This window comes from Nymphaea colorata, chromosome 3, assembly GCF_008831285.2.
Source record: "Nymphaea colorata isolate Beijing-Zhang1983 chromosome 3, ASM883128v2, whole genome shotgun sequence".
NCBI classification, from domain to species: Eukaryota; Viridiplantae; Streptophyta; class Magnoliopsida; order Nymphaeales; family Nymphaeaceae; genus Nymphaea; species Nymphaea colorata.
In genome coordinates, this window is record NC_045140.1 from 5506783 (window position 1) to 5569579 (window position 62797).

Below are 62797 nucleotides of genomic sequence, written 5' to 3' on the forward strand. Positions count from 1 at the left end.
AACATGTTTGTTTGTGTTGTCTATTTTGTCAAGTATTTGATAGTACATAACATGTTTGATTATTCTATCTCTTCCATCCAATGATAAGATCAAAAGTATCAACTTAATCCATAATAACGTCAATTAGCATATGATATACATTTTTCACTACTAACATCAATTTAAAATATATCATTAATAAAAACATCAACTTAACACTTGTTAGCATCAATTTAAAGTTTTATCATATTAAATTTTGCATGCTTCTGGAGGAGATTAATAATGATAATACAATAACACAAGTATAAAACTAGAAATGTGAAAACCATCTAAATAATTCATCTACTTTAACAAGAAGAGTAAAATAATTAACATGGCATCAAGTTTCTAACAAGTTAACAACTTGCTTGCCAAAATTTTTGTTCCAAATCAAACCATTATAACAGGTCAAGATACAAATGGGCAAACATCAACACTTCCCTAGATACAAAGGTTCGTAAACTAAAAGAAAATAACACTACAAACACTTCAAGCTAACACAATGCTATCATAGTTACGTTCTCTAGTTTGTGTTCCCCTTTGATGTGTTCTTGCTGAAAGAGTGTGTTGAATGTCAAATAGTCTTACAATCTATAGTTTTCTTCATCAAAATTTGAAAACAAAATATCACAATTGTGAGACCAAATAAAATAATACATGTACATAAAGAATAAACTAAAATATATCAAGCTGGAATACATGTCAGAGGCAGTATTTCCAATTTCATGTTTTTCAGATGTTAAGGTAACTTTCAGGAATTAGGTAACAGGATCCTTAATTTGTTTTCAGTTTATGATTTAATCATTTCTAATGCATTGTTAATTCTGTTCTAATGTTATTGACATATCTTAAAACAATTTAGAGCTGGGTTGTAGTTTTTTTAGGAATTTTCAAAGGGTTTTAAGTTGCAGCAAGCATTTATGTGAACCTAGCTTTGCATTAAACCTCAAATAAACTTTTTTTAGGTTTTTTAGAATATTTAGAGTTTGCATGACCTGAATGTTGTAGTTTGTATTTAAGATTCTGGTTAAGTGTCTAGGTTTGTTTTTTTAGCATTGCCTAGCTTTAGTCACTGTTTGTTTTCTCATTAGACTGATGTCACAATAGGTAATCAAACATAACAGAGAAAGCTGTACTTTATCCTTTCATCATTTGTTTTTGCCATAGAGTTTGTTTCTTGCTTCTGCTGCATTGGCCTGAGAGTACAAGAACAAATCACGAGGATTGGATCGAGAGCCTTTATCTGGATAATGCAACGACATTCTACATAAGGACAGCTTGATTTTGCATTTAAAATTTATTGGTTGTAATTGTTTTTTACTTCTTCTTTTTAATCAAGCTTAACATTTGGGTGTTTACATTTTATCTGAAGTAATGAAGTTTTTTTCTGATCATTTTTTTTAATATTTTGTCATTTTATCCCATGCACTATCGATTCAAGTCGATCTTCTTATAGTGAAAATTGGTTAAAAGAATATGTTTCAAAGTGATCTTATCGAAATTAACTAGCATAGTTGACCACCTTCGATTTTATCCGGTATCAAGAAAATCAGCTTCTTGGGGGCATTGGGTTACTTATAACTTAAGATTTGAGGTCACTTGAATTAGTAATTTCTTCAATAAAATCATGAATTAGTAATTTCTGGATTTGGAAGTTCTTGCTTACCTATGTTTGGATCATTGTTAAAGTCAAACTTTCCCTCACTAATTTTAGATGAAACCAGGTGACAACTTAAAACAGTATAATGTGGATCTGTTCTCTAAATTGAGATCTTAAATTAATAAGCTAAGGATTTTGGGGTTGATAGTCTTGCCAGTTTGTCACCAAGGGTGTGTTGTCTTGTAACATGGAACCCACGTTACACAGTGACACAGACCCAATAGTAAGAGCAAGAGGAAGAGGAAGAGGAAGGAGAAGGGTTTTTGGCTCTTATATAGTATCTGATGTTACACTCACATACACCCAAAAGTAATCAAGGACGTCATTCCTATCATTGTGCATATTAAACATTGAGAAATATAAAGCATTGGTTGTAGCTAATCTTTAATAAAGTATTCCAATGACACTCCAAAGCAAGGTTTTGGAATGTTTGGATGACATCAAAACTAGACTAGAAAACTTAATTTTGACAAAAGCTGGTTTTAAAAGAGAATTGAATGGCCCCTACCTCTATAGTGCAAAAAAAATGCATTGACACAAATCAATTTTTTAAAAGTATTAAAAACTATTCTTTCGCAAAACTAGTTGTCACAAGACAACTTTTCTTTTGTTGGTGTCATCGAAACGCTCTCTAATATTTTTAGCGAAACTTTGTGTTGAAAACGAAAAGGTAGACTATGTTGCTACGCATGGCATAGCCGCATATGATATGTAGTTCATGAGAGGGGCAACTTCCCGAATATCCTTGAAAATATCCTGTTTAAATCAGTGTTTCCGCCATTATCCACTGTGAGGACTGGGGAGTCCCCACCAAAGCAGATCGCAGGCCCCAGGGAGCATTCTACTCTCTTGTGTCTCTGCCGCTTCGGCGTCGCAGCAAAGAGAGAGGTAGTTCCAGATTGCGATCACGTTGGCTTTGCCAGATGTCAGGATAAGATACGAAGGCGCATTTGCCTGCTACTAACTGCTCCTATCTGAGGGCGAGTCAATTGGCACCCTCTCTCTCTCCATCATTCGTCATCCTGTTTGCAATTTCCCATCGATTTGGTGCGGATAGACAAGACTTTCCTACCATATTTGCCTGCACCAAAGACCATGACTCGAGCTCTGAGTCTCGCCCTTCCACATGGTCTTGCCGTTCACGACCATCGAAGCTTCCAAGGGCGCCCCCTGGCCTTTGCGGGATTCGTTTCCGTCCCTGCAACTCTCAGGAAGACGTCTCACTGCAAAACCCATTTCAAGGTGGGTAGTGATGATCTAGGATTGACATCATTTCCTTCTTTCTTTCTTCTTTTTCTTATTGTAGGCGGGGATTGGGGTCAATGATTCTGTTTTTTCTTTGACAATATTGGTAATCAGCATTCAAGGGAGATACGGATGCAGATGGGTGGGGAGGACGACGAGTCAGTGAGGCAAATGAAGGAGATGGCTGCGGCAAAGAAGAGATGGGAAGCATTGGTACTTCCACCCTTTTTCTGTTCATTTTCTCCTCTTACTGGGTTTGGTTCTTGGTTTTCTCTAGATGGGATTGATGGGACCTATGGCATCGCCAATGCTTAATGAAGGTGCTTTTGTTGGCGGGAATTCTGTTCGTTTATTATAAGGATGCCATTCTGTGCTTGCTCTTTTTGTTCCTAGAGTGGATACTATGGTTGGTTTTGGATGGGTTGGGAAGTCGCGTTTTTGGCTGAAATGCTGTCCCATCAACCTTCCAACTTTTCTGCAACCGTCTATAAGCTGCTAAGAAGTTCATGCCACTGAGGCAGGGGCGGAGATGGCCATTTCTGGCTAAGGGGCAGTAGCAGTTTAATTTTTAAAGGGGCATCACTATGTAAAGAAAAAAAAATATCTGTTATCAATATAGAAATATGGTTCTTCCCCGCACACACAAGTTCACACTTGCCTCCGCCAATAGATTGAATGCTGCAGTATGGGTTTGGAATATGCGGTTTGGCCCATGCTAATAAGGAATAGTAATGTTCCTGGATATTAGTAAAACAGCCTAATTAATCACATAGTTATTGGTGGTGGGCAATCAGTTCGCTTGTCTGTCTAGGCTTGAATTAAATAAGCCTGATAAGTTCACCATTCATGATCATTTCACATGCTTGCATATGTATCGATAACTTAATATTTCTTAGTGGGCGTAGTTTCTAATTGTGCCATATGAAAACGTATTGCTGCGCAGCTTAGATGTAATGATATGCTTGCATAGTCTCCCACGTTCTAAAAAATTCTATGTTCGTGGATCCATATCCGCATGACAGGTTAGAAGATTGATACTTAGGAATTATGATGAGCTATTGCATTTTGTTCCTTCTGATATCTCGTTCTTATCCTAAATTATGATCCCCTAGAGCTAGGTACAAGAAAAATACCTTTTTTTTGTACAAAAAGAACACTGCTTACTCTGGAACTTCATCTTTCTCTCAGGACTTCACCACAAGTAGCTGAATGGAAATTTTGAATTTGATTTTTGACTCGTTAATTGAGTTATTTGCTTCTTTTCCTCATTGTCTTCAAGCAAGAGAGTGTTTCTGGTTACGTCTTGCATTGATTATTATTGCACTGTTCACTGTTTTTAATTTATATATTTTTCATCCTCAGAAAATTTGTAATCGCAGTTGGTACGTCTTCTGTACTAGATCTGTCACGTTCTACTAGATGAATGACACTTTGTTTACAGGTCAGGCAAGGTAAAGTTGTAGCTCTTTCAACCAAGGAAGCTGGGTATGCAGTCCAATTGTCAAATAAAGCTCTTCTCGATGTTCGTCCTTCAGTAGAACACAAGAAGGTAGTGGGCTTAATCCGGTTCGGTAGAATGAACTTGTTGTTAGCACGTGGACTCTGCAGGAGAAATTTTCTTTTTCAAATTTTATCCATAATCATCAATTACTATTTATTTCTTTATAGCTCCCCTTTGCAGGCCTGGGTCAAGGGATCTACTTGGATACCACTATTTGACGTGGATGACAAAGTGGATGTAGGAACATTATCCAGAAAGATGTCAAATTTTTTGATGGGTATGGACATGTTTTTCTGTGTCAATGCTGTGATTCTTTTCTATAATGAGTTTTAATTTCAGAATGCATTTATGTCTTTCATGTTAACTGCTTTTCAATAAGCTCTTACAATGTTTAAAAAGCCTCTATATTAATGTCTTCCTTCAGCCCAGGGTTAGCAATTAGCACTAACCAAAGAAGTGAAAGTTTCTTACATCAATTTGATCGGACCCTTCTTTTTGAATGACATTCTTCATTGTCAGACAACTTAGGGGCCTCAGCTTTTTCTCATCAAATGCAGGAAGCATGCTTCACTTGAAGACACATTTCTGGGGGTGTCTTGAATTTGTATGAGTGCATATTTTTCGTTGGTGGACTAGTGCTCTACATACAGCTTCTATGTCCTCACTGCTATTCCTTTGCTTAATTCATATAACTGCTTTTAAGAGCTCTTAAGAGCAGGACTGCAGTGTGGGAAATGAACATCTTTCATTAAGTCATTTACTCTCAGATGCTGTACCTTTCAGGAGGGAGTGTGTATTCTTGTGCTGTTTCACTTAATACAAATTCAATACTGTGGCTGAATGGCAGATCAACATAATTGCTTGCTTTTATGGGATAGAACACTAGTGGCCATTCGTCTGGTTTTTGTGATTTTGAGCCAGACTTGAATTGGTCCAAGATCTGACCAGAGCTTATCTGATCTGTGTGACTGAAAAGGAGACTTGTTGGCAAATATATATATTATACAATTTGAGTTTTTCCACTTGAAAATGTAGTTAGGCGGTATGCTCCATGGTTTTTCCTAAGCTAGGTTCCATCGGATTCCTCCTATCCTTTGATCTCATGCATCTTCAAATACTAATTGTTCTGTTACTAGTACTAGAGTTGTCATTAGAAAGTACCATACCATGAACTGCACAGTTTTAAGTTTTTGATTGGTTTCTGGATTACTTGAGAAGATTTCTGGAAACTTTTGTGTTTTTGACATGAAAATAAGACTGTTGGGACACTATATTGGCTATACGCAAATAAGGAACCTTGATGCTTTCTCAAAGGGTTATTTAGAAAAGAACATCCTGTCATGCATATTACTGAGGTTCTAGCATCAAAAGATCTGTCAAATTTGGACGAGCGACTAACCGTGGCAGCAGTACAGCACAAACGGCTACTTCCTTTCCGTATGTTTACATAAGCTTTTGCTTAGATTTAGATGGGATTATTGTAGCAGCTTTTCAACATAAACTGTGTTGCAATTCGAAAAATTGCTAGACCCAAAGCAATATTCAGTTGAAAACTTGAGTTTTGCATCTCGTAGTAGTGAATTTGGAAGTGGCTGCACTGTTCAGCTGAAACTTTCTTACATTTAACAAAAGTACAGAGAATTTGGTTGAAGTATCTTAAGATTGAAGACGTGCTTCAGGTAGTATGTTCTTCAGCTCTTGAGTGCAGTTGTAGGCTTAGACTATTTACCTGTTCATGATAGTAAGTTGAAATTTACTGAATGGTTTGACTTTTTAGCTGATTGTATAAAATGCACCCAGTAGAATGATTTGCAGCAAGCTGAAAAGTTGACAGGAAGAATAATAATCTAAATTCATAAGACGGATTACAGTTTCAAATTCCTATCTGGTATCCTTGAAACAATAGCTATTTCAATTCAGGAAGAGATGAGTCTAAAAATTGCAAACAGGCTAATGGTAGGTTTTGATGTACGATCAAAATGCATGCTTTACACATCATTTCAGTTGACTTGACTGTGTTTTTTCTCGAACATATTATGCATTTTTGGTATCTGATTCTCATGGTTGAATTAGTTTAAGACTTCTGTGCTGTTTTGGAGTATGGAGTGTACACAACATTCCTTCTGTGAGGGTTCAAATCTGCAAAGACAGAACCATGCTGTTCTTCATTATTTTTGGAAATCTATGTGCAGATCATCTGATTCATGTACCTCTAACAGTTTGTCTCCATTGTTCACTTCCTGCCGTTATTAAATAAAACTGATCATGTTCTTTGTTGATCATGTCTTAATAATCTAGCTTAGTTAGACTCACGTTGCATTCAATATTGTGACATCTCTTGCTGTTTCAATAAAAGCTTGAACCAAACACTTCTAAACTTGGAATAAACTCCTGCAGGAGGTTGGTGGAGTGGTGCTCCCACATTAGTCTATCAAACGTACGTCGAATTCATGTTCTCTTCTAGCTTCTTGCCGGTCTAAATATACTTGAACTTCATGGGATGTACCTTGCAGTGACTTCATTGGAAAGGTGGAGGAGACGTTTCCTAAAGATGCCGATCTCATTGTTGCATGCCAGAAGGGGTTAAGGTGCCTTTCTTAGCTTCTGCTCAGATTGACAATTGTTTGTAAGATCTAGAGTTCATTGACAAATGGAGGAAGGATGCAACATGATCTAGTTTACTCCATTGTCTTTCTCGAATAGAAAGTGTACTGTTTCTTCTCTATGCCAAGGAATTCGGTTCATGGAATCTAATTGGTTTGTTCAATCTCCTTTCCTTGAGAGGCCTGCTTGTAAACACCAACTGAGTTAAATCGTGTTGTTTACATTCTTATACATTTGTTTGATAAAAATATACTCCTACCCAAGCTTCTTTTGAGTAGGAGATCGTGATTAATATTCATGAGTAAACTGTGCACGTGCCCCCACATAGGAAACATGCTGCCTAGATTGTATTCTGTGGCCAAAGAACAAGTACACTGTCATGGATAGAAAATTGTCATCAATAATTTCTGATTGGACTTGCACATAACTAAAAGGCTCTGGACTTTAAGTTGTCTAATTATTTGCTGTTTTATCAGAATTCGTAACTTGTCAATTGACTTCTGTTTTCCCTCCAGATCTCTTGCTGCTTGTGAACAACTATATAATGCAGGTTACAGAAAACTATTTTGGATTCAAGGTGGTCTCGAGTCTGCTGAGGATGGGGTATTTGTTTAAAATCCTCTTTCCTTTTTTCTGTGCAGATGTCTCTGATTTAAAAGCTATATGGGAAACTTTCAAATTCACAACTAATTTTTTTGCAATAATCAGAACCACATTTAAGGTCTGACATATTTAACAATGCACCATGCACCTAACTTTTCTGGTGGTTAATTTAGTATATCCACTAGGACCACTACTTGGTACTCTGTCAAGACCACTAGTAGGTCAGTGGTACATTTTTGCCCATTAAGCATACAAACGTGAAATGTTTAAGGCTACCTGATTACCTCAAGACCACAAATTTGATGTTACAAAGAGAATAATGAATGTAAGAAGCCAATGGTCAACACATAAAAAAAAAAAAAAACCTACTGTGAGAGTCTTTTAGTCATTTGAACTCGTTAACTCACTTTGGAAAGCAAGGTTAAAACATTGTCACAAATAATCTTTCTCGGGTTTTTCACGGCAAGGTTTTCCTCCGGTACTTTTCCACAAAGTTGTTTTTTTGGGAAAAATCTTGGGAAAATCACGGCAAACTTTAAAAGTTTTAAAAAAATTCTACACATTAGTTAGAAATAAAATAAATGAGAACCTAATAAGAAGATACAAATAAAACTATATGAAAGTGATACAAAGAATTCTTAATGATGATAAAATAATGAAAAATAATTTAGTTTAAGTTTAAAATTGAATCAATGATGATATTAATGTTAAAAAGGATAAAAATGAAAAAAATACGAAAAAATCGCTATAAAAACACGATAATTTTATTTTTTCCCTGTTTTTCCAAAATATCGCAACTTTTTTCTTCCTTTTCCCCTTTTTTCATTTTTTCTGTTAATATCACTATATGTTTGAAAATATCACAATCTCTGTGACATGGGCGTTAAAATAAGGGAAATCAGAAATGTGTTTTAGATTAACTGGAAAAATTTAGATATATTTAACATCAAAAGTCTAAATACGTTTTGATTATTGCCAAAGCATTAGGTGAGGTTTGAAGATTTCCCTTGCATAAGCTCAAATCAAGGAGATATTTGGATGATAGTATTATTTTTATTGGCCAGGATTTTGAAAGGGAAGGTCCACAACCTTTTAAGTTTGCTGCAATTGGTGGAGTATCTGAATTTCTCGGGTAATTTCATATGCCAAAAATGTTTATACTATGAAACTTGGTGCTGTCTCTCTCTCTCTCTCTCTCTTTTGCATGGTGCTGTTGTTCATGTAAACAGATCCCACAAACCCATTGCATCACTGACCATGTCAACCTGTCGTTTGTTTATTAATTTCTAATTCTTTAATTGTTTCATGTATTTTCATGAGACAAGTGTTGTTTTCACTAGGAATTTTCAGCTTGCTAATGCCACCTACCACTCTATTACTATCTTTCATGGCCTGAAATGTCAGGCCAGATCCTTAAAGCTCAATGTCTGTACACTTGCAATAACATGAAAATGGAAAATAGAGTTGTAACTAGTTCAATTCAAAACAAAGATGGGTTTTACTGTAAAAGGAAGTGTGATTTTGTTTGTCTTACCCAAGGATAAAGTTTTACAAAAGCACACCAATAGCATTTTGCAAGTATCCAAAAAACCGACTAGAAACTTTTCATAATTCTCAAAAAATTTATGATATTTACTAGTTTCTACCCTTAGTATTTTGTTACTGTTTTATGCTTTTGTTTGAAAGATTTATTGTTATTATTCATTTTCCAATTTTTTTATGACAATAAAAGATATCTTGGGAATTATCCTTGCAAAAAATGTTTCTCCTTTTGTCTAAAGTCTAAACCAAAAAGGGACAATGTTGTGATTTTAGTAAGAACGAGCGGAAATTAAATGACAAGGTAAATTGGTTTGAATTTTTCTAAAACACAATTAAATCTGATAAAATTGTACATTTTTTATATGTTGAAAACAAAAAAATTGATTTTTTTTTCTTAAGTCAATGATAAACTGTGATTTTAGCCAGGATGAAACAATAACTTTACAAAAACACGCTTTGGTACCCATTTTATTTTCAGAAAGAAGAAGATGTTAGCTCAAGACTTACAGTTGTCTGTAGCTAGGTAAAATGTGGCCTACGTGAACAACGTGATACCTTAAATAAGTTGGCCTTAAAAGTTGGGGTTTGCTGGGTAATCTATAGGACAACACTTAATACCTCTTCTTTTCTTTTCTTTTTTTTATGAAAAAAGGAACAGTATGATTTCCTTCTTATCAATGTGAAGCATCGGGAGCAAGAATGAGAAAGTCACGTTTCTGTGGGGAACAAATTGATAAATAATGAGTACAGAAGACTAAAGGGGCATGTAAACTGATGCATTTTGACCTGTTCCCTGCTTAAAATTTACATGCCAGGGGTGGTTAATACTTACTTTGCTACTGATTGGCTTGACCATTTTTTGAATATGTACAAGTTCTCCTATTTCTCGGGGTTTTTTTTTTTTTTGGCTTCATTTGCACTGATTGCTGCATTATTGGCAGTTGGACCGACCAGCAAAGGGCTGCAGCTGCAAAAGAAGGCTGGGGATATCGATTTATTTTCTCTGCAAGACTGGTATATGCCTTTCTGCATGGATGATTTATGTAGGCTTATGCATTAGGGTCCTCTGTTGCATTCATCCCTGGCTTATAGGAAATTGATGAACCGATAAAATTATTGCTATTGACAAATTCATCCTTAGCCTGAGTGTCCCAAATAAGTCTCTGAGGTTAAATTTGTCAGTTATAATGGCTATTATGACAAAGATCCTTCAAAGAGGTAAAAAAATGGAATGGGTTGCTATAATCGCATAGTCTCATAAACCCTTTTTTTAACTTATGACTATGTTAAGCTGCTAAGTCTGATCAGATAACAGAAGAATGAACTCGTCTTGATTCTTGAATCTTCAAATTTCAGAGTTACTCGTAATAACACAGGTGTGAATAGAATTGGCTATAATTTTGGGGATGAATTTGGAAAGAAACGTGCTCATTACATTTCTTTAAGTAGGCAGAACCATTTATATACCACCTGACATGGTACTGTTGATTGTGCTTGGTGCAGGTTGGACTATTTCTACTTGCAGATGCCCTATTTATCGGTGTTCAGCAGGCTGGTAGTTTTCTTCAAGACCTGAGGGCTCCTCACTGATTCATCTATTTTCCACTGAGAATTCATCCTTCATGCACTAATCATGCTCATCAGTGTTTGGGAGGGTGGTAGTTTCCTTCACTGATTCATCTGCTGTCCACCAAGAAATTATCCTTTGCACACAGTCTTGTTTATTGGTGTTTAGCAAGCTGGTAGTTTCCTTCAAGACCTGTGGCCTCCTCACTGATTGATCAACTTGCTACTGAGGATTCATCCTTTGTGCATGAACCGTATAAACATTGTGAAAGATTTTGAAGTGAGCTTTTCTTTGACATGCCAAGATCTTTGTAATGGTCCAATTTTGTCAAAAGCTGTTTATTCACACTTACAGCAGGAACTTTAAAACTATGTGTTCCATGTGGGCAATTATTCTTTATCTTTTTAGTTTTTATGGGATTCTGGAACTTCCTTTGTTGGGGCCATATTTGATTTTTCGAGCTGTCCTCCGAGACCAGAACCAGGCAGGGGTCAGTATGAACGTCAATGAATCAGATTGGGATCAGATATCCAGCTGAATTGGTTTAAACAAGTCGGATAATTTAACATTCCATTGAAAAACTGAATCAGCTTTGGTTTTAAGAAATAACATCCCATCGGAATTAAATTTGGATCTGGTTTTGAACAAATATCCAATCAAATGATAAGCAGGTATATATAATTCATACATAGCTAATATTGGGCAGGTTAAGGCATCGTGAGAAGGTCCCAACCCGGTTGCTAGCCCTTCAAAACACAGGTTGAATTTTTCCTCATCTCTTTTCATCACTCCTTGATGGCTCTTAGCCTCCTATTGTTTCTTTCTTTTCAATATAGACTAAACCATAAGAAAAGGGATGATGAGTAGCATCGACAGGAATCGAACTGACACCAGGCTTTCACTACTTGCCAGTATAACCAGATCCCTAGTTTTTCTTTTTCTTTTGGAGTAACTACTGCATGAAGTTACCTTCTTCTTCTTCTTTTTCTTCTTTTTCTTCTTCTTCTTCTTCTTCTTCTTCTTCTGTTCTCATGCTTCAAATAACTTTTTCTGCACTTTTCTTGGGTATCATCTTTTTTTCCAGCCTGTTATTTTTCCTTTGATGTCTTTTTTATCTTTTTTCCTCTCTTCATCTTGCTTTTTTTTAATCTTCGCCCCTGTTCTTGTTTTTGGTCGTCTTTGTTCTTGTTCTTATTCTTCTTCTCATAATTGTTTGATATTTCGTCCACTCACTATTTTTATCTACCATTTGCCATGAGGGTATAATTACTCATTAAATTTTTAAATAGGAATCGTGCCTCCAATGTTGGAAAAGTAGGCTGTGTCCCACCTTTTCATGGTCGTGCAATCAAACAAAGGACACTTTGCCTGAATGCTGGTGATCAGGTGACTCAAACAGTATACAGAATGAGATGCAGCGCCACTTTATTCTGAAAGTCAATGCCAGTAATCGTGGGGATCGCTTTTGAAAAATAGGTTCAAGTACTTGTCCTTTCTGTTCATGTGTGCGCCATCATACATAGGACACAACGTCCAGAAGTTGTCAACAGAAGGACAAAAGTTGTAACAAACAGTCTAGTTACTTTTGCCCCTAGAAAACAGAGGGGAACATATGATCCCAACTTACAAAAAAGTATATGGAAATGCATGCTCTAAGCCCAGCCTACTAATGGACTATGTGTATCATCATCTTGCATTAAGTGTTTCATAAATATACTTCAATCTTTCCAACAAATTCAAGAAACAATGACAAAGTGTTCTTATTACCAAACATACTCTTAAAGATCGTTTATCCGTAGAAATACTATGTAAGTGTTTTATGAATATGCCCCAAAGAATGTTTCTGCTGTCAACCAAACCCTTTAAACTCCACATCCAAAATTTAAATGACATCGAAACTCGATCGGGAAAGTGATTCAGGATAACTTGGGCTAATGGGTTGGATCCAGTTTTTGATTTTGACTTAGATTGTTTGATCAATTAGTATGCTAAGCTTGTATTAATCTTTCGAGAAATAACATGACCATAACATTATATTAACAAGTAATAATTATCAAATGGGTCAGGCCAAGCCGGGAGGAACAACCACATACTCCTTAATGAGCCGTGTAAATGGCTGAGTTCTTCTAGGACCCATATGATCCATGGTCTGGCTCGATCTGGCACTATAAATGTGGGTCCAGGCTCAGACAGACCAAGCTCGGACCCAGCTCAGCCCATGTGCAAAGTTGAAGTTGAGTTAGCCAGAATCTACGTAGGCACTAATTTGAAATATATTATTGTAATTGAAAAGGTGGGTGGCTTTAAATAAAAGTAGGTGACATTTCATAAATATTCTATTCTTTTGGGATAAGGAGGAACTTTGATGAAATGAACTTTTAACGGGGATTGGCCCCAAAAGATACTCGTGCTCTATACCAACCACAGGATATATGAAAAAAGAGTTGGATTCACACTCGTATTGAATCTTGACAAGAAAAAACAATCAATGACATAGTTTGACAGAAAAGTTTGTGAAACATAGCAGTTCTTGGTCCCCGATCAAACTGATGTCTCATAATTAACATTGAATTCCTTTTCAAGCCTAGCTTTTGCTTTCTGAAAAAGGAGTTATCTTCTTTCGTTTTTTTTTTTTTTTTTGGTAAGGGTCATATTTTTATTAAAAAGCTGTCCAACAAGATATTTACATAAGCATTCTTGTTGACATGAGAAACAAAATATTGGGCAAAAAATGATAAGCGGTTACGTTTGGGGTTTGGGGTGAGTCGGAGGTTAACAATCTGCCACGCTGAAAAGACTCGGAAATCTTCTATAATTCCCTCAATTATGGGATTTTGCATAGGTTGTGTCGGGACCTAGATGGGGCATGGTACACATGTTAACGAGAGTGTTGCAGTCCTACTGTTTATGGTCAAGGGAAGTAGCACTCATGAAAATCAAACTCGACCTGCTGACCAGCTATTAATAAGAAGGTTTAAAATATTGATGAAAAAAATAGGTTAATTTTTTTTTTCCTAAGTCAATAAGTTTGATACAATACATGCCTTGAAAATTTGTTTTTATTCAAAAAATGAACAAAACTAACTTATTTTAAAAAACTATAAACACAAAAGGCATAAAAATTCAAATAATTAAAAAGATTCCAGTCGGACATTGTTGATGAACTTAGGCTCGTCCTGCTGATGTAGCTTTTGTAGTTTTTTGGGCTCTCTTGGTCGAGATCGAGTTGCGTGCACAGGGGTGTGCATGCAACAAACATACGAAAAAAGAAAAACAAAGAGGTTGAAGTATTTTAGAAACTTTTTCTATAAACAAATGTAAATGTTAATCTTTTAAGTTTTTCATAACCCCTCTTTGTTTTTTAAAGAAACTTTTTTTAAAGTTAAGAGTATTTTGATCATTATACACTCCTTCTGCACAAGGATGTGCACGTAACTAGTTTCGCTCTCTTGTGAGCCTAATTGTTTCATGGTTGTGATTCATTCTTTATGACCCTGGGCTTTGGGCAAAAAAAAAAAGGCTTCTCCAAATTACGCTAGGTACATTTACTTTCATGATTTTGTTTATTTTATATTGTCTATGGCACAAAAATTGCTTCCATTTACTCTATCAATTTCTTATTGTACATTTTCAGATAGCGATCCAATGGTGAATCTGAACTCAGGAGACATAGTTTTGAAACTTTTAAGAGACCAAGAGACATAACGAATAAGTACCTCTTAGATATAAAATTGGGTCAACACCTTCTACCACGTCTAAGATCTAAGCACCTTCACGTGAAAAACTAAGAGATTGCTTGATCGTTGTTTATGAAACACCAAAAAATGGACTGTTCATCAGGAATTGGTTTGTATTTTCTTCCAACATCACAACCAGTACCCCAAAAGCCAGTTTGTGAATAGAAACAGCAAAGCTGCCAATCAAAAGTTCACGACCTTCAATGTTTAACTTCAACTACATAGGAGGGGTCACTAACGTGCAAGTTGAAGTGCATTGAGAACAGTATCTCAAGACACCGAAAGTGGCGCTAGATCTTCAGGAGATGAGAGAGGAGAAGGGAGGAGCTTTGGCTGCGATTGAGACAAAATTTAAAAAAAAAATTATTTCTTTGTCCAGAAAATCTACCTTTTTAATATATATATATATATATATATATATTAATTTGAAGTTTTGAAAAACATTGACAAGAGTTGAAGATTAACATGAGAAACTCTAAAGTCGGATTCAAGTCGGCAGACACAAGTCAATTTGTATTAGGTGTATTCGTGCTATTGCGGCTGCATCTGTTCCATCCTGCTGTTCCACTATTCTGGCGACATTAAATCCACATCTAGAACCTACCAAATCCCGTGTTTGACAACTGTCATTTTGATTGCAACGTATGGACCTCAAATTGTGCAGTGTTGGTTTCAGACCTAGGGAAGAGTGACAAAGTCTAAGAGTATTTCATTATAAGTCAAGCCTTCATCCTTTACTCTTACTCTTTGGTTAAAAGCCGAAGCTTCCATCCTTTTTCCATTTCTCATAGAGTACCAACATCTACTTATGTCCTTGAAAATAACATCTCTATTATGTTTCTTCTATATTATGTTTCAACCATTAAAGCTTTATAAAAAGAAATAATCATAAAACTAAAACTTGGTTCAGAATTTTATTTCTTTTCAAATTGACAACCTTAGTGATTTTGTGAGATATACATAATTAGATAGTTCCTTCCCTTTATTCTCATAGTGGGAAAACCTTTCATTTGAAAATTATACTTGCACTTGATCTCTGTCGGATCAAATCAACTCAGGAGAATCGCTTTATTGTCATCCATTTAGTAACAACTGGAAGTTTGAATCTTCATGCTTTCCGCATTACCTTACAGCTCAAGACCCTGGAAGCAAAGGGAATGGGTGGGGCCTTCGAGCCTTTTTTGGGCGGTGGGATTAATATCTCTTGCTCACTCGGAACTGCTGGGGTTTTCAAATCTCTTGCTCACTCGAAACAGCTGGAGTTAGAATTCGGCGAATATAAGCAAACTTATTCCTGACAAAGGCGGGATTACTCAAGATCTATAAGTCAATCTGAATAATAAAGAACTATTTTTACTGATTAACTAAGTGCACAAAATTTATTAAGAAAGAGAACGATGAAACACCTGTTGTTGATCTTTAAAAGAGACAAGAAAATGACGAACGAACCATTTAGTGTGTAAGATCGATTGCCACGAATTTCGTGTTGACTAGTTATAATTTCTTCACTCTAATTATGGGGATGTTTGGAATATTTGCTTATGATTTTGCCTGAATAAATTCATCAGGTAATCCTCTTTCATGTTTGGAAGTACTTGTCATGTTTACGTCGACGCAGCTTAAGACCTCGAAAACAGGAGGAATGAAGGTATTTGGACCTCTTTTTTTTCTGGCAGTAGATTATTAACATCTCGGCCTTTCGCTCACTTGAAAGCATTGTCGCAAAAAACATGTACGGGTATGATATGGTGAGAACTTTCTCGAGTATAATACTGTAGAGTTATATATCTCAAGAAAATCTCACCAATTTTTTAAAAAATTAAAACATTTAATAAATCCTGAAAATTATAAAAAATAAAAATACCAAAAAATGTGAAAAAACGCATATAATATGCATATAATAAGTGTTTTTATCACGTTTTTTTTTATTTTCTAACGTTTTTTTCACGTTTTATATGACTGGCTCTGTTTTGGCGTATTATACATGTTTTTTTCGAATAAGATGCATTTTCTGTGACAAAAACTATGTACTTATAAATGTATGCCAACTTGGAATAGGAGAATTAAGGGATAAAAATTCAGTTGTCTTGTGGGGAAAACTGAATGATTTAAAAACTTGGCTTTGGCATCCACTTAGTTGAAAAAGTTCAAACATTTCACATAGTCATGCTTAAGTTTTGGTGCTATAACAAAAAAATTGGATTTCTTTAACTTAACTGCTCGTGTTCTATATAATTCAATCAGTGAAATGAAAGAAATCAAAACTTGTGTATTTGAAGCATGTTATATGTAAGATTTTCGATTTTCACAAAAGAAAATTGACAAGAACCAACATCAACTCATCCAAATGGACCCCCCGCTAGAATGACCAGCTAGGACCAAAAAATATAAAATATCATGTGGACAAGGAAGGAAGATTACACCTCAAAGTGCAAAGATAAACTCTATCTCCGCAGCTAAAACATGTCCCCTTTCATATTTTTAAGCATATAATGCAATATTTTGGAAGCCAACTTCCATATTATAGTTTATAACATAACAGATGAGGTGGAATCTGTCCATCCCTTATGACCACGTGCTCTCCTCGCACTCGAACATGTGGACAAGTGTCGTATTGTAGGGGCTTCGAACAAAGCACGAACTCGTCGAAGCAAATTCATGAAACAATAACATGTTGTTCTTTCTTAGTAAAACAAATGACCTGATGATGATGAGAACACAAGTTTTCCTTTCTGTTCTCATGTTTTGAGTAAATTGCTTTTCCCAGCTTTGTTTTTTGGTAACTTCTTTCTCTTCTTCTTGTCCTCCTTCGTTTGATATGCCCTTTTCATCTTTTATTGTTGGTCTCCTCAACTTTTGCATTTTTCTATCTTCTGATTCTTTTCCCCTTTTCTTGTTCTTGATTCGTTTTTCTTTTGCACTTTGTTCATATTCTTTTTCTCATAATTGTCGTTTGGTATTCTTCGACTCGTTGTAATTCTTTTTCCTATTTTCTTTTATCACACTTCACTTCTTAGCATTAGCTTGCCATCCTAATAAGACGTTTCAAATGTAAAGTCGGAGCGATTGGAGCCCCGATGGACATGCCTGTGCAATCAAACGCGGGACATGTTGTCTCGATGTCGGTGACCGCGTGAATCAAATCAACAGTACACAAAAGGGAGGATAAACTGATTAAGTGCTATAGGGAAACCTCGGGGCGAGTAATCAGGGCATTAATTTGACAAAATAGATTCTGTTTGTCCTTTCTGTTCATGTGCGTGCCACCAAGCACGGGACACACTGTCTGGAATTAGTTGTTCACGTGATCAAACAGTATACAACAAAAGGACAGAAACTCACTCGCAATAAAAGGGGAACATGTGCCCCTCGACTCTTACTGAAAAATACATGGAAATGCATGCTGGATCCAGGTAGGGAGGTGCCTGGCCGTTAGCTTAAAACGTGTTTGACAACTGAAACTTTATATTATTTGTATCACAACATTTCATGCATGTTTCATATCATGGGTTCATTTAGTAAACAGATGTGAGCCTCCCCTCACCTCAGGTGGATTCCTCCTTTTGCTCCTCGGCCTACGCATTACTGACTCATATGCCACTGTAAACACCAATTCTTGTCCGACTTGCATGTGTTAACCATGCCGCTAGCATTCATCCTGACATAAAATCAGGTAACCGTTCAATGAATATGACTAAAAAATTGGAGTAGATTTATTGAATACTTTTTAAGGCGTTTCGTTAATCTACCTCAATTTTTTAGAGTAGATTCATAAAACAGTTATAAATTGCGCCCTTTGTTTCAAAAAGAGGAGGGTGGGTTATTCACATTTCATTTGATGGTCAGAGGCGAATTGAAAGCTCAATAGTGGTAATTCTAAAGATCTTATGGGAGAAAAATAGTAATGTCTCATACGTTACCCATAATATGTAGAATGGAAGTATCGACGTAATTTCATAGAGTCCTTTGATATGAGTGCCACAAGAAGCCAGATAAGGCCTTATAGGATACTACATTCCAAAATGTCATAGTCCGTAAACTTGTGACTCAGACTCGAATCGGCTAAACACTGAGTCACTGGTTCAAAGAGTTTGACTCGGTGAAACTCTAACCGACGTACTCCGTAACCAGACAGGTAAGCGGCTAGGTTCTAATAGGACCCACATAAGTTGGGGTTGGGCTCTGCCTGGCACTATCAACGTGGGTCCAGGTTTCTCACAGACCAAGCTCGGACCCCTCTTAGCTCATGTGCAGCCAGACTGGAGTTAGCCAGAAACTAAGCACGAATTAATTTGAAATATATTCTTATATATTTGAAAAGCTTGGTCGCTTTCGGGAAAGGCAGGCGACTTTTCGTAAATATTATCTTCTTTTGAGATGAGGAGGAAGTTGGATATAATTAACTGATGAGGAGGAGATGGGCCCCAATACATACTTTCCTACGCCTCCTCTACGTCAACCACAAACTCATAAGAAAGGAAAATCTTACGTATATTGAATCTTAATGAGCCAACGACATAGTTTGACAGGAAAGTTTGTCACATGCCCCGTATCTCTGTCCCAATCAAACGCCACTATCTCCATAACATTGAAAAAATTTCTTTTCAAGCCTACTTTTTGCTTTCTAAAAAAAAAAAGATTGCCTTGTCCATACTTTTTTAATAAGGGTCACATTCTTATAAAAATCCTGTCAAATAGGATATATATATATATATATATAGATATAGATATATATATATATATATATATATAAAAGATGTATTTACTTGACCCAATCTTTATGAAAATTTTAAATATGATGTTAAATAAACTCAAATCTGGTGAGACACTTTATATATATACAAGAATAAACATTTAAGATTTCTATTTAAAAATAAAAAACTTTTAAGATGTTGCCGACACCAGTCACAATGTGGTACGCCACTGATTCTAGCGCTGTGACATAAATCCAGCATGAAGGACACGCTAAACGCCGTATTTGACCACCGTCATTCTCAATGCAAACACGGACCTCATGTTCTGCAAGTTTTGAGTCTTGCGCAACAAAGAAAATGGGGACACGCTAAATGTCGTATTTGACCACCATCATTCTCAATGCAAACATGGACCACAAGTTGTGCAAGTTTTGAGTTACACCTCATGTTCGGCTCGAGTCTGTCGAGTTATTTTCAAACTCGAGCCAAGTCGAGCTCGAGGTTTCATTAGTCGAGCTGCTCGGCTTGTGTTGACCCTACAAACAACCCCTAAATATATATAACTCAACACAACTGAATCCTTATTAGGTGTATTCATTTCAATACGTGTGTATGAAGAACACGCTAAATGCCGTATATTTGACCACCGTCATTGTCAATGCAAACATGGACCTCATGCTCTGAAAGTTTTGAGTCTTACGCACCAAAGAAAGCGGGCGAACTAAATATCCGGGAATTCCTGTGGCCAGTGGTAGTCTGTGACAACCGGTTGTGGTGTGATCTGAGCCTTCAAACAGTGGTGTTTGAATGGCTCCGTTGTTTTGTCCCGAAATCTTCTCCCCAAAAGCAGGCCTATTTGGCGGGATCTTTTGGAAAATTTCTGGTCACATTAATCGACATCAAGGCGTTCAATTATGTAAGCCAAGTCCTAGATGCCATATAATTAAGTCTTAGCCCATAAGTTTTATGAAAAAGCCAATCCTCTCTAAGTGCTAGTTTCAAAGTGGTCCATTTTTACTTTCATTTGAAAATCAAGGTTTTTTTTTTTCTTTTTTCAAATTAAAAGTGAGCATGAGCCCTTATCATTAGTATTATCAATGAACTCATGAATCAGGAGAGGAGCCAGAATTTTTTTTTTTTTATGAAGCACTAAATATATGGTTAACTAATTTTCAATTGATTATGGAGCAGTGATCCGGATCTCGTGGAGTATAACTAAACCCAAATTCACTAAGTTTCAACACTGAATTAATGTTTGAAATTTAAAGCTTGAAATTTAAAGTGAACATGCTTCTTACTCGAAAAAATTTAAGTGCATCACTTCATGAACAGGACGGAGCTGGCCGGGGAGCGCATGGGCCTTGGCCCCATCTCAATTTTTTTTTTTTTACAAAAAAATTACATGTAAAATTTCAAAAAAAATTACTTGTCTTATATAAAAATTTTAAAAAATGATATTTCGGTCAGTATCAACATTGAGAAACTTTAATTCGAACCTCCTCATGAAAAAATTTTGCTTCGACATACCCTTATTCTCATGAGTACCATTCATTTGAAAATTCATGCTTGGGCATGACCTCAATCAAATAAAGCAAAACCAAATCATGTGAAACGCTTTATTAGCATCCATGTTTGGCAACAACAAGTATTGAAGTTTGAATATTCATATACTTTTTCGCATCATCTTATATCAAATCAATCAAATCATGTGAAACGTTTTAATGGTCATCGTCCATCTAAAAACAGCCAGCATATTCCCCCACAAGGGCCCGATGTAGATATTTGAATGTAGACAGATATGGCCGTTTATGATATAAAAATCAATTTCAATAAAAATATTTTCACATATTAATTGAAGAACACAAAAGTATAAAAATAAAACGGTAGAACCATTTAATGATGTTAGAAGAAGGGTCCAAACCCTCTTCCTTTTTTATTGTTGTTTCGAGTTTTGGTTGGACAATTCGTACAATAGTTGCATCAAGACTCATAAGAATCGAATTGATAACCGAGCTCTCATAAGTCAGTTGACCCGATCAAGTATGCTATAACTCACAGAGCTAAAACTATAAAATCCTTACAAGACAATTATCAACATCATTTAAGGGTTCGGATCCATTTATATGCATTTTGCGTTGACTAGTCATAATTAGATTAATAACGATACTTAAAATATTTATGATTTTACGTGTAGATCATGAAATACAATTCACCTGGGCACAATCTAGAAGTGTGTAGTTGTCATTGGACGCGGACTTAGTTGGGCAGGTTATACACATGGGGCTCACCCTAGTGGGCGCAGGGCATGCTACGCTTTATCAGTGTGAGGACTCGACCTAGGCCATGGCTCCACCCAAATCAAACGAAAAAAAAATGCAGTATAAAAATTGATTTTTGTTTGTCTCTATGTATTTTTTGAATGTGAGTTCACTTTGACCCTACCCAAATCCAACCCACAAAACCCAACCTCTATTTGGCCCACCCCTGCCCCGGGTTCCGGCGCCTTTGATGCCTTCTTATTTAGCGCATAATTTAGCAATTTTACCTCCCAACTTAGATTTGAAAATAAAGGATATAAATTTAAGTACGTTATGGGGAGAACTAGATGATAGATTCAGGCCCCATTCAAATGGTGCTAAACCCATAGGTCTCGTCATCAAATTAGTGGAAAAAAAGCATGAAATTTTCAAAGTGGCATGCTTAAGTTTTGTTGGTATGGCAAAAATTCCCTTAAAGCTGGATTTCTTTAATTTAAACTGCTCAATTTCTATATAATTCGGATGGTTAAAGATGACTATTATCTTATGAAAACTGAAGCATTTGTCATACAATTTTCATAAAGAATTATCGCAAGAGTTTGGTCAAATCAGGAAGACGAAGCATCGCCGAGTGAATTGCGTGGTGCTCCGTCGTGTTAGGCGGGAATATATAAATGCATAATCAAACTATTTCATTCCCAAATGGTCTAATGAGATGCAATTGCTTTTATAAGGGTTTAAATGAGTTGGGTATGTTCCATCACCCTGGTAATTTTAAATTCATTTAGTTACATTTGCAAAAAAAAAAAGAAAAGGAATTATGGGAATTTCAATGCTACTTAACAATTGATTACTGAAAAATAGTTATTAAATGGGTATTAACTACCATTTATAATCTGTTTTAGGATGAATTAATAGGACTCTTATTCAAGTTTAAATCTGAATCTCTGTTTGAAATGTGATTGAAATACGATATAAAGATGATCGAGTTACGTCTTTTGCCACTCAGAACTGGATGCGCGTTCAAATTCAAATTCTATCATTAAGAACTTGAATTCGCCAAGAACGGAGCCAGCCGCAATTTGAAACTGTTTCGTCTCTATCTCGAAACGACGCAGAGGCTCGTGTGTGCGTGTGTGTGAGAGAGAGAGAATATCCAACCAGCGAAAAAGGCGAAGAGTGGGTAAAAGGACAAAGGTGAGGATTAAAAACGAGTTGCTTTTAATGAATGAGAGCACTATCTTGCAAAAACTGCAGCGGGCAGAGGAGGAGAGGTGGTGGCGTCCTCTTCGTTCCTTCCGCGATGCTTCTTCTCTCATCCGTTTCTTCCTCCTCTTGCTCTATACAAATGGGTGGGACATAAAAAGAGGGAAAGACTTCATGCTTTTTTTGCAGAGACGTAGGATTTCAGAGTTCATATATACCAGGTACTGACCTCTCTTTATTTCTCTCTCTCTCTCTCTCTCTCTGGAGAAGGAAGAAGGAAGGAGAGGACAGAAGGTTAATGTTCGTTGGTTTACGCAATTGACTGCCGCGTGGATCTTGTTCCACATGGAGGCTGCTGCGAAAGGGATGGCCTATATTTTTCTTCTTCTTCTTCTTCTTCCTCCTTTCTTTCTTACTAAGTTATCTTCGTTATTAGGAAATAGTGGTTAGCCGGTCTTTGAAAACTTCGAGTCGGCCCCTCTGGCAATTAAGGGGTTGCTAAAATTTATTGCGTTCGTCCAAATCCGAACCGTTGAATCTAAATTTGAAGTTGCGGGGAAAGCTTTTGGTATTTGAGGGACAATATTTTGAGCTTCGGTCTTCTTATTGACTTTTCCTTCACCCTATTCTCTGTTGGTTTTCTGGTCTCAACATATAGGGAGATTTCCTTCATAGTTGTTCGCAACTCGCAAGTGATTGATCATCTGATTGTCCTTTGCCCATCGCGTTGAAGTTGCGAAAAGTGTTCCATTAGCTTTATTCGTCTTGGGTTGTTAATTGGAGTTCTTTGGAGGTTCGGACATTCTTTTCCCTTTTTGGGTATTATTTCTGATTTTTTTTTTGGTACTTCTTCCCATGATTGAAGATGGAAACGTTTTGATTTGCAAGTCCTCTTTGATTGCAATTCATGACATTTTTGTGGTTTCTTATTTTGCATCAATCTGGGCAAGGAAGAAAAAACAATTATGTTATGTTAAATCGCTTTCAAGGTCTTTCTTCTTTCCATCCTGTCATTTGTTTATTTGCTCTAGTGATGACGTTTCTGATGCTCTCTATTTGTATCTGAACATACGTTCCCATGCTTCTCTCATATTCCTGATTAACTTTGCGTTGGTTTTCTTTCAGACCTTTAGGTGGGAAGTTGCAGGACTAAATCTCCTCAACGTAGTCTTCGTGCATTTTGCATCAATCCCGGTTGAGTAATCGTTTTTGTAATTGGCGTTGGTTATGGGCAACAAATCATCTAGGGAGAGGGATTACAGGCATTCTTCATCCTTTCCAACATATTCCCAGCAGACTCCATGGGACCATGCACCGCCACCAGCACCACGTGCATATGCAGAACCACCTTCTACTGCACACTATTACCCGGAGGAGCCGAAGCGAAGGCTGCAAAAAATGTACTCCAGGATTGCAGACAATTATACTTCTCTTGAACAGGTATGGCTGATGTGCGTATATGCATACTGACACCATATATATGATTGAAAAAATGCATTTTTTTTTTCTTCTTAATTTTAACTTGTCACTGGTTCTAGGAATAGAATGTAGTATCTCCACGATCTGGTTCTGAAGATTCATGCCTCTTTGGCTTCTTATTGAAAAACCCATCCTGTTTAGTTGGTCTGTGTAAAATTGAAGCTACGGTTATGTGGTGCGCTTGACTCATTCGTCTGCTGACTCTGCTGAAGATATTTTGAGTTAAGAAAGTGATGAAAATAGCTGCAAGTCAAAAAAGGAAAAAAAGAAAACCTTTCTTTAGTTTTCATTTTATGGAAGGTTAAAATGATGAACCAAAACCGCTGGTCTTTCATTTGCTCAATGGTATTTCATAGGCTAATTTACGTCTTTCCTTTTTGTATGGTAAAAGATGCACCCAATTTGCTTGTCTAGGTTAAAAAACTATCAGGCATTGTTCATAACCTATGCATGAGTCACACAAACATTTGCAATTTCAATGAGAGTGCCAGTTAGTGACAGGATTCTTCACAAACCCTAGACAGTCTATTGAAACAAAACTAACAAGTTTCTGGCAAGCAAGAAAATAGTGGTTAGAAAGATGCACATAGCGTGGAACAGAAGAAGCTTGCCCTCTAATGACAGTCATGATTGCAGTTGACATAATGTTTTGTGAAATACCAAAAGATGCTGCTCAAGTTTGAAAATGTGTATTTGGATGTGTCTAGACGGCCCTTGTCTCAGTGTGGATCTTATAAAAAAATTATAGAAATGAATATATTCTGCCACCTTATATTTAATAATGCGTAAACATAGTACGTGTGTGGCATATAGGTCAGACGAACCCTGAAAAGTTGAAAGTTGAAACTATGTTCCAGTTGTAAAACTTCTGGAAAGGTGTGTATTAACTTTGGTTTCTCTAAAGAAGCATTAATACCATGGTTTACCATTATGTTCCCTTATATAGTATCATAATATACTATTTCTTATAATTTTTACTGGTTATATAGCTCTAAAGCAGACCTAACTAATCTGGAGAATCTTTATTTGTCTTTGTATTTGTTGCTGTTCTAGTGTGTGCACATACAACGGAGGTCCGAATTGTCAAAACTCAAACTCTTATTAGTCCACTCATGCTCGGCAGCTCGAGTGTGTAGAGTGTTAAGGGAAGTGGGTGAGTTGGTGGGTTATAATACGTTACGAATTGGTGGGTTATAATACATTACTTCATTTAAAGTTTCTGAATGGTAAGTTATATTTTTTCATGTAATAAACAATCAAAACACTTCTTGAACTTGAGTTTTTCGCATGGTTTATGGTTTACCATATCATGCAACTCTAATTTAGGTACTTTATTCTAAAAATGATTCTTGGAAAAGAGAATTATTATAAACCACTAATCAACAGTGTTTATATTGATATATTTAAAGGAAAATTTTGACTACCAGGGATCCTTGAGCAAGAATTCTTTGGATCTCATGCTGGCACAGCTATGTCTGGAATACGAGGTTAAAGCATGGCAAATGTGCACTCATTCGCAAAACAAAAAAATGCCTTTATTCTATCGTTATAATGGTGCTATCGTATTTATTTTTCAGGAACAGATAGCTGGGCTTTGGGCCAGCTCCTATTATCTTTCTTTTTTTCTAATTGTTGTCTTAGTTCATATCATAATGTCTTGTTTTTTCACACTAGTTACTAATGAATCCTTTTTAGTTATATTAGCTTGTTATTTTTCTGTTTTTAAAAGTAATTCATTGAGATTTTTCAATTTATACTTACAGGTGCTTTATTGTTATTTATCTCTTGATTGAAATGTGAAAAAATTTAACGGAAATTTCTGTATCTTGAAGCCCCTAAGCACGAGTTTCACATTGCAGGTGACTGAAGCTCTTGCAAAAGCAGGACTCGAATCTTCCAATCTAATCGTGGGTATTGACTTCACAAAGAGTAATGAATGGACAGGTTTTGCCCATCCCATTCTGGATATTGTTTTATGACACTTAAACACGTGACAGAGAAATCTATGTATTTTGGAGCTAAGGTTTGATCGATCTATCCAGGTGCTAGGTCATTCAACCGCCGTAGCTTGCATCACATAGGCGATACTCCAAATCCCTATGAACAAGCTATTTCTATTATTGGGAGAACTTTGTCTGCTTTTGATGAGGACAATTTGATCCCATGCTTTGGCTTTGGAGACGGTTGGTTTCTTATCCTTTCTGATCAGTTCTGAACCATTAGTTTAAGATCTAAAGGCATAGTTCGGTAATTCTGGGTGGTTTTTGACAGCAAGAACACATGATCAAGAGGTATTCAGCTTCTTTCCTGACGAGAGGCCTTGTAATGGATTTGAAGAAGTGCTAGCACGCTACAGGGAAATAGTTCCTCAGCTTCGTCTAGCTGGTTGGTGCATCAGCCAAATTCGTCTTATTGTTGTGTTCCATTATCATCAATACCAAATGAAGCTTCTAAACTATTTTTTTTTTTTTTTTTCTTGTCAACAACAACTTGAAGGGCCAACATCTTTTGCACCAATTATTGAATCAGCTATCACAGTAGTGGAACAAAGTGGAGGACAGTATCATGTACTACTGATAATAGCTGATGGACAGGTAAGTTATGCTTAGTTATTTTTAGACATCTGTGTTTATTCATCAACTTGAACTAGTTCTGGTTCCTGAAACTATAGCTAATGGCTCATGGCTTCCATGCTTGTAACAACTTGCAACTCAAGGACAAATTTGGTCAAATAATTTTTTGAAAAGAGGCCCTTTAGCAATAAGTTGCTAGTCCATGTTTTTCTGTTGCTGTCATTTGTGATGTATTTGAATCCCTTGGAGGCATGTGTAACATGTCATCGAATTGGTTAACCATCAATGGTTAGATTTAACAAATTTTTGGCCCGATGTTATCTGAGAAAAGTCACACCTTCTCATTAAGTTTTCAGTGAAATGTAATGGTCTAATGATAAAGGTTGCTTTCATGATCATGCAGGTAACAAGAAGTGTTGATACAGAACATGGCCATTTAAGCCCACAGGAACAGAGCACAATTGAAGCCATTGTAAAAGCAAGGTATGAGCAGTTGGTTTCTGCTGGTGGCCAACATTTGATCATTCTCTGTTCTGATGGTTGCACATTGCTGCAGTGAGTATCCATTATCAATAATTTTGGTAGGAGTTGGTGATGGACCCTGGGACATGATGCGCCAATTTGATGACAATATTCCTTCTCGAGCATTTGACAATTTCCAGGTAGAAAATTGGAGATTCATTTGTGCAAGAGAATTTTTCCGATCCCACACATTTTTTTTTTGGAGAGAAAGGTTGTCCATAGGGGATTGCTTTCTTTGCAACCATGTGATGGGCTTATAAAGAAACACATACCATGGCTGCAGCCTTATTCTTCCAATTTTCTGGCATTTAAATACTCTGTTTTTCTCTGAGGAAGCTTGGGAAGATGCTGTACCATCATTGAACATTATGAAGCAATAAAACGTTTTCTAGTATGTCATTATCATGATGAAAGTACAGTGTCTTCAAATGAAATTTCTGGAGGCATGTTCCTCAGCAGTTCACTGGCCTCCACAAAATTTGCAATAAAGTGGAAATATGTTAAAAAAAATGTCATTTGTAATAAATGCCACGTAGATACACGAGAGAGAGGACTATCCTCATGGTTCACTGGAATCTTACACGATAGATTCTTCCCTTTTTCAGTTCGTGAACTTCACAGAAATAATGTCAAAGAATGTCCCTGTATCAAGGAAAGAGACAGAGTTTGCACTCGCAGCGTTGATGGAAATTCCATCACAGTACAATGCAACAATTGACCTGAAGATCTTGGGGTAAGCCTGAACAGCAGTACTTATGTGGCACAGGGCCACATTGACAAACTAGATTGTTAAGAATAATGTGTGTCTGAGGCTATTATACAGCTGATATTTAAGTCACTAATTGTGCTAAAACAGTCGTCGAAGGGGGAAAGCTCCAGACAGAGTTGCTCTGCCCCCGCCAGCCGGAAGCTACAGTGCACCTTCGTATGCATCAAAGACTTCTCAAGCTAGTAGCTTCCAGCATAGTCCCCCACCTCACTATGAAAGTAAATCTTCTTCACAGTATGGATATGACACCGGGGCATCTTATCCTCACAGCACAAGTATGAGTACAGCTCCTGCAAGTTCTTCATATGATAATCAGGTATGACCTACTTGATTTATCAGTTTCATAGTTTATTAGCTTGAATGAGGTATGCATGTTTCTGTTCTCTAGCCTTGTTATTTTAGAACTATGTCACATGGGTGTGGGTACATCTGTGGACACCAGTGCAGAGCATTCATTAAGCATTTTTAAAAGACAAACAGAAATATTCACTATTTATATTGATAAATTATTAAATCAATAAACAAAATACCAAAAAATACCAAATGTCATTTTGCTATGTCCATGCCATGTTCCCAGCCACATATTTGTCCAGCCACATCAACAGGGTGCAGCCGCACCACCTGTGTCGACCTGTGTCAACATGGATGGGTGCCTTCCTAGGTGAGTCCATGTGACAGTTTTAGTCATGCCATTCTCATTGCTGGATTTAATGTGCTTTTTTCTGACTGTATTCTATCCAATAGATACGTGCTTCTCTGTGTGGTCCTGGTCTCATGTCCCAAAACCATATGATTAGATAATCCTTTCAAACCTCTTTGTAGTCTCTTATGACGACCCAAAATTCTCCTTTTCTAACAAAAGGCAGCTGTGTAATTGAGTGGCTTGAACTGGAGCACCATTTCTGGATGTTGGATTCCCTACAGTTGTCCCCAAATGTGCATCAATGAAGAAATCATCCTATGGAGCCCTATCCTTTTTTAATCTGAAGTGCTAAACCACTGAATGAGCATTTCCAACATCCTGGTTGGATAAGATGGTTGCTTCATGCTCTGCAAAAGGACTTCTGCAGTTGCTGCCAGAGTATATTAGAGACAGTTCATGTGCTTATTTATGGAGCGGTTATATCTAAGGCCAAAAGAAACTGTGTGGCACTAATTTTAATTATTTAATGCCTGGCTGGTTTTCTTTCAATTTTGTTAATTACTTATGTTTGAAATTCTGGCTGGTTTTCTTTCAATTTTGTTAATTACTTATGTTTGAAATTTCTCAATATATAAATTGAGATAATCGTGTGGTGTTATGTTCTATTCGTTCTTCATTTGTTTATTGTGCTAATCTTACAGATTATTTGGTCTCAAGTAAGAAATATTAAGTTTACTATAAATGTTCAGCTTTATAACTTATTGCCGTTTGCATGTTTAATCTTCTTTTTAACGAAATCTGATTATTCTATTAAGGAAAAGAAAATTGAAGTCTTTATGCAGCCAATGGCAAGTTTTACAGAAAAAGTTGATGAGGATCAAAATACATAAATAGGAGAGGAAGTGAATATACTAATCATGTTCAATACTATATTAACTGCAACATGAAGTGGTTGTGGAGGTTGAAGCTTCCATGTGGATATTGCATCCAAGGCTAATCTTGGTAATATGTATATTTATCCATATGAAACAGAACATGTGATACGGAAGTGAATGCCTGCGTAGATTCAGGATGGTTAAAGATGTGATATTTGAATTTTCTTATAACTGATTTTCTGTGCATGAAAAGAGGGACTTGAAAATGATACATGTTCTTTTGGTTTGCCTTTGCCTTTTCTTCTACTATTAGCACTGCTGTTTACTGACTGTTTGGCATGAATCTACTCAGTTGAACTCTTTGGATGTTCTTAGAAGCTAATACAGAATATATTGTTGCATTTAACAGGTCTGTCCCATTTGCCTTACAAATGCAAAAGATTGTGCTTTCGGGTGTGGTCATCAGGTGAGTTTCAAAACATTAAACTTTTTGTCTTTGCTCCTCCGTCAGAGTATTGATGACTTGGTACCTTCCTTGCAGACATGCTATGAATGCGGTCAGGACCTCCAAACATGTCCTATCTGTCGTAGCCCAATCCAGACCAGAATTAAGCTTTATTGAATGACCGATCCTTCCAGATCAAGTATGCCACTAGTGAGACATTTGCAAATTCCAAGTTTTGCGTGCATTTGGATAATTCGTTCTCAAAAGTCATGCTCTAATTCTGGTCAACTTGCAAAAGCTATAATTCAGCAGGAGGCCCTCGATTCACATAAATTTCCGATCTCCTGTAACTGTCTTCACTGTTCGGACAATGCTTCAGTCTCATAAGCCAAGCTGCAAAATCCATGATGTGCCAACGCTGCTCGCTGGGGTGTGTCTTAGTTATATGTTTATATCACAAATTTCATTGGATAGGCTTATTATTTCCTCTGTATATACCTTTTTTGTACCTTTTTTGAGATTAAATTCTTGTTAGTTCTCAAATTCTGTTTAACAGTTTTTCCTCCCCTGTTTGGTCTGTCTATCTGCCACGATGTGCTTGTGTGTTCAGCTTTCTAAATCATAGCCATTTTTTTCTGCTTGGGTAGTGGAGACAATGATTTGCCAGAAGCAAAGCTTGTTGAACAACATATTCATGCATTTGTAAAACCTTGTAAAGAAAATATGGTTGTTAAGCGGCGAATCTGGACCTTCTGTTTGGCATTGCAGCATCTGCACAACTGCAGTGTGTTCCTTCTTTACCACCGCACCAGGTTACTTTGTGAAATAGTTTTTGCCATCGCAGCATCGGCATAACTACAGTGCGTTCCTTCTGTACCACTGCACCATATCACTTTATAAAATAGCTGCGGGAACGCTTCGGCACCGGGTTGTCCATGTCCGTCAAAACGCACAGGGAGCTTAAGCATATGGTCTTGACAATTTTCCTCATTAATTGCAAGTTTGCAGCTAAATCATCGAGCTATCTATGCAGGGAAATGATTTAAACATTCTGGATGTGTCGTTCTTTCTAAATTCTTAAGCTTTGTAACTGTTTTTATGCTAAGGATTTCTTTCCCCTTGGGAAAATCCCCAGATTGTACCAGCAGAAATTTTTAAAATGCAATTATAACTAAATAGTCAGGTTATGCCAAAAGCATGTACATATAACATTGTTCATGTGTAACTTTGATGACATCATGTCTATCTATTAAAACAACATTTTAGAAGTATTTGTTTGTTGGACGAGTATCATCTATTTTCTTTTAAGGCTTCCAGAGAAAATCAGCAAATTTTAAATTATTAAAATTTTCAACTTTCAAGAAAAGTTTATTATGCTTCTTTTGCTCAATGTTCATGCTCGTCGGCCATGAGGTTTCTTTCTTGATGTTACACAGCTGAGTGCTGCATACCAGCCACCCTTGACCCAAGCCCGTAGTTTCCAAACATTAACAGGAAATTATCTTCGAGCTACGGTCAAGTTCTGGTGTGGCCGAGATGACATGAGGTCGTAATCACAAGCGAATAAATCACAGGCCGAAGAAAACATTTCATTGGTCATTGCAAGTTTACTAGGCATTTTGCTTCGATGGAGAAGTATGACAGGCTCCTTTTTCTTTTATTTTTTAATTTTTTTAATTATTTTATTTTATTTTATTTTATTTGGGGGTTGTAGCTTTGGGTTTTTTGTGTCTGTTATATGTGCAATATGAACCCCAATTAAGAATTGACCTTGAATGAGTGCATATATTTTTGGAATCTTCATTCAGAAAAGGCGACCATCGTATTGTCTACATATTCGATTTTTCAGTCTAAAACGAATTAATAAATACTGTGTCCATTTCTAAAGAGAAAAAAGGATATCCAAAAAGTTTACGTTTACAAAATACAATTTGGTCAAGAGATAGTAAGAAGCAAAATCACCGAGCCCTACCTCTCTCAGACACACGCATAGTGATTGGTGTTCAATAGAGCATAGATGCCTGATGGAACGTGGTTTTGTTTTGTTTGCTTTAATACACTTTTTATGAATGAAGTTATCTTACCAGAAAATGTTTATCAGGTTTTCTGCAATTCAGATCCATACCTAAAAGATTTGATACTTGAAATGCATGAAATGTTTTCTCATAGTTAAGCAAAACCTACATAGTTTGGCGCACTTCTTGGTAGGTAAGAAGAGCTTAGGGAGGTTTTGATGGCCACAAGAAAATACCAAGAATTTTTATTCAGGAAAAATTTCCCTGATTGATAAGGTGGAAGAGAAAAATTTTCCTGCATTCCAAATTCAGGTTAGTGCTTGATGGGCATAGAAAATTTTGTTTGGCGGGTTTGAAAAGAAAACCTAGATCAATTCTAGTCACCCTCCAAAAAAACAAAAGAAAACTTTGACACTTCCAAGAAATATTATAAACAGCATAAGTAAGCTGAATCAGTCCAGTCAATAGTTACGGGCTATTGCAAAGTATCGTACCATGTTGTATCCATATCGTAAAATTATTTTCTAATTCACTAAACTTCAGAAAATAGAAAAAAAAATGAAGAAGAATGTTCTTTATAGAAAATATGTTACACATAATGATATGTTTGTTACAACTATGAATTTATTTCACTTAAAATTACAAGTCTTAATATCAGATGATTATACAACATGATCTAAGACATCAAGAAACATAATTTATGAGATGATTTACATAATAACTCATAATATCAACAACACATCAGAAAACAAGTTTTCAATTGTTATACATCACCTTGCAATAAGATATTCTCCAATCCTAATTTAAATAACAAATGAAACAGTCCCATTTCATAATCTTCATCATTTTCATTATCATCTTCATCTTTAATTTGTAAACGAAATCAAGAAAATGCTCTTTTTCAAACAAGAACCGGTCCCATGCATGAACGTGCCCTCAAATTGACGATTTCTAGTGAAACCAATGACTCCCTTCAAAACTGCCACAAATTCTCACTCCTTCAACTCTTAGATATGTTTAGCAATGAAAGAGGAGGCAAGTTTTAAAATTTATTTTCAAAATGGGAGTTTGAACTTCCAAATTCTCGAAATAGACCCATGTGGTACGTTACATGGTGTATCGCCCCATATTGTATGATACAGGCTATGTATCGCACGATACATACAATACACATACAATGCACCACCTCTTTGCGACATAGGTGGTGTATTGTATCACAAATTAAAAAAGGATGGTATATATGTGTTACAACTCCATATGGTATGATATGCACAACATTGCTTCCAAGTACTATTCACTTGTGCAGAAAATTTATTGAGTTACATTTAGATGGCCAACACAGCCTATGAGGGGGAAGATGACTAAGACTCATAAGGGGTCATCGAGTTGAGTTAGTCTCATGTGGGGCTGGGAAATTGGCTTGGGGGAGAAGGTGAAGGAGTGAGTCCATCAGTGGATTAGGATGGCTGCATCGTCATGAGGGTGAGAGGTGAAGAGTACGTAAAGATTGTTGAAGACTTCAGCATTACCTTTGACAGGCTTCCACCGCTAACTATCTTCCTAACATACGTCGACTATCTAATGGCTGAGATTGCAGATTTGTAGAAGATCAATCTTACTCAAAAGCAGAATATGCTGGTTTGGAACTCCTCGTGAAATTAGTGATATGAACACCAGGCAAAGCTGTAGTGCTGCCAAGCAGAAAGAGATCAGAGAGCTAAGCAGGAGCGACTGCCAAAGGCTCTTTGGTTCTTGTATCTTGAGTGTGAAGAGCGTCTTCCAACACAAGACAAAATTCAAAAAGTGGGATTATCTCTTGCTGATAAATGTGCCTTATGCAACAAGGGATAAGAGTCCAATCACCACCTATTAATCAGCTGCAAGTGGGCTCGGAAAGTGTGGATCCAGATTGTTAGTCTTTTTGGCAATAAGCAAAGGATCTGTGGAGAATTCCAGTTCTCTTTGGATGCAAGATTCCCTCAAGAGTGGTTTAAAAAATGCTGGGACAGTAACTTCCCCACAGCTGTTTGGCAGCTGTAGATGATAAGGAAAATAATCATCCATGGAAAAATTGAGAAGCCTGCTCCAAAGCAACTTCTGGGTCATCATGTGGGGGGCGTGAACATGAAGAGTCTAGTGTGCACAGATGAGAAAGAAGGTGGATCTTCCCAGCATTTCCTTCGTTGGAAAAAAGAAAAAAAAAAAACTTTGGTGTGGTTTCCTAATCTATTGTGCATTTGCCTTTAGAAAATTGAGTATTCAAAGGTTTGGTAATGTTAAAAAATACAATTTGGCGGAAAGTTGGGTAATGTTAAAAAGTATGGTAGCTACCTTAAACGTTTGAAACCTCAAACTATATATATATATATATATATATATATATATATATATATATATATATCTTGCTTATACTTAGTTCTTTCTTGAAATTTTGGCTGCCCTGGTGGTTGGGTAAGGGACTACTTCATGTCAAGCCGGTTCTTGTGGTTTCAGCCAAAGAATACCCACAAAGAGAAAAAAGAATTCTTTTTAGTTCTTTTATTTCTTTGTATGAGAATTATTGCTCTTTAGTTGCTCACCTTCTTGACATTGATGACTACTAAAGTATTAGGGCGGGTAGTTTATTACCATTTACACAAGGTTGACAACTCATGCTCCTGACTTGGAATTTGTGCTAAGATTCTTAGATATAGTAGTCAAATTTAGGGATTTAGATCTGAAAATGTGTGGGAGAATATTTTCCTTTTACACAATCTTTTTTTTTTTAAATAACAATATTGGAATAAAGCTCGGGTTGGGTGCATGTAAGGGAATAGAGAAAGATATTGTTCTTGGAATCATTATCTACTTGTGCATAATTTGGATCTAACAACTGTAGAAGCACCACTCGCTAACATTTAAAAGTCTTGTACAATTTTGTTCAGGCAGAGCCATAAATTTTTCATGAGGTGGGCTGAATTAAAGTTTCTAAATTTTGATAGGGTCGAAATTATTTTTCAAAATTTTTTATATAGAACAAGTGACATTTTTAAAAGTTTACATGTAAATTTTCTTAAAAAAAAAATTGAGGTGGGGTCAGGGCCCATGCAGGCCCTACCTTGGCTCTTCCTGTGATCATGTTAACGTCATATTTGTCTTCAAGTCCGTACTATTACATATGCCTTCGCCAACACAGGGGGCAGTTAGAGCTACATAAAATGCTTAATTTTATATTGGTAACTTAGGTTCATTTTTCTCATTTAAATGTTGATGCTTCTTAAAATTTTTAAATTTATTAATAGTATCTCTTAACCAGAAATTTCTGGCTCTGTCTTGCACTAACTTATATATCCGATGATATGATTTGGTTGGATTATCGTTTTAAGTTTCTAAGAGATCCACTAGTTTAGGTACACAAAGCTCATCGTGGCCATCAAGAAAAAAGGAGGGAAAAAAAATTGAGAGAGGGATCATAGCGTCCTTGTAAGATCTTGATGATCATGAGAAAGTCCATATAGCTTCTGCTTAGGCTTTGAGCGAGAACACCCTTTGAGAAGGAACCATATTAAATGACTTATCAATATTCTGACCGGGAAAATGAAATACACAAACACAGAGAATATATATATATATGAAGGCTTCAACCAGTTTGACTGATGGTGATCCAATTTGAATAAAAATTTCTGAAGTGGAAATGCTTAAATGCCAAGTTAGGAGCAGCAATATAAGAGGAAGCTTGGTGTTTCTCTGCTAAAACGTTTAGAAATTGCTGAAGCCACAATACTACATGGCGTAAAGTTGGGATTACTTACATATGGATGGACTTTTGATAGCTATAGATAATGAATGTGCGAATGTATCGTAATATCTAGAAGCATCCACACACCTAGCCTTCCGGTTATTATATTTACCTTTTTCACTTGAGTTTGATTTTGTTTGTAAAGTAGAGCTTCGATTCTCATAAAAATGTCACGGATAAACTGCAGTACTCCACTTTTTTCCATATCCAAGCTGAATAAAATAATGATTAAAGCCAATCTAGCTTTGAATCTGATATTTGAGGAGTCGTTAGGCAGTTGGAACACTATGTGACTGTGCGATGAATCTATCCTAAAGATTAATGTAAGTTTACATTAGAACTAGATATCCACAAACTTGCTCTAATCTTTCTGGTAGATTTATGGAACACTTTGTGACTATTTCATTTGCTAAAGAGGCTGTTTGATATTAAAAATAAAGTGAGAATGCTCCATGAGCCTGTCCCAAAATGAGAGTAGATTCCTGAAACACTTGAATAAGTATCCCATGAAGTTAGCCCAATTTTAAGGTTGATTCGTGAAACACTCTCCTATTGTTCCTGATGCCAAATGGCTTGGACTGTTTGAGAACAGTAGCAATAACAAATTATGTTATTTTGTTGTGTACCTAACTTTAAAAAAATGGCTAAATTCATTGGACACTTTTAAAAGTATGTCATGAATCTCCTCTGTTTTTTGGCAGATTCACGAGACAATAACAATGTTTACTGATGTCAAACATAACCTAATTACATTTTTTCCTCACAAAATAAGTGGATTGATAACACCTAGGGGCGCATTTGATAATAGAAACGTTGAGACACATTGATAGACAATGCATTTCTATAATTAACCAAACACCCTTCAAAGTTCATCCCACGACAATAATTTTTGTACAAAAGTAAAGTATAATAGGGGGCTGTTTGGATACAGTAACAATTTATTACTGTTTCATGAATTTGCCTTAAAGGTTGAGACAGATTCATGGAACCTTGCATGCACCTACTGACTTGGTCTAGTTATTTTGAATTGTTAAAGAAAATTAGCTGAGATATTTGTTAAAAAGCAGGTGAGGCAGAGGCATCTTTGTGTATATACTCAATACTGCTGGTTTTTTTTTTCATATAGATGTAGAGAAGCTGGTGTTAGGCATATTCTTATGATGATAGCGACATGGATATTGATGTGAATATGATCCGTTGACATCCTCATTTACAATAAGGACAGTTAGGTTGTCCTTAAAAAAACGTACTTAACACCCAAAAGGTTTAAGAAATGAAAAACTAAGTACCATACTTACCAACATTTCTAGAAGATCTAAAACATGAAATAGTCTTCAATGGATTTTGCATTGGACCAGAGTGACTAGATGCATGAACGGAGAAGACGTGCCTCCCCTTCTATTCCGAAAGGGGATTTGGCTGGTTCACAATTCATTTGACAGGATTTGGTGAATATATCTGAATTTAGTAACAGATTAGTTGGATTCGAACTTGGTTCGTAATCAAAGGACTAATGTACATCCAAAATAATGATCTGACCCAAGGGCTGGTAAATATCTATGACATCTAGGGCTGCACAAATATCGATCCTACTCGAACTTGCTTGCAAAAACTTGACTGGAGTTTGAATTTATGCTTGAAATGTTAAACGAGTTGGAGTTTGAATTTATGCTTGAAATGTTAAACGAGTTGAGTTTGAGTTATAAAAGTTCGACTCATTTAACTCGGCTTGGCTCAACTAATGTAAATTGTTAGGTGGCCGTTCATAGTCGAATTAATTAAAAGAAACGAATTAACGAACTAAAGAAACGAGAGACATTTACATAACATAAACTAGTTAAGCAAGTCTAGCTCAAGCCTGTACCATAGTGCTCGACTCGAGTTTGAGCCAAGCTCTGGTCAAGTTTTTTGAGTCGGATCGAGCTGAAGCTGGAGCTTGACCCCTTTCACATGCAGCATAATGACATCTAGCTAAGCAATACTATCAATTTATTTTCAAGGAATCAGTATCTGATTATATATCATCCAATCAATTAAATCCCTAATCATTTGACCAAGATTTTAGAAATGCATAATAAGGTCCCGTTTATGAGCTAGGTTACGTTGCCCGTGGGTTACTCCACCCTAACTAGACTTTATATACGAAAATGAAATGGTTCCTTCTTTTTAGTCCTTTTTCAATTATTGGTACCCGAATTGCAGGACAGGTGAGATGAACTGGTTCCTTCTTTTTAGTCCTTTTTCAATTATTGGTACCCAAATTGCAGGACAGGTGAGTTGAATTCGTGAAGCAAACGAGAAAGATGCTGCCTTTATCTTGTAATAGATGCCATGTCCATCATAGTTGGCTGACTCGTGAGAGTCATAGATCGCTAGAAAACCTGGCTACAAGTAAAGGTTGGCTCGACTCGTCTTTACTCGTCGGTTCATATTATTTAAAACTCGATCAAGTCGACGAGTCAACTCGCTGATTCGATCATCCGCCGATCCGAGTGTCGGTCATGAGTTTGACAACTATGATGTCCATAGACCTACAGTGTATATAAGCAGCTCACCCCACATACGGCAGTATATCCTTGGCACTGTTGTCAGAATTGGCTTGAATTGGGCTATTCAAGTGCTAGCCAGACATGCCGGATTTAACTATTGCATTAAATATATTAAATTTTCTTTATTTTGTACACTTATTTATTTGAAAAAAATAGTTTTTTCTTTTTGCCAATTCACAACTGATTCAGTGCTCGAATAGGTGAGTCAGCCGATTCAGAGAATCGGCAGTCCTACTGATCCGTGTGTTTTGGTGTTTGTAGGGGTTCATTTGGAACCACGGATAGCTCCCACTTTTAGAGACAATTTTCTCCCAATTATAGTCGCAAAAAGTTAAACACCTTCTTCCAAAAAGAGTCACGCAAAAACCTTCAAAACAACGAAAACGACACAATTTAAACTCATCTTTTTCCCATTTAAAAAAACAAATCTAATGTGATTTTTTTTTTGCATTTTATCGTGTTTTTCTCATATTTTTGTGCTCTTAAAGTTTAAGACTTGAGTAAAATGATATAACTTCAGTTCTATCATTACCGAAACATTATTTTTATCATTTAATGAAGTAATTTTTGATGTTTTTCGTTAGATTTTCATTCACTTTACGTTTTTCTAATCTTTAGGAATTTTTTCTTCAAAAAAGCTGATTTTTTTCCTAAGATGTTCCCCTGATTTGCAGCCTTACTGGAAAATACCCAAGAAAAAGCTCAGTTTAAATTTCATGAACAATATTTGTGACAATGCTATGAATCAAATGCACCCCAATTAAAGGTTTCCTAATCATTAAAAATACAAAAAAATACAAAAAGGAAAATTTACTGCTTTTTCCTTTTTAAAGAAACGCATGAGAAAGATGACCACAAAAATCATCTGCTACACTTCTGGTTGATCAAACCATCCCCCATGACCGTGACAAAGCTTTAACTAAATCTATATATATATATATATATATATATATATATATGTATATATATATATATATATGTATATATATATATATATAATGAGACAGAGAAGTTGGTAAAACCAGACCCTTTGCTTTTGATTTTGATTTTTGATTTTTTTTATAATCTAACCTTATTGATATAATCTTATATACTAAGTTGTTCATTTGTTAGACTTTAGTGGTGTTTTTATAATAAGAAAAAGTAAACGGCCCCATGGCATGACAATAAAAAAACATCAACATTTTTCATTAAAACAACTTTCAAAGCATAGTTTTTGAACAAAGAAACAATGGGTCTGGTTTTTATCCCAAACCTAAGTGTCTAGTTTTTATCAACTTATATATATTCTAACTATGTAGAGTCATTCAGTCATGTAACCAGGACTGTTCATAAAAGATGGTTGAAAGAAAAACAAGAAACAAAAATAAGTAAATTAATATTAGATAACAAAAATGCCGATAATCTTTTTTCTCTTTTTTTTTTAACCATTCATTATGTTAGATGGGGCCGCCTAATTAGATGGCTGGATGACTTTAAAAAGTAGAGTTTCCATTATTGACTTGTAACATTAAGCAATTATTGAAGACTTGTTTTAACCATCCATTTAACTAAGTGATGTGGTAAAAGTCACGAGAATTAATGGAAAGATGCTATTGGCGACGTCAAGTTTAATCATCTCATCCTTGAATGGTAGGATGCATCATGCATCTAATGCTTATGCATAAAATCTTTTATGTTTATTGTCCGTATGCTATCATACATTTGGCAGTAAACTTCTACAAATATATAAATAGCTAGCATGATATTCTTCTTCGATGTACGTTGCTCTTGTATTCTAAGCCACCATATAAGGGATCACCTTTTCATTTATCTTCCTTCTTCTTTATCTTTTTTTATATTAATAAATATTAATAAGTCTTTTATGTACTTTTATAATAATTTTAACAAAGGAATACTATTCTTTGAGTTACAAGCTGGCTCAGCCAAGCATGAAACTAGGTTATGGTCAATGTAAAACCAGTGAACAATTAGCTGATCATGGACGATACGTTCTTAGAATTTACCTACCAAAACATTTTCTTAAACCAACCAAGGATATGCTCACTTCTTCTATGGATGATTGAGGCAATGACAGTTTGTTTCATTTTTAAAAGAGATTAAGAGAAATTAATGTGCACCATATTTAAAAAACTAGGAACTGAACTGAGGTTATGTTTGTTTCACCCCACATCCGAGGTGCACAATGATTTGAGTTCCTTAGGATCTTAGATCCATGGATTTAAGGTCAAACCCCTCCCCCCACCCCCCATTCAGCCTTAAATCCATGGTTCTTAACATGTAGCATGGATTTTAAAATCCATGCTACTGAAACTGAGGATCTTCCAAAATACACCTTTTGCATAATAGCATGCTCTTTTGGGCTTCCATCCTACATGGATTGAGTGTGTCTTTATGTGTGTACGGTCGGTAGCTTATGAAATTATTGTCAATAGGAAGCTCGGTGATAAATTTGAAGGGAAGAGAGCAATCCATGAGGGAGCTCCAATGTTTCAGGCAATGACAGTTTGTTTCATTTTTAAAAGGGATTAAGAGAAATTAATGTGCACCATATTAAAAAAAACTAGGAACTGAACTGAGGTTATGTTTGTTTCACCGCACATCCGAGATGCACAATGATTTGAGATCCTTAGGATCATAGATCCATGGAATTAAGGTCAAACCCCTCCTCCCACCCCCCATTCAGCCTTAAATACATGTTTCTTAACATGTAGCATGAATTTTTAAAATCCATGGTATTGAAACTGAGGATCTTCTAAAATACACCTTTTGCATAATAGCATGCTTCTTTGGGCTTCCATCCTACATGGATTGAGTGTATCTTTATGTGTGTATGGTCGATAGCTTATGAAATTATTGTCAATAGGAAGCTCGGTGATAAATTTGAAGGGAAGAGAGGAATCCGTGACGGAGCTCCAATGTTTTTGTATCTCTTTGTTATTGTCATGGAGATGTTAAATAAAAGAATCTAGATAGAGGTGTAGTGTAAGAACATCTAAACACTAAATGTTGATTCAAATTAAAAAGCTTAAATTGTGGTGACTTGGCCGATCCATCTTGACTGACTCCAGTAAGTCAACTGAGTATGGTCTAGGGTGGTTTATCAAACAATTGTCTATTGATAAAAAGATCATTAATTTACGATATAAAAGAACCTAACTATCCATTTTGAAGGCACAAATAAGTTGTTCTTTAGAAGAGATGTTTTGCGTTGTTTTTTTATATAAAAATATTTTTATTTGGGTTAATCGACAACTCTTGAATTAAGTGTTTTGTTTTGCTTTTTGTAGCTGACATGAAAAGATATGTTTCCACTTTTTACTTTAAAGGAAATTTGGGTAATTTATAGGTGAGAAAAAAAATGCATTTCACTTGTGCCGTTATAGGAGAGAGTCTTCCATTTAATTAACAAATAAGAACATTTTGGTTAGTTCCTGTGGAGATCCCCTCTCCGTATAGCAGAAGACGGGTGGTGAGGGAGACGAAAGGGTGATCGATCATGGTTCTTTCCCTGAATATGCTCATCTCCAAGTCGAAGTTATCTTTCCAGACGCGTTTAATGATGACGTTGTTGTTGAACAGGGCGACTTAATGATCTCAAGCAAGAAAGAGCATCTACCAAGGGAGGTGGGGTTACTTGATCAATTTCTCAGTTGCAGTAGAACTGTTCCAACCTTTGTCGATCGGTCTTTAATGGAAACTATAGAAATTGCAGTTTTCTTCGATCGGAGAGAAAGAGATCTAGTATATCACAGTAATCTTTAGAATTACCATTGCTTAGCTTTCAATTCGCCTCTGACCATCAAATGAAATGTGAAAAACTCATCCTCCTCTCTTTGAAAGAAGGGGCGCTTCCTTTTGCCTTCTCCATATTACCATATCTCTAGAGTCAATAATTTTATATGAGGTGCCTTCATTTCAAATTTAGAATAAGGTTGGAATGTAATTCTATCTGTCTGTAAAAAATTTTAAAAACACTAACACTTATATTTTCATTTGTTTGGTCGTTTTAGTTAATGTAGTTTTTTCTTCTTTTTTCCTTCTTTACTTATAGAATTTTATTTGTTACTTTCATTAGCAATCTACATGTTCAAACTCATCATTCATACACATATACAAGAACTATATCCAAGCATTTCTAGAGATCCTGTCGGTTATGGAGGAGATTCACAAAGATATTGTTGCCCAAAATCAAGGAAGCAATAGGCCTTGAGCCAGATGGCTTACCAAACTATTTTTATCAGGAATGCTGGCCCATTATCGGTCATGATCTCAGCCAAGCTACTCAAGACTTCTTCCATAAGGGTAAGATGGTTCGTAGTGTGAATCACCCTACGATATATTTGACATCAAAAAAAAATGCTAAAAGGGTAGAGGACTTAGAATAGTTCTACACCGACTCATCCAACCCAAGCAAGCAGCTTTTAGAAATGTAAGCAAGCATATCCAATACAATATCTTATAAGCAAATGAGATGGTTAATACATATGAGCTTTGGAGGAAAGGAGGTTGTTGTTTGAAGCTCGATCTCTCGAAAGCTTATGATAGAGTTTTTTCGCATGACAACATGCTCCTTTTGGGCTTCCATCCTAGACGGATTAAGTGTATCTAATGCGTGGTTGATACCTTATGAGGTTATTGTCAATGAGAATCTCGGTGATAGATTTGAAGGGAAGAGAGGACTCTGTCAAGGATATTCAACGTCCTTGTATCTCCTTATTATTGTCATAGGGATGTTAAATAGAAGAATATAGATAGAGGTATAGTGTAAGAACATCCTAGTCGCAAGACTTCTTAGGGATAGACAAAAAGTTGTTGACATTATATTTACAGATGATGTCTTTATGATCACCAAAACCAACATGAGAACCTTAACTTCTAGGAAGAAGTTTTTGGACCTTTTTTACCAGTTGGCCAAGGTTAACAAAGACAAACCTAAGTTGTATCTTATGTCGACTATAGGGTGTTAGACAAATGATTTGAGGAGAATCCTCCACTTGCATTTCGGTGCTTCCAACTAATTATATTGGGGTTCATCTCTTCATCAAAAAGCTTATAGAAGAATTGTGTGTGCCGCTAATCCAAAATATAGAAAAACAATTAACTATTTGAAAAGACGAAACGTTGTCTTAAGTAGGGTGTCTCACTCTTATAAAGCATCTTCTTTGGACATTCTGAACTTTTCCCCTTTATTGGATGATGGTTTTTAGGAAAGTTGAGTTGATGTGTGTAGACTTATCTGGAATAAAAGCAATAACAACTGACAAAGTCATTTTGTCAAGTGTGATAGACTTTATCTTTCCTATGACGAAGGAGGAGTGAGGCTTTAGAAGATTGCAGATAACAATAGAGCACTTCTAGCTACTAGGTGGATCAAATTTATGCTGCATAATGGATTATGGGCTGACTTTTATGAAGACAAATATGTTAAGGCAAATGGTCTTTGGATTCTGGGTAAGCATATTCGAGGGTTAGTAGGGTAGGAAGGTCCGATATGGGGATGAGACTGACTGAAGGACTAGGTGGAATGGAGAATTGAAAATGATAAGAAGAGCAAGTTTTGGCCAGATCGTTGGAATAGAGCCATACTTATCTCTAGAGTTAGTAGTTTACATTGTTATCTTGAAGAAGTTAATGGTCAGGAGATTATTTCTATCTATAGAGAATCAGGGGAGAGTGTAAGTCTCATCATATCTCTTGGTAATAATGAAGACATACTCATCTGGAGGGATAACTTTCATGATACCTTTCATGGGGGTGAGACTTTAAAAAGATGTAGGAGGAGGGAGAGGAAGAATTTCTGGCTCCTTAACATCTGGAAATGTAAATCTTCCTCTAGAAGCCGGTGATACACTCATCTTGCATGCAAAGGGAAGTTGTCTACTCTTACTAAATCCAAAAAAGCAGTGTTTTTCTTTCTAATTGTTATTTGTTTTGCTGGAAAGCTGTGGAGTCTAACCATCATATTATCGTTGGATGCAGAAGAGCAAAAGTAGTGTGACATTGAATTGTCTCTAAATCTGGACGTTCCAAAATCCCACACAGTGACGTTTACGCTAAGCTCAAGTGGTGGATGCAAGTACATATTCTGGAGGCGCAAATGTTGGAAAATTGCTTTCCACGGCACTTGTTGGAGACTATGGTGGCACTGAAACCGATTGTTCCATGAGAAAGGTAATGAGTCAATGTCAGTTATGAAACACGAGATTTGGATATCTTGTGTGGAATCTTTCTCCAGTGTCAGTGTCAGATGGAGTCTAATTGTTATTTGTATTGCATGTAAGCTATGGAGTTTAACCATCATATTATCGTTAGATGCAGAGGAGCAAAGGTAGTGTGGCATTGAATTGTCTCTAAATTTGGACGTTCTAAAATCTCACACAGTGATGTTTCTGCTAAGCTTAAGAGGTGGATGCAAGTGCATATTCTGGAGGCACATCTCCAAGTCGAACTTATCTTTCCAGACGCGTTTGATGATGACATCGTTGTTGGACAGGACGGCTTAATGATTTCAAGCAAGAAAGAACATCTACAGAGGGAGGGGGTGCTACTTGATCAATTTCTCAATTGTAGTGGAACTGCTCCAACCTCTGCCGATCGGTCTTTAATGGAAGCTATAGAAATTGCAGTTTTCTTCGATCAGAGAGAGAGAGAGAGAGAGATCAAGGTATATCATAGTAACTGCACACCTAATTTCCTTATCCTTCGTTGGTTTCCATGCAAGTAATATTTTATGTTTCTTCATTTCAAATTTGAAATAAGGTTGGAATGGAGATAACTTCCTTATCGTTTGTTGGTTGCCATGCAGACAACTGAGATATATATATATATATATATATATGTAAAAAATTTTAAAAATACTACTGTTTTCATTTGTTTGGTTGTTTTATTTAATGTAGTTTTTTCTTCTTTTATCTTTCTTTACTTATGTAATTTTATTTGTTACTTTCATTAGTAATCTACACGTTCATTCTCATCATTCATACACATATACAAGAAGTATATCCAAGCATCTCTAGAGATCCTGTCAGTTATGGAAGAGATTCGCAAAGATATTGTTGCCCAAAATCAAGAAAGTAATAAGCTTTGGGCCAGATGGCTTCCCAAACTATTTATATCTGGAATACTGGCCCATTATCGGTCATGATGTCAGCCGAGCTACTCAAGACTTCTTTCATAAGGGTAAGATGGTTTGTAGTGTGAATCACCTTATGATATATTTGACATCAAAAAAAGGAAATGCTAAAAGGGTAGAGGACTTATTGTAGTTCTATATCGACTGATCCAACCCAAGCAAGCAGCTTTTAGAAAAGTAAGCATATCCACTATAATATCTTATAAGCAAATGAGATGGTTAATACTTATAAGCTTTGGAGGAAAAGAGATTGTTTTTTGAAGCTCGATCTCTTGAAAGCTTATGGTAGAGTTTCATGGTCATTTTTGCATGACAGCATGCTCCTTTTAGGCTTTCAACCTAGACGGATTCAGTGTATCATAATGTGTGTATGGTTGATAGGTTATGAGGTTATTGTCAATGGAAATCTCGGTGATAGATTTGAAGGGAAGAGAAGACTCTATCAATGATATTCAACGTCCTCGTATCTCCTTATTATTGTCATAAAGATGTTAAATAGAAGAATCTAGATAGATGTGCAGTGTAAGAATATCCAAGTCGCGAGACTTCTTAGGGTTCGACAAAAAATTGTTGTCATTATGTTTGCAGATGATGTCTTTATAATCGCCAAAGCCAACATGAGAACCTTCACTTCTAGGAAGAAGTTTTTGGACCTTTTTTACCAGTTGGTATGAAGGTTAACAAAGACAAACCTGAGTTGTATCTTACGTAGACTATAGGGTGTTAGACAAATGATTTGAGAAGAATCCTCCATTAGCCTTTTGGTGCCTCCAACTAATTATATTGGGGTTCATCTCTTCATCAAAAAGCTTATAGAAGAATTGTGTGTGCCGCTAATCCAAAATATAGAAAAACAATTAACTATTTGAAAAGACAAAACGTTGTCTTAAGTGGGGTGTCTCACTCTTATAAAACACCTTCTTTGGACATTCTGAACTTTTCCCCTTTATTGGATGATGGTTTTTAGGAAAGTTGAGTTGATGTGTGTAGACTTATCTGGAATAAAAGCAATAACAACTGACAGAGTCATTTTGTCAAGTGTGATAGACTTTATCTTTCCTATGACGAAAGGGGAGTGAGGCTTTAGAAGATTGCAGATAACAATAGAGCACTTCTAGCTACTAGGTGGATCAAATTTATGCTGCATAATGGATTATGGGCTGACTTGTATGAAGACAAATATGTTAGGGCAAATGGTCTTTGGATTATGGGTAAGCATATTCGATGGTTAGTAGGGTGGGAAGGTCCGATATGGGGATGAGCCCGATGAAGGATGAGGTGGAATGGAGAATTGGAAATGATAAGAAGAGCAAGTTTTGGCTAGATCGTTGGAATAGAGTCATACTTATCTCTAGAGTTAGTAGTTTATATTGTTACCTTCTTGAAGAAGTTATTGGTCAGGAGATTATTTCTATCTATAGGGAATCATGGGAGAGTGTGAGTCTCATCATATCTCTTGGTAATAATGAAGACATGCTCATCCGGAGGGATAACTTCTATGATACCTTTCATATGGGTGAGACTTTAAAGAGATGTTGGAAGAAGGAGAGAAAGGATTTGTGACGCCTTAACATCTGGAAAGCTGGTTGTACACTCATCTTGCGTGCAAAAGGAAGCTGTCTACTCTTGACTGAATCCAATGAATGAGTGTTTTTCTTTCTAATTGTTATTTGTTTTGTAGGGAAGCTATACATCATATTATCGTTGGATGTAGAGGAACAAAGGTAATGTGGCATTGGATTGTCTTTAAATTTGGACGTTCCAAAATCCCACATAGTGATGTTTCCGCTAAGCACAAGAGGTGGATGCTAGTGTATATTCTAGAGGTGCAAATGTTGAAAAATTGCTTTCCATGTCACTTGTTCGAGACTATGGTGGCACTGAAGCCGATTGCTCCATGAGAGAGGTAATAAGTCAATGTGAGTTATGAAACATGAGATTTGGATATCTTGTGTGGAATCTTTCTCCAGTGTTAGTGTCAGATGGAACAAATATTTGGCAGTCAAGGTAGACTTCTAGCTCAAAACAAGATTGTATTGTGAAGACATCAAAGCTTTCCCAAGTGGGAGTTTAATTATCAGTCATCTATAGTATGAGGAAGGTGCAAACTGTTGTTTTGTTCAAGGAAAAAAGACATAGTTTTTGAGGGAGAAGATTGTTCTAGAAAATTTATTAGAACACCATCAAGATGAAGGTTTAAAAAAAAAATTATATCATTTGCTCGAATGAAGGTTTTGTTAGAAAAGCAAGGCAAAGTGTGGAAGGAAGAAGGGAGTGAACCAATCTTAACAGAGTATTACACTCTGTATTTAGGAGAATGAAGGTTAATAGAGGCCCCGCTATGGTGGAGCTAGGCCTTTTTGTCGAGAATTGCATGTGCTGTACTGAAGAAATTTTTTGTGCAGCAGAGTAGTTATACTTATTTTTAGTCTTTGGTTTTTTGTTCTTGTTTTGAATGGTTGAGTCAGCTCTTAGTCTCCTCCTCACTTGCGAAGATTGGTGATTTTGTCCCCACCGATCGCTTCGTTTGTACAATTTATTTGTCTCTAATGAAGGTAGGGGGCTAACCCCCTGCAAGTATGAAAGGTGATGGTCCAAAATTTTAATTTGGAGAAACTATTGAACTTAGATATGACCAATTGTTTGAATCATGAAAGGGGATAAATTTTCACATCTAAGTAAAATTAATACGATATAATTTCTAAAAACTAAATGTAGAGTCAAATTAAAAAGCTTGAATAAAGTGGTGACTTGGCTGATCAGTCTTGACTGACTCCGGTGAGTAAGCGGAGTATGATTTAGGTCGGTTGCTTTCTTTTTCCCCAGTTGCGAATAGGAGTAAGCCATCAAAGACACATAAAATTAAAAACCAGGCAATTACAAAATAACCGATAAGTGATTGACTTTTCAAAGGTAACAATGCCTAGGTATTATGGTCTTTCACCTGTGACAAAACCACCTAACAATATGTGAATGGTGAATGAGTATAAAAAATAACTTGTTTTAAAAGATTTCATTAAAACTCTAGAACCGCTACTTTTCCAATGCAACCTGTGTTGAAAAGGGCCCCCTCACCCTTTTCAGATGCAACCTGTGGGGAAAGCCGCTACTTTTAGCTTAAAAAAATATGACATTAGATAGGTAATCTAAGGTATGCTTCGGTATTATATAAGCATACCATAGGAAAAAAGAAAGGTGAATCAAAATGCTCATAAGTGAACAAGACCCATGGGATTCTGTCTGCCGTAAGATAATAACAAATAAAAAGTACATTTCTGAATTCATCTCATCCTTTATTCTTTTTGCTTAGTTTCTTGTTCAGTAATAACTTAACTCGATCTTTCCATAAGATACAATAAATAGTCAACCCATTTTTCCTTCCGGTTCTTCTCCTCTTTCTCAAAAGGACTATACTATATAAATAAAGGATTACTTCGTTCCTGATAGTTATTTTTCAATGAGTGGATATGAACTATACTCTGGATCGGGATCGTGGGAAAGTATTCTTTGATCATTTCTACCAGCTTCAAGCTCTCATTATGACTCCTTTTATACGTTACATTATCTCCATTACTAATCTTTTGTGTACCTTGGTGTTCCTCAGTTTTGGTGGATCCTTGTTATGGCAATAAATACAAGAGTAAAAATTCCATACATTGATCTTTTGTGCCTGCTTCAAGTCATCAAATCATGCCCCTTATATTTATGAAAAAAATTAAAAAGGTAGAAGTACAAAAAAGTATATAGAGAACAATAGAAAAGGACTCACTGTTTGGTAAGAACCTCATGGAACAATGAAATGGAAGAAAACCATTATTGACTTATTCCATCCAATGAAGGTGAACAGACTCTTTACTAATTTTGCTGGAAAAAACGAGGCATGATTCTGACCATCAGCTGGACAGCTAGGGCCAGAGTCAACACGACCCGTTAATTACTGGGCCGGGTTGAGCCCGTTAACATCGGCCCGGAAATCATTATTTCAAGGCCCGGGCTCAGGCCCGTAACGGGCCAGGTACCGAGTACCCGGCGGTGGCCCGGCCAGTTGCCCAGGCTTAATGGGAACCTTGAAAGCCTTAGCTAACTCTTAGTTATGAAAAATAGCCAAAAAAAAAATTGAGCTGCTTTTTCAAATTGAAGTCTAATAACTGGATTTCTCTCTCCTCATAAAGACGGTGACAATTAAAATGTCCAAAGACACGGTGCACCTGGTCCCATCAAAGAGAACCAAATAAATACTGCTTTTTAGAAGTCTCACGGGATCCATTCGGTTCCCTTCAAAAAAAAAGATAATATACTGCCTAAGAATTGATTGATATCCGTATATATGCACCACTGGCATACGTATAATCGTTATATAAGCACTGACAGTTTAGTGAGTTTGATATTTGGACGTCATTGCCAAAAATTTTGGTCCAAAAAGTTACTGCATAGAGCAAACTGTGGTGCGTATAATTGCTTGCCATTATTATACGGTGCATTTATTATGTAGTCACAGTTGTAGGTGCTGACTAAATTTGGCGCCTTGTCAATCTAAATCACACAAGTGTCAAATCTAGGTCCACTCCATTAAATTAATCAGCTCCACACAGTTGAACTTGCTCAACGACAACTGGGATCTATTAGCATTATTATTGTCATTGCTTTTCTTTGTTTTTTCCTGTGAGTGTAGGTTGAGTTAGTGTGCGAGTCAAAGTGCCGTCGTCAACTTGATCTCTATGGGCGCTATTTTTTTTAACTGCAAATGGTGACAAACAAACATTACTTAGTTTACTTAAACTAGGTGAACTACATTCAAGTTTTTTTTTAATTTTCCCTTCCAAGTAGTCTTAGTTTTTTTTGTTTTTCAAGTCTTTTTTTATCTTTTCATTTTCAGTTGATCGCCGACTCCATCATAAGCAACTCACCTAGGTGAAACTAATCCAAATTAACATAATTGCCTATCGATTGAGACCTAAATGTTCAGCATTTTTTGTAAGTAACTTATGTATATGTTTAGGTATAAACACAAATTATGTTCTAAAAATTAGTTAAAAAATTAGAAAGCACAAATTTTAGAAAAAGTGTTATCCAAACCCAAGTGGGTGGGTTAAAAATAAAATGTGAATTCAATCGGCCAGGATTTTTGGGGAACAAAGAGTTGGATGGAAGCTTTGGATCTCCTCTAAAAAGTCACTTAAAATCCGACCAACCATACTGTTGGTTCGGTTCCATGAATAAGCAGACAAAATTTACTGTTATATATGTATTTTCGTAAAAACAAAAAGGAATTTAAAGCAAAGAAATTATAACAATATACATTTAAAAAACAATAGAAAGCAGTTACTATGGTGTAGACCCATGAATCCAATTGATTTTTGCCAAGGCACCTCGCAATAATGAGATTTACAAAAAAAGGGGAATGCGTGCATGTGAGGATAACCATGTAAGTTTCCAACGTCAACGATTTATGGTCGGCAAACAAAAACTGGGTCATTGAGTCGGAGAGTTAACTCAATTACTCGACTGGTTAGGTGTGTTTTTATAAGTAGATATAGAAGGCAAATTTGTTTCTTGTTTCAATTTTTCATCAAAATATTTCTATATACTTACTAAAGTTTGTAATATTTGACAGTTAAAAAATAATAAACTTTAGTTACTTAGCAACATAAAAATGAAATTAACATTGTAGATAGAGAAGAATGGAGTCACGCAAGCTGTTGGATCACATTAAATTCATGGACCGTCTCATCCATTAACAAGCATCACCTTCATCCACCTACCCCACTCCCCAATTCAAAAGAATTAAATTATTAAAACGACCAATCTCTATTTACTGTTCTTCCCTCATTTAAGGCATCCTTACAGTGACAAGCTGTCTACGCCTTTCATCTCCCAACCATCTCCCGAAATCGCTCCTCACTCTTTATTTCTTCTTCTTCTTCTTCTTCTTCTCACTCCCCACAACCCACATTTCTGTGTCTGTGGCTCCGAGCTCTATCCTGCAACAATGGCAAGCAGGGCCATGGGGCAGTTCTCCTACCACAGGCTCACGCCCGAGGGCGAAGATCTGCTGGATGTTTCCGAGTTTCCATGGCGGTCGGCTTCCCGAAGCTGGACGAGATCATCGGGGAGGTTTCAGTTCAGGAGGCGGAGGTCCAGGCTGAGAGTCCCCAGCTTGGGGAGGTTCTTTAAGAGGAGGAGAAGCTTTCTGTCTGCCTTCAGGGCGTCCTGCAGGAAGGTGGTGAAGAGGTTGGTGGAGGGCAGAGCCCATTTTGGGGAGCTGTTTGCTGGGAACTATATGTTCATGCAGGTGACGGCTGGGGCTCCTTCCATGGGGTACTGCTTGGACAAGCAATTCATGGCCCAGCAGTACTCCAAGTATCTGCCTTCTAAGGTTGCTGCTTGAAGTTTCTGGGTTTCTTTGTTCAGCGACCGCTTCATTTTCTTTGATCTTTCTTCTCTGGTTTCCCTTGGGCTTCTTGGGAGTTCGTTTCTGCTACTGTCATGGCCGCCGTAGGGCACAAATCTCATCGTTTTCCGAGTACAGAAACCCTTTTTCTTTTTTATTTGTTGAGTTCCACATTTTCTTTTCTTTTTCTTTCTCTTCTCTGGCTTGTAAAGAACATGAATACCAAAAAAACTTCCGCGGAAAGTGATTTTCTTTGTGTTAATTTCATGTGATTCTTTTTCCCTCCTTCGTTTTTGGTTATTTGGTTGGTGGTGAATCACGGGTTCTGCATTGCATCATCTAAGTGAGCGTGACAGCTGCAATGCGTCTGTCCTTTTCTTTTTTTTCTTTTTCTTTTTTGTTTTTGTCCTTAAAACAAAAATTGCAGATCCAGGAAACATCTTCATTATTGGTAGGTTTAAATAGTCACAAGTTCATGCGAAGGTAAAAAGCTAAACTTAAATTGGTGAAAGTAAAGAAGTTCAGTACTCAATTTGAAGAACAATACGCGCAAATTAAAATCAACAAACAGGCACAATCAATGAAGATGTTCACTTCATTTTCACGGTACAATACTTTCATATCTGTATCTTCTGTTCCTACCAATTGAGCAGCAACTTCCGGGAGTGTGTGTGCGCGTGTGAGACTGCAGTCGATCTGCATGTATTCCGAGTAACTTGCCTGCATGCTTGAGTTCTGAACTTCTAAACGATTCCGATGGAGACACACATCAGAGATATTACTGTTGCCAAAATATAAACACAGAGAGATCAATTTCCTTTGCGAGCATAACATGTTTAATACAAAATTTTATCGAAATCAGTCGGCCAATATCCACTGCCGAATTGGTAAAATTAAATTTTCCGACACTAAAAAGTCTCACAAATGGTGTATTCTGCAACAGCAAATCAATGGTCACTGTTTCTAACTACGGAATGCATCATTAACAAAAGTTTCTGGTGTTCCAAATTTTTTTTATGAAAAAAAAACACACAATCTGACAAAAGACGTCAGCCGACTAATTTCAATTTTATATACATATATAGAAGTGGGGTGGGGGAATACTTGATTTGACCATGTACAAAGATTTCTCAAGTTCAAATATTAATATATTATGAATGAGCATTTCATGACGTTACAAGGTGGAGGAAGATGGTACTCCCTGATTTTCTTGAGGACCTCTGTCAAATACTTTAGAAAAGACGAGGGATAAGGATGGGATACCAAGACACTTTCTTTCTTTTTCCTGTAATGCAAATACGTACCCACCTTACATCATATATATCTAATAAGGAGTACAACCAATGGCTGAGCAAGGTGCGGGCTGTCGCCTGTTGCCCACGCATACCCAGATAATTTATTTTATTTATAAATTAGTGGCTCTATATAATTTATTTTTTTACACAGCGGTGTCACTTAAATTTAAGATTTCTTATATTAGAAGCCGCTTAGTGAACAAATTGTGACTTCAGCACTGGATATTATTTGGATAAGTCATAATTATAAAAGACTTTGTTTACCTTGCATGCAGGATGCAGCCTGGAATTTTTTTTGAAGGCGCTAAATCATAGTTTCAAAAATTTGATGGAAGCCGAAATATAGTTCTTTTTTAATTTTATATAAGATAAATGAACTTTTTAAAAATTTAAACGTAAATTTTTTCATTTTTTTTAAGGGCTATGACTTTAGCAGAAAATTCTTGGGATTTAAGAAATGACATCTGAGATATACATAAATATCCAATCTGATTTGGGTCGGATTTAATTTTAAATAAAATGCATGCATCCAATGCTCTTACATTTTGAAAATCATCAGACTCTGTTCAATATTCGGTTTTGGATTCATATAGACATGTAAAAATCAGATTTGAATTGTGAAATTAGATTTCGGATTCAGATATGACTTTTCTTTGTTCATATTTGATTCCAAATATGCATCTAAATATGTGACCATCCAAAAAAACAAATACGGTTAAGGGTATATCTAATTTGAATCTGATCTATTGACGTCCCTAATGTGATTGTGCCTGCCCCATAGTTCAGTGAAATGGGAACTTGGTCGAAGTTAATTTGCAAGTTGATCTTGAGAACCAATGAATTTTATTTCAATGTCAACCCTAGCAGGCTCTTTCTTCATAATATGAAAGTATTATCCGTATATATGTTTAATGCTAGCATGGGAATTAGCCAAAAAAGTGGTACAGATCTAAACCAACCGAGAAATTGTCATTTGAAGGAAAAGAATCCATCAAAGTAAGGGCATGCAGAGCCAGCTACAATTGATAAAATTGTTAGAAAGAGGAAGGAAAACAGGGATATCTGCTTTTGGTGCTGAAACTAAGAAGATGAATCTGAAGTAAGAAAAATAAGATATCATCTCTAGAAAACTTTGTCATTTGTGCAGTCAACAAATATGCATCTGACATTCAGATTCATTGGCTTTTTAATCCAAGTTTGATAGTGCCGTTCAACTATCTCAAAGTTCTTTTCACATGCATCCAACGATTAGAAGTAGACTCGTGTACAAATTCACAAGCTTTGTTCATATGGCATATGAATTATCAAGCTTAGAAGTAGATTCGATATATATATATATATATATATATATATATATATATATATATATATATATATATATATATATATATATATATATATATATATATATATATATATATATATATATATATATATATATATATATATATATATTTGTGTGTGTGTGTGTGTGTTGTGAGCCAATGGCCGAGCTAGATGCGGGCTGTTGCCCACACATACCTGCATAGTTTATTTCATTTATAAATTAGTTTTTCCATGTAATTTATTTTATTACATATTGCTACTACTTAAATTTAAGATTTCTTATATTAAAAGTCACTTGGGGGATATTTTATTACATAGTTTGATGGATATTTCTCCTTGTGACCAGAATCCTCAATTTACAACATTTGAAATCAATTTTTCTAAAGAGGCGTTAATTCGAAATGCTCCTTTAAGTTGACACTTATTAGGGATGTCATTATATTTGATCTGGATCTGGATCCGATATCTAACCAAACCATTATGAAAAAATGGGATACGAAAATATATATATTTGTTTAAGAAGTTTGATCAAACTCGAATGTAAGAAATGACATCCAACCGGATTCATAATCGGATATACTTAAATATCAAATCGAATTCAGATTTGATTTAGTTTTAAATAAATATCATGTCATCTAACGCTCTTACATTTTGCTAATGGAAAAAGCAATCAAAATAAGCTGATCTCAATATACACATTTCTGAAATTTTCAAAAATTCCTATGATTTTGAAAATCAGCAATTAACAAAAAAATAGCTAATCTAGTTGGGTTCTAAAAAGAAATCCCTAGATCCAAAACAAAGACTTTTGACAAGCCCACAGCCAAGATTTAAGTGAGTCAAGTTGGAGTCACTATGGTGACCGAGTCAGATTGCGACAGAAACTAGAGGACCTCACTTATTTTGATGTGAAAACATAAAATTTCCAAAATGGTTATAAAACCAGAATTTTCAAAATCAATTTCATATCAATTACATGATTGAATTTTCCTCAAAATCAACTTTCAAATCCAAAATCTACTTAAAATCAAGCACATTTTCATGACCTTTGCCAAAATCCCCAATTCAAATTTCCAATTTTCCAAAAATAAAAAAGATTCAACTTATTTTCAAACCTCCTTCCAAGATTAAAACCAATTTGAATAAAATCAAGGTACAATTCTCAAAATCCCTAATCTAAAGATATCTTCAAAAAAAAAAAAAATCGAAATGATCGACTTTCGCAGACTAGTGCAAGCTGTTTTGAGGTGTCGAGTTGCACAGACATTTTACATTCCAAATTAATATTATACATGGGAGTTCTTCCTACCTGCCATTGACCAAAAAGCACCAACGAGTTTAGTGACCGAGTCTAATAGGGATGTCAACATAGTGTTCATCCAAAACCATATCATAATTTTCCTTGGTAGATTGCTTAGTAGCAAAGAAATTTGGTGAGTATTTTATGAATCTAATTTAACTGTGTCGATGTATACATGCCGCCATCGGGCTTCTTATACACACATGTATCGAGCTGACACTAGCAATTGATTCACCTAAAAACTTTTAGTGCATCACCGATGACTCTTGTGTAAACTCTTGATGTGTCACCGATAGCACTCTTAGAAATTCTTCACGCGTCGGCAATGACAATCTTAAAAACTTGTGGCACACATCATTAACGGTTTTTGAGATATTAAAATATATAATATTAAAGATTTCAAATAGAAATAGACATCAAACCGGGCACAGAACGATTATAAAGTTGACCGTCAGACACGACCCGATAGCTAAGCGGGTCAGGCTTGAGCAGGCAGCGTAGCCTTTAGGCGCCGTCCCAGCACGGCCCAATGCCCAGCCCTTTTTTTTTACCCAAACTTTGTAAAGAATTAATTAAAAGAGTATATGGTTTTATAATGTACCCAAGCTTTCTAATATTTTTTGTGTACCCAAAACTTTTATACTTTTGTACTGTATAAAGGGATTAATGCATATTATAATGATGGTGGCACCAAAAGCAAGTTTGGTATGTTGAGGATTGAAGAGAAGGATGAGGGCTTTGGTTTTTATGTGAGTTCTTTTTATTTTTTAGATTATATGTTCAAAAAGTATAAAAGCTTTGTTTTGTAAAGCATAATATCAATGTCAGTATATTTTGTTAGATTCATCAACTAAATAATATTTAGACATAGTTATGCTGCAATTTTGGAGCAAAAAAAAATGCAGTGTAGGAACACGTGTTCTAAACATACAGTAAACTTCTACGAAATATTAAACCTCTACCAATGACTGACTATTATAATTACAGCATTTATGGAGCAAAACAGGCATATCAATATCAACTTAACCTGGGAGTAGGGCTAGGGCCGGCATGACACTTAAATCTGGGCTCTAGCTTGGCCCGACACTCAAACTTGATTTTGGCCAGATTAAACTAAAATATATATTTTTTAATATAAAATAATATATAAATATAATTAATTGTAATAAAATATTATAATTATATATATATATATATATATCAATAAAATATATATTAAAAAAATCTTATAGGACCAAATTGGGTTCAATCGAGCCCATCTAAACCAACCCCAGGTACCTGACCCGACACCCAGCCTTAGTTTTAATAACTAAGCTGATTTCAGCGGATTGATCTTGATCAAGTACTTGGAATTTCCGATCAAAGTCACAAGTTTAATACTGCACCAAGAATTTGATATTCATAGAGATTAAGAGCTTAAACTTTTGAATAAATTGGGTTGCAGAGCAGAGAACGGCCTTATAATAATGGGGGGTTGCAGATCAGCAAAGAAATGGCAGCGGTGGCGCACGCAGAAAAGGTTGTTTTTGGACAGTATCAGAAAGAAAAAGAAAAGAGAGGAAGACCAACTCCATCAACTTTTACTCCTCCCATTAACCTCATTCCTGCTCCCCATCAAACCAGTTCCCTGTTCTTTGACAGTTGCTCTTTTTCTTGGTCCACTGAGCAGAAGCTGGGAACCTGGAGGAGGAGCATGTGCGTCGCTTTCTCTGCTGTAATAATCCCTTCCCTTCCCTCCCTTCTTTTTTTCTGCACTCCGGACAGAGAGTGGCCAACTCTCCAATTCACCCGCTTTTGCTTTTCATCTAAGATGGATCTCTTTTCCGGCTTTACCGACGTGATGATGACTGGGTTTCGTGGATTCTTTTTCCATCAACCCAACACCTCCGCAACGTGTCATCCACTGATGAGAGGGTCTGCGCTCCCCTTCTGTGTCGCTGCCATTGCTGTCGGTTCTAAGATGGAATCGTATTCACATTCGTGTTATATATGTTCGTTCTTTTATTGTATAGTTAGATTGGTATGCTGAGAATCTCACACATGGTCGTTAAACTTATGGCTCCAAACTTAGATGGTTAGGTTATGGGGTCGGAGATTGTAGCTGAATCGAGCGAGTTAGGACCAAGTTAGGTTGAGTCAGGCTAAGTCAAGGGTGAGTTGGCCCGAGTCAAAGGCAAGTCAAGGGTGAGCTGGGCCAACTTTGACTCATGACTAAGTTTTTTAGTGATTTGAGCTCACTCGAACGATTCTCAAGCCAACTCTCGACAAGTTTGCCAATTATGTGTTCTTTTCAAATTATTTTAGACTTTTCATTTTTAAATGTCATTACACTTCAACATTATTTATTTTGAAAAAACAATATAATAATAATATCTTTCAATTTCATTCGGCTGAGCTGCTGATCAATGGACCAGTTCAATGAATCAACACCGAATTCTCTTATTCGGATAGTGCGCCAAACTATTGAAGGGGAAGGGTAAAGGTATAACCGTACCTGATCGTTCCAAGCAAAAGCCTTAAGCGAAACCCCAAAAATTCGGAAATATGAGGCGCATTTGAAAACATGAGGATCAAATTTTGGGGTTTCAGAATATTTTTTCTTCCATGGTAGCCGTATGAAATCAATCTGGAGCATTGATTTTTTAAAACGGACGGCCTAGTTTTATCATCTTACACATGGGTCTTACAAAAGGTGGGTCAAGTACTGAGACCAGGAGCATATATGTACTCCTGCTGCTGCAGGTCAAAGTACTTTTTGATAATAGCTTTTGGTTCATTTTCTTGTTAATGGAGCGCATCTATGTGAATTTAACAAGACAGGTTTCTCAATATTTTTAAGTTACTGGCTCTCGATGCGATGGTAGTCCTCATAATAATCACTTCCTAATTCTCCTCCTAATGATTTCAATTCTTACCCACAAGGACTAACAAGTAGAAGAACTAATGATTTAACCAACCTCCTTATGAAGGTTCCAAGATTTCAATAATTTTCAATAACAAATTTTCTCATTTTTAATTTTCATTGTCAAATAAAATGGCGATATTTTCGCTCATTGTATCAACCAATGCCAATATTCATTTACTTGTCAATCTATTTTCATCCGTAACTGGATAAGAATGGCAAAAAGAAATGTGTTTCATATCTAGGGGTGAACACGAGCCCGAGTTCAGTTAGCTCGAACTCGGCTTGACTAATGAAACCTCGAGCTCGACTCGGCTCAAACTCGAGAATGCTCGATAGAAGTAGCTCAAGCACGACTCGACAGTTACATGTTGAGCTCGAGCTCGAGCTCGACTCGATTAAAGTTCGACAAACTCATTTGAATAAAATTGATATTCATCGTTACATGTTAAGCTCAAGCTCGACTCGATTAAGGCTCGACAAACTCATTTGAATATAATTTTGATATTCATTGTTACGTGTTGAGCACGAGCTCGACTCGATTAAAACTCGACAAACTCGTAAATTCCTTTGAATATATCGACTTGATTAAGGCTCAAGCTCGACTCGGCAGTTATGTTTTGAGCTCGAACTCAACTCGATTATTTGAACGAGTAGACTCATGAACTCGAGATCGACTCGTTAAGCAAATGACTCAGCTCAAACTCGTTCACGAGCCGAGCTTTAACGAGTCGAGCTCGACTTATTGTTCACCCCTATTCATATCAGTGTTTGTTTTAGGTGAGCGAGAGACAGGACCCAAGGTCCAAAGCTGCAATGGTACCACAAGGTGAAATAGTTACTTGTTTCAACCTGCATGTAGGACCCACCCACCTCCTTATTGCACAAGGAGCATGGTCTGGTTTTGAATTGAAAAAGTACCTTCAACTACTGGCCCCAAGCCTACCCATTTGTGCTATGCCCCTCGGGACAGATCCACATTTGTTGAGAGTTTGAAATCAGAGAGCAACTCAATCAAATATCTTAAGAATGGTAACCCAGCAACTTGCATCTTCAATGGATTACACATTATCAAAACCCATTGAGGTTTGATTTTCTAGAAAAAAGAAGAGATTCAACCGATACTTCACCAGATTCATTTATTTAATTGAATCGATAATTGGTATTGTATGTGGATTTTGCTTCTATTGAGCTTTGGATTTAGTGAGTCCCTGATCCAAAAAGTTGCTTTTCAGACCTCACAGCTACTTTGCATGTGAATACTAATGAGAGCTAACTTGAGCATGATATGTCATGTCAGACATCAGAGAAGTAAATTCAAACCGCTTACTTTGTCAATATTGAAATTTATCAATCTTCCAATGTGAAGATGTAAGTAAAAAAAAAAATATATGAAAAGCCATAGATTTGGGCATGTGGGTAATGTGTAGTGCCCCCATGAATCACATGTTCCAGTCCACTTTCGAGTGAACCAGGCTGTCTTCATTTATGGCCTCAACAGAAGCTCATCTGTTGGTTCCGATCAGAAACAGCAGCAGAATAAAAGGATTTATGTCAAGGGCTGCTGTAACCTGTTACCATCATTTAAGAGGCACCAAACTGATCAACCGCTCGTCCAGCATTGGAGCTATACAAGTTAACATTTTATGCCATAGGAACGGGGGCGTCTTACCAGGGGGCTGACGCCACAGAGATTTGAACCGGCAACCAGCCACTTGTGTGATCCATTGTGCATAGGGGTGAACAACGAGATGAGCTACTCGAGCTCGACTCGTTCAAGCTCTGCTCGTGCTTAACTAGTCGAGCTCGAGTTCATGAGTCGACTCGTTCAAATAATCGAGTTGAATTCGAATGTCGAGGTCAACCTTATTCGAGTTTATCGAGCTTTAATCAAGTCTATATATTCAAATGAGTTTACGAGTTTGTCGAGTTTTAATCGAGTCGAGCTCGAGTTTAACACGTAACAATGAATATCAATTCTATTCAAATGAGTTTATTGAACCTCAATCAATTCGAGCTCGAGCTCAACACGTAACGATGAATATCAATTCTATTTAAACGAGTTTGTCGAGCTTTAATCAAGTCGAGATCGACCTCAACACGTAATTGCCGAGTCAAGCTGGAGTTGCTTCTGTCGAGGTAATCTCAAACTCAAACGACTCGATGTTTCATTAGTCGAGCTGCGCTTGAATTGATTGAACTTGAGCTCGACTCCACTAGTGTTTTCTAAGGTTAGACTTAAAACCCTCTAACCGAAGAGAAGAAAAGCTCTATGTTAGTAGCATAGGGTTTTCTAAAGTTTTGGGTGTCAGGCCACTCGAGTCCTTTTATCCTTGCCCTATAACTTATTTATAATATTATTTTAGTTATATTATATTATATTATATTATATATATTATTTTAATCAGACCAAAACAAGCTTAGGCCCGGATATATATATATATATATATATATATATATTTTCTCTACATCATCATCATCAAGTTTACCCGTACGCCATAAGTGAGTCCCTAACTACCGGCACGAATCACGTACACCAAAGCAACAATGCGAAGCGAGACCCATAAAATTAACTTTTGCGAGTTCCAACACTTGCTGTGGATGAGAGGGACTGAACCGACCTGTCCTGTCCTTCACCAATCACAAAGAAAGGGCCGTCCGTTCCTTCGGTGTGGGACACTTCTCTTCTCTTCTTCTGACCCTCAACAGCGTCGGTACAGTCGTTTGTCCTGGAACAGGAGCACCTGATCGGTTTGAAGCCCGTTTTGATGAAGCTCCAATGTCCAAACTCTGTGGAGATGTTTGATTAATGATGACGTTAACTTATAGATTATATTTTTTTTGCTGCTAATGTGACAAATTCATGACATACACTTGAGAGCTATGGTTCATCACATTGAGAATCTTTAAACCAGACTTGAAAATAGAGAGGACATTGTAATTTTAAATTCATGGATGATCATGAGAATTTTATATCAAAGTAGATTAAAGAACAATCATTTTACGTACTTTTAATTTTTTGACTGAACTTTGGTTTGCTACTTTTGTTCATTTTTACTCCTCTCATAGTTCGATGCACTAACCAACTTCTTCTATATGGTATTGATGCAAATGTTCTTAATATTATGCATTCGAGAATCCATCCCTAAAAATTAGTAACAAATGTTCAATTTTTAATTACGGAACAACATCATATATATATATATATATATATATATATATAAGAGAGAGAGAAAAAGAGAGAGAGGGAGTTTGGTACTTTTCCATGGCACTGATTCTCTTCTTAAAATCCATAAATCTTTAAGATCGAGAACGTGATTACTTGAAAAGAAAGAAAAATGGGAAAAAAGAAAATCAAGCGACAACATGATAGGATCATAGGAAAAAGTGAAATTACAAAAAACAGTTCCAAAATAAAATTAGTTACATTTCCCTCAGAAGCATTTTTTTTTATTAAATCGAACGCATAAAAATCTTTATTTGAATGAACTTCAAGCGAACCACCTCTGGAGCAGGAAACTCGTGGACGAGTGAGTGCCTAGTTTAAAATTCGAGGACGAAAGTGCCCATACGAAGTGAGGGGAATGACGGGAGAATCGCCTCATTTGAATTTGTTTGTCTTGGGACCCGAGATGCCGTGGCGCCTTTTAAGCAAAAAAAAGCTCGCCGGCAGGGACACTTTGGTCCTTTCACAACAAGAAGTCAAACATCGACTACGGAAGACTGAGCCCGCGCCTGGCCGGTGGGTTCGTGCGCACAAGTTCTAACGACTAAAAAATGGCTTTCCTCCTAACTTTGTATTCTGCTTTCCATGTAACTTTGTATTCCCAAATACAACTTCGAAGGTAGCGAAGATTCCAAGCCATGCAATTTTTTTAAAAGTCACAAGAAAATTTCCAAAATTTTCGAAAGCAACTTTAATGTCTTCGTTTTAAAATATAATTCAAGATTTAATACATTGTGAAATTTGACCTTTTCCACTCATTGTGTTATAAGCAATCCCCATTAAAAATACAATTTAGTGCATTATGCATTGAAAGGTCCAATGTACGCCTACCGACTAGCATGTATAATAAAACTTTGACAAGACCTTCTATTCAAATAGAAATATATAAAATTGACTATATATATATATATATATTATTTGATACATACATGGGAATTT

General features: G+C 36.3%; 3 protein-coding genes across 4 annotated transcripts; all 3 read left to right on the forward strand.

The window, feature by feature from the left end:
* Positions 1–2456: 2456 nt before the first annotated feature.
* On the forward strand, positions 2457–11154 carry LOC116251456 (rhodanese-like domain-containing protein 11, chloroplastic). Its single transcript, XM_031625744.2, has 10 exons — positions 2457–2920; positions 3038–3136; positions 4365–4472; positions 4605–4701; positions 6822–6861; positions 6938–7012; positions 7544–7631; positions 8696–8763; positions 10115–10187; positions 10677–11154. Exons 1-10 carry the CDS (start codon positions 2774–2776, stop codon positions 10761–10763), a joined length of 882 nt encoding a protein of 293 aa, XP_031481604.1. The 5' UTR covers positions 2457–2773; the 3' UTR covers positions 10764–11154.
* Positions 11155–22659: 11505 nt separating this feature from the next.
* On the forward strand, positions 22660–30577 carry LOC116250148 (E3 ubiquitin-protein ligase RGLG2-like). Of its 2 annotated transcripts, none has more exons than XM_031623590.2 (12): positions 22660–22856; positions 23761–24075; positions 25974–26058; positions 26157–26297; positions 26386–26499; positions 26611–26708; positions 27091–27170; positions 27244–27349; positions 27815–27942; positions 28066–28294; positions 29906–29962; positions 30038–30577. In XM_031623590.2, the coding sequence occupies exons 2-12, from the start codon at positions 23863–23865 to the stop codon at positions 30116–30118; spliced, it is 1332 nt and encodes a 443-aa protein (XP_031479450.1). In that variant the 5' UTR covers positions 22660–22856; positions 23761–23862; the 3' UTR covers positions 30119–30577. The 2 variants fall into 2 exon arrangements, with proteins under 2 accessions (XP_031479450.1, XP_031479453.1); XM_031623593.2 differs by lacking the exon at positions 22660–22856 and adding an exon at positions 22882–23428.
* Positions 30578–51261: 20684 nt separating this feature from the next.
* Positions 51262–52071, forward strand: LOC116251040 (uncharacterized). Its single transcript, XM_031625099.2, has one exon. It carries the CDS (start codon positions 51408–51410, stop codon positions 51804–51806), a length of 399 nt encoding a protein of 132 aa, XP_031480959.1. The 5' UTR covers positions 51262–51407; the 3' UTR covers positions 51807–52071.
* Positions 52072–62797: the final 10726 nt, after the last annotated feature.

Bases quoted from the DNA above. Each gene is read 5' to 3' on its own strand.
- LOC116251456 (XM_031625744.2), top strand. From the start codon at position 2,774: ATGACTCGAGCTCTGAGTCTCGCCCTTCCACATGGTCTTGCCGTTCAC. The intron at 3,137-4,364 runs GTACTTCCACCC...CTTTGTTTACAG, and splicing joins AGAAGAGATGGGAAGCATTG to GTCAGGCAAGGTAAAGTTGT. The intron at 4,702-6,821 runs GTATGGACATGT...AAACTCCTGCAG, and splicing joins GATGTCAAATTTTTTGATGG to GAGGTTGGTGGAGTGGTGCT.
- LOC116250148 (XM_031623590.2), top strand. From the start codon at position 23,863: ATGGGCAACAAATCATCTAGGGAGAGGGATTACAGGCATTCTTCATCC. The intron at 26,298-26,385 runs GTTGGTTTCTTA...GGTTTTTGACAG, and splicing joins ATGCTTTGGCTTTGGAGACG to CAAGAACACATGATCAAGAG. The intron at 26,500-26,610 runs GTTGGTGCATCA...AACAACTTGAAG, and splicing joins TCCTCAGCTTCGTCTAGCTG to GGCCAACATCTTTTGCACCA.
- LOC116251040 (XM_031625099.2), top strand. From the start codon at position 51,408: ATGGCAAGCAGGGCCATGGGGCAGTTCTCCTACCACAGGCTCACGCCC.